Below are 72,089 nucleotides of genomic sequence, written 5' to 3' on the forward strand. Positions count from 1 at the left end.
TGCTAGGACCCTTCATTGCAGCTTGAGTCCCATAGCCATCATTGAATTTATAATTTTTTTTGTTACATTAAAATATCCAGTTAACTCCCTCCCTCTTTCCCCTTTGCCCATTACAGAAAGTATCATTTGACAAAAAGACACATACATACATACATATATAAATATATGTATATATATATATATGAACTGTGTCTTACTTATTTCTGTTTATCAGTTCTTTCTCTGGAGGTGGACATACATGGGTCATTTTTCAAATAATATTTCTGTTTTTGTTTGGCTATCTCTGAGGAGAGTAATATTTCATGTCACTAACACAATTCCCAACAAAAACCACCATCCAACTGCTGGTGGATAAGTAAGGTTTAGAGTCCTGAGACAAGGAGCATCTCCAGACCACTGACATTGCTTCTATCCTGGTGCCAATAGCTGTTATCAAGGGTAACATCTCATGTAGAGATGGCATCTGGCAATTGCCTCTTCAGGTTCCACTTCCTCTTCAACATTTGTTACTAAAAACCCAATAAAGACCTTGCCACTGTCCAATAATGGAGTCTAGTGGGACAGGACACTAACTAGGAACAGGTCTAACAAACCAAGAATCAGAAATGGATATGGAAATGACATTTTCTCTATGGAAATGACCAAAAGAAGATGCATTATGATAGGCTTTACCACTACACTCTCAAAACCAGTTGGTCTTTCATGTGAGCTCCATGTGAGCAGGGATGGTCTTATTTTTCTATTTGTAGTCCCTTGCTGCTCTGAACATGTTCTCATTCATCCATTCATATAAAACATTATCTCCTCTGAACAAAAGGAACACTCTCCTACAAATATACACACTGCCAGCGGGAGAGTGAGCAGATATAAGGATGATACCTGAGAGGTCAACAATGGAAAATATTTGTGAGGAATCATTCACACTTCTGATGCTGATAGACTCCTTGCTGCCTTAAGATGTCATTTTATTGCTCTCATTAGACCTACTCAAGTGTAGTCAAGCTTTTCTCGTAGGCATATTTCTTTCTGGGAATCTTATGTGAGTGGTATGCATCATTCTACCAAACTCACTGAGCCTGGTTCTAGCTGCTATCCTGTTGCACTTCACTCTTCTGGTGATGCTATCTCAGGTCATCCCTTCAGAGTCAACTCAGTCATCTCAGCTTCTTTTCAGGGTTTGATGGCTAAAACTTCTCCTTGAGAAGAACAAACTTGCAGCTCTGTAGTTTTAGTCACTATAACCAGCCAACAAAAACTGGATTATAGATAGCCATCTAGCTTAGGGCTCAGACAATTTAATAGCACTACAAGAATTTTCTCTTATTTAGCCGCAAATAAATTAGAGCCAGAACAAAAGGTAGGTTAAGGAAGCAGCATCAGTAGATTCTAGTCACCCAGTCTAAATTCCTGTCTCCTTTGTGCATATCTGTCAATAGCAAAAGTGAAGTGCATTAGTCCTGTGTTTGGGTCAATGAAAGCCCCAGTCTCCCTACATAAGAAAAAAAAAAAGTTTGCTTTCTCAGTTCTTTCAGGTATGGATGGGACATATTTCTCTGAACATTAAGGTAGGACCTCCTAAAAGTGATCTTCAAAGTGATCACAATAACTCTTTACAAGTTCCCTATCCACAGGAGATTGCATTATGTTCATTAATTCATTTAAGAGGAACAATATAGTATAACATATAGAGAGCTGGCATCAACATAAAGAAGGCTGTATTTTAAGTCCTGCCTTTGACAGATACTTTGTGACATGAAGCTTTTTATGTCTAAGGCAGTTAGCTGTCTAAGACCATGAGTCTCAGAGCAATTGCCAATCTGAATTGGTACAGGGAATTTCTTCATCAACAGCTCTTTATACTAATGAAATCATGAGTCTGGTACAAAAAAAAATATTTTACAGCCATAATGAAGCCATAATGAATAGTTTCCTGACTCCCTTACTTTGGGAAAAGAAGCCTTCCTTGGACTCTGATGCCTCCTTAAGCCTACATTGTTTTTCCACTTTGTTTTGCTTCCAAGGAATCACCTATACCTCTATTTCCACTCCATTTACTTCTTTAAACGCCAGCAATTAAGAAAAGGCAGGATCAGGAGTAGAAATCAAAATGCTGGGAAATACACAGCTAATAATCACAACTCTGAATGTGAATGGAATGAACTCACCCATAAAACACAAGCAAATAGCAGAGTAGATTAGAATCCAAAACCCTACCATATGCTGTCTGCAAGAAACACACATGAGGAATGTAGATATGCATAGGGTGAAAGTAAGAGGATGGAACCAAATCTATTGGGCATCAAATGATAAAAAGAAGGCAGGAGTAGCAATCATGATATTGGACAAAGCCAAAGTAAAAATAAATCTAGTTAAAAGAGATAGGGAAGGTAATTACATCCTGATAAAAGGCAGTATAGACAACAAGGAAATATCTGTACTCAATATGTATGCACCAAATGGGATAGCATCCAAATTTTTAAAGGAGAAACTAGAGGAGCTCAAGGATGAAATAGATAGAAAAACTATACTAGTGGGAAATCTGAACCTTCCCTTATCTGAACTAGATAAATCAAATCAAAAAATAAATAAGAAAGAGGTGAGAGAAGCAAATGAAATCTTAGAAAAATTAGAGTTAGTAGACATATGGAGAAAAATAAATAGGGACAAAAAGGAATACACCTTCTTTTCAGCAGTACATGGTACATTCACAAAAATTGACCATGTACTAGGGCACAAAATCATTGCAAACAAGTGCAAAAAGGCAGAAATAATAAATGCAACCTTCTCACACCACAATGCAATAAAAATAATAATTAGTAAGGGTACATGGAGAGATAAATCAAAAATTAATTGGAAATTAAACAATATGATTCTCCAAAACTGGCTAGTTAAAAGAACAAATTGTAGAAACAATTAATAACTTCATTGAAGAAAATGGCAATGATGAGACATCCTTTCAAAACCTATGGGATGCAGCCAAAGCAGTACTCAGGGGGAAATTTATATCCTTGAGTTCATATATAAACAAATTAATAAGGGCAGAGGTCAATGAATTGGGCATGCAAATTAAAAAACTAGAAAGTGAGCAAATTAAAAACCCTCAGATGAAGACTAAATTAGAGATCCTAAAAATCAAAGGAGAAATTAATAAAATTGAAAGTCAAAGAATTATTGATTTAATAAACAAAACTAGAAGCTGGTACTTTGAAAAAACAAATAAAATTGACAAAGTACTAGTCAGTCTAATTAAAAAAAAGGAAAGAAAAAAAACCAAATTGACAGTATTCAAGATGAAAAGGGAGACCTCACCTCTAATGAAGAAGAAATCAAGGCAATCATTAAAAACTACTATGCCCAATTATATGGCAAAAAAATATGGCAATCTAAGTGATATGGATGAATACTTACAAAAATATAAATTGCCTAGACTAAAAGAAGAAGACATAAATGACATAAACAACACCATATGAGAAAAATAAATTGAACAAGCCATCAAAGAACTCCCTAAGAAAAATATCCCCAGGTCCAGGAGGATTCACAAATGAATTCTATCAAACATTCAAAGAACAGCTAACCCCAATACTACACACACTATTTGACAGAATAAGCCAAGAAGCGGTTCTACCAAATTCTTTTTTATGACACAAACATGGAACTGATCCCAATGCCAGGCAGGTTAAAAACAGAGAAAGAAAACTATAGGCCAATCTCCCTAATGTACATGGATGCAAAAATCTTAAATAGGATACTAGCAAAAAGACTCCAGCAAGTCATCACAAGGGGTATCCACTATGATCAGGTAGGATTCATACCAGGAATGCAAGGATGGTTCAATATTAGGAAAACCATCCACATAATTGACCATATTAACAAGCAAACTGACAAAAATCACATGATTATCTCAATAGATGCAGAAAAAGCCTTTGACAAAATACAACACTCATTCCTATTGAAAACACTAGAAAGTATAGGAATAGAAAGGCCTTTCCTAAAAACAATAAACAGTATATACCTAAAACCATTAGCAAACATCATCTGCAATGGGGAAAAACTCAAAGCCTTCCCAATAAGATCAGGAGTCAAACAAGGATGCCCATTATCACCTTTATTATTTAATATTGTACTAGAAACACTAACAGTAGCAATTAGAGAAGAAAAAGAAATTGAAGGTATTAAAATTGGCAATGAGGAGTCCAAGCTGTCACTCTTTGCGGATGATATGATGATTTACTTAAAGAATCCTAGGGAATCAACCAAAAAGCTAATCGAAATAATCAACAACTTTAGCAAAGTTGCAGGATACAAAATAAACCCACATGAGTCATCAGCATTTCTATATAATTCCAACACAGCTCAGCAGCAAGAACTAGAAAGAGAAATCCCATTTACAATTACCTTAGACAATATAAAATACTTAGGAATCTATCTGCCGAGACAAATACAGGAACTATATGAACACAACTACAAAACACTCTCCACACAATTAAAACTAGATCTAAACAATTGGAAAAACATTGTTTGCTCATGGATGGGACGAGCTAACATAATAAAAATGACCATCCTACCCAAACTTATATATCTATTTAGTGCCATATCCATTGAACTACCAAAAAACTATTTTACTGAATTAGAGAAAACCATAACAAAGTTCATTTGGAAGAATTATATCCATGGAAATAATGAAAAAAAAATACAAAGGAAGGTGGCCTTGCAGTCCCAAATCTCAAACTATATTACAAAGCAGCGGTCATCAAAACAATTTGGTACTGGCTAAGAGACAGAAAGGAGGATCAGTAGAATAGACTTGGGGTAAATGACCTCAGTAAGACAGTCTTTGACAAACCCAAAGTCCCCAGCTTTTGGGAAAAAAAAATCCAGTATTTGATTAAAACTGCTGGGTCAATTGGAAGACAGTGTGGGAGAGATTAGGTTTGGATAAACACCTCACATCCTACACCAAGATAAACTCAGAATGGGCGAATAACTTGAATATAAAGAAGGAAACTATAAGTAAATTTGGTGAACAAAGAATAGTATATATGTCAGACCTTTGGGAAGGAAAAGATTTTAAAACCAAGCAAGACTTAGAGTCACAAAATGCAAAATAAATAATTTTGACTACATCAAATTAAAAAGTTTTTGTACAAACAAAACCAATGTAACTAAAATTAGAAGGAAAGCAACAAATTGGAAAACAATCTTCATAACAAAAACCTCTGACAAAGGTCTAATTACTCAAATCTATAATGAGCTAAACGAGTTGTACAAAAAATCAAGCCATTCTCCAATTGGAAAATGGGACATGAATAGGCAATTTTCAGTTAAAGAAATCAAGACTATTAATAAGCACATGAAAAAGTGTTCTAGATCTCTTATAATCAGAGAGATGCAAATCAAAACAACTTTGAGGTATCACCTCACAACTAGCAGATTGTTCAACATGACAGCAAAGGAAACTAATGAATGCTGGAGGGGATGTGGCAAAGTAGGGACGTTAATGGTGGAGTTGTGAATTGATCCAACCATTCTGCAGGGCAATTTGGAACTATGCCCAAAGGGCGATAAAAGACTGTCTGCCCTTTGATCCAGCCATAGCATTGCTGGGTTTGTACCCCAAAGAGATAATAAGGAAAAAGACTTGTATAAGAATATTCATAGCTGCTCTCTTTGTGGTGGCAAAAAATTGGAAAATGAGGGGATGCCCTTCAATTGGAGAATGGCTGAACAAATTGTGGTATATGTTGGTGATGGAATACTATGTGCTCAAAGGAACAATAAAGTGGAGGAATTCCATGGAGACTGGAACAACCTCCAGGAAGTGATGCAGAGTAAGAGGAGCAGAACCAGGAAAACATTGTACACAGAGACTGACACATTGTGATACAAGAGAACTTAATGGACTTCTCCAGTAATGGCTTTACAATGTCCCTGAACAACCTGCAGAGATCTACAAGAAAAAAAACAAAACAAAACAAAAAAAACTATCCTCAAGCAGAGGACAAACTGAGGGAGTAAAAACACTGAGGAAAAGCAACTGCTTGACTACAGAGGTTGAGGGGACATGATGGAGGAGAGACGCTAAATGAGCGCCCTAATGCAAATACCAACAACAAGGAAATGGGTTCAGAGCAAGGACAAATGTGATACCCAGACGAATCGCACGTCGGTTAGGGAAGGGGTGGTGGGGGGTTGGAGGGAGGAAAAGAAAATGATCTGTTTCCAATGAACAATGTATGAAAATGATCAAATAAAATAATGTTTTAAAAACTAAAAAACAAAACAAAACAGCAATTTAGATTTTTCTATATCTACTAAAATTGTCCTCTCTCAAGTCCTTAAGAAACTTCTTCTCATGAAGTCATTTTCTCAGTTATCCTTCTTGACCTTCTTGTAAAATTTTACTCCTGTTCCTCCTGAAAACTCCTCTGAGGCTTCCATGACACTATGCTTTGGTGGTTTTCCTCCCACTTCTCCATTGTCTGCCCTGCATTTTAATCAATTGTTTCTTTTCCTCTTCTTTTCTTTTCTTTCCTCAAACTGTGATTCTTTCCCAAGGTTCTCTCCTTGGCCCTCTTCCCCCTCTCTTTATACTGTAGTCTCTTCCTTGAAAATTTCCTTTAATGCCATAGTTTCCTTATCACCTCTATGCAGAGGACCTTAAAATCTATTTTTTAATCCTTGACTTCTTTTATGAGTTTCCTTTCATATTCTAGGGGTCAGAACATATAAGAATAATTATGTAATGAACACAGAAGGCTTGCAAAGGAATGATTCCATCCGAATGTATTTTAAGGAAAGATTTCCTCAAGAAATCCTTAGGTTCCAGGAAAGACCAGTTAGCTACCACTCTCCTTCCTGCTTCATTGATTATGCTAGAGCTGTTCCTATAGAAATCCCAGGTCTGAAAAAATGGTTGACTCTGCAACCAGAAGATGGAGTTTGCAGTGGGGGTTACCAGGATAATGAGGGAGAATCAAGACTGTCTATAGCAGGTATGAATTGGCAAGACCTCATGACTACAGATAGAACCTGGAAAATAAGTTCTGTATTTCTAATTGCCTTCCACATGTATATCATGCTGGTACCTCTTTCAAATTGAATTAATCATCTTTGCATTCAAACCAAATTTCTTTCCTAGTTTCAACTACCATAGCTCTTGGCACCATCATTCTCTCAGTAACCCAGACTTGTGCTATAAGTATTGTCTTGGACTTCTGTCTCTTCTTTATGGATCATAGTATCATAGACCCAAAGCAGAAAGTGTCTCCCCTTATTTGGGGAGGAAATTGGATGCCATGGTGGTTAAACAATTTGCTGAAGGTCACACAGATAGTGTCTGATGTGGGATTTAAACACAGGTTCCTTGATTTGTTTAAGTACAAAGTTGATATTCTGTCTGTCCTCTCATGCTGCCTCATTACCTGAATTATATGCCAACAACATCTCTTGCATCTGCCTTTATTCTCTCACTTCTTCAGAGAGTCTTTTAACTTAATTCAATTTCATTTCTCTATAACATACAGTATTTTGCCTCCCCAAATCAAGTAATATGCCATATTTCCTCTCTAATATGGTGTATATGTAATATGTCTTGAGAGCATCTGCTGTTCACAGGTCTGATTTCACTAATGTGCACCCAATAAGGCCTACATTAATGGTCTTGGTGCAATTCATATCTCATTACTGCCATACAGAAGAATTCTATGGACTGGAGATGTAGCTCCAGGCTTCTATAGCTGGAGGCTGAGCAAGAAGGACAGAATGGACAAATCTAAAAATATGTAACCCCTGGAAATGTCCTACACATACTCAAGCAAGATGGGATTACACTGAACAGGCTCTTAAAAGTCATATTAAAGTTGTATCCTATGCTTTACCATGGAGTGTTGATCTCAATAGATGCTATTTCTTCCTCTTACCCATATCTTAATGGGATTGAGGGAAACTCCTTAGGGAAAGAAAGTAAGCAGTCTAACTTTCCAGTGATGTGTCACTCTTCCTCCACATCCTCAGATGTGGACAGACATGGGCTTTATTTGTGAGCATGTGGTCTTGTCAACCCAGGCCTACAGTAAATAATCTGGAATCTCCCTACTTACTCTGGGCAAACCTCCCCACCCCCATCTTTTGGATGCAGTGAAAATCATTTTTATACACACAGAATTTCCATAGAAACAGAACCAGCATAGGTGGCAAAATAAGAAAAAGAGCAATAGCCAAGCAGTCCTTCCCTGAGCCTAAGGACTTCTCCAGGAAACCTTTCTTGGGACCACACCCTGATGGGATCATTCCTTGGCAAACCTTCTGTGCTCATTTCATAATTGTTACCAGACTATTCAAGACATGCTTCTGATACATACAGACTCTAAGACCATGGACAAGTGACAGCTTCTCAGTGCACTAGAAAATTCCTTAAGACGGTATAATACGAAAAGCATTTCGTCTTCCAAGAGTTCCTGATCAATTAAATTGCAGTTCCAGTCCCTATCCATGTTTATCTCAACCTACTTTATCTCACCCTCTATTATGAGAATCTTAAATTCATCATGTTTCACTGACACTTTCTTACATTATCCAGGTCAGTGGGTATATAGTCAACATATAGCCCATAGCCACACAAATACTTGCTGAAAGACAGGTAGTAGGGTGGATTTTTGGAGAAACTTCACAGGCCTTTCAGTTCACTGATCATTTGTCAGGAATCTCAATTCTTAAATTACCTAGAGTCAAAGACATGGTTTCTCTCCTGGTAGAAGATATCAACACAGAAGATGGGCTTTTTTCACTTCATATAAAACCTAAATACACATATGGTTGGCCTAATTGGAAAAAGAACATGATAATATCATTTGTCTAGCAGAGGGACTTATGATAGTGGCTAGAGAGTAAGCCTTGGAGTCAAGAAGACCCATATTCAAGACACTTCTCTGGCACATTCTGGCAATGGGACTGTAAGCCATTAGATGGCTACAAATCCCTTATTTTGGAAAACCCTTTAAGATTCCCTCTCTAAGTTGCAGAGGGAGTTTCTCATTCAAGAGTACCATATATCAAAGAAGTCCCAGTCCCAGTCCCTATTCCTGTCTGTGCTTTAAAGAATAAAGTCTATAAGGTAAGTAATAAATCTGAGAAAATTGAGGTTTAGAAAAACCAAATGTCTCACCTATGATCATGTGGTTATTAAGTATCAGAAATTGGATCTGAATTCTTTCTAGCTTTAATTTTCTCTATTCACTAAGCAAAATTCCTCTCAAGTAACTAGAAGACAAAGATTTGAACTCTGCTGACTGTCTTCCATACCTGGAATATTATCTCTCCTAGTTTCTCTGGCTTCCTTTAAGTAATAGCCTAAAAACCACCTCTACAGGTAGCCTTTCCCAATCCCCCTTCATTTTAATGTCTGTCCTCTGGTGGTGATTTCCAATTTATCCAGTAGATTTCTTGTTTGGACATAACTGCTGTTTGCATCTTGTCTCCCCCATTGAGCTCTGAGCTCCCTGAGAACAGGGACTATCTTTTACTTTTCTTTGTATTCCCAGTGCTTATTAGCACAGCATCTGGCACATAGTAGACAATTAATAATTGTCTACTACAAATAATAATAATGTTTATTAATTAAATGATTGGGTGATTGAGTGTACTCAAGGAAGTGATATCAAGGAAGCTGGGGACAATCTAGTCTCAGGGTAACATTTTCTTCTATTAGGTAAAGTCTTATTATGTTGCGAGTGGGAAGAAAGAAACTCTATCAGGGAATAATTGGTCCTATCACTCCCTTCTTTCAAAGGAATATATTTTATGTTAGTAATGACTGGTTACTCTTAGAAGAATCCATAAAGGCCTTAAACCCAAGCATTTCAGGGCTCAATAAACTTTCATTAAATGTCTACAATAATTCAAAGTCCCTTAATGCCACCAAGTCTCTCCTTGAGATAAAAACATCTTTTTAGTATTCTTCCAGTAATAGTGTATGGCTGGGAGCCACAGGACACTAGTCTGAAAAATTAAAGTTGAAAACCATTCAAAGAGCACAGTGGATTCCAGGCTAAGATGGCTGAACAGTAGAAGGAAGGGACTTTTTCTCCTCATAACCAACCAATATTAAGCATCTAAAAAAAGACAAAAATCAAAATTAGACAAGTGAAAGGGCTCTGCTGCAGGGAGTAGCCTTGAAGGTAAGCAGGGTTTGGGCATTTCCACACTATAAGGGGGTAATGTTACAACTACCAAAGCAGGAGCTGATCACCAATTCCTCATACCACCTACCATGTCAGAGTCAGAGTGAGGACCTGGGCAATCTCTACATTTTCAGGGACTGGTGAAGGGCACTATAGAATTATCCCTGAGGACAGTACAAGGCCTTTGTGGACAGATTTGGGACCTGAGACTGAGGAACATGGATCCTGGGCACAGACAGAGAGCAGAGAAGGACTGTCCACAGCAGACTCAGTTGAGACTGGAAAAATAGCTTCAGGGCAAAAACTGCTTGCTGCCTGACCTCCTCACTCAGACTTCTGGCTAGAAAGGGAAGAGAAAACTAACAAAGCAATGGCCACCATCACCCAAGAATTACAATCCACAAATACGAAAAAAATAAGATACAACATAAAAAGCCTCTGGCACTGAAGAACTTCTATGGAGAAAAACAACAGAGCACAGAAGTGATAGCAGAGAGCAACAAACAAGAAAATACACCCAAACTTTCCAAAAAGAGTGGAAATTGGTCACAAGCTCTTAAGGAATCAACGAAAGAGTTCAAGAATCAAGGAAGAGGTCATCAAAACAATTTGGTACTGGCTAAGAGACAGAAAGGAGGATCAGTGGAATAGCCTGGGGGCAAGCAACCTCAGCAAGACAGTATATGACAAACCCAAAGATTCCAGCTTTTGGGACAAAAATTCACTATTTCATAAAAACTGCTGGGAAAACTGGAAGCCAGTGTGGGAGAGACTAGGTTTGGATCAACACCTCACACCCTACACCAAGATAAATTCAAAATGGGTGAATGACTTGAACATAAAGAAGGAAAATATAAGAAAATTAGGCGAACACAGAATAGCGTACATGTCAGACCTTTGGGAAGGGAAAGACTTCAAAACCAAGCAAGAATTAGAAAGAGTTACAAAATGCAAAATAAATAATCTGGAATACATCAAATTAAAAAGTTTTTGTACAAATAAAACCAATGCAACCAAAATCAGAAGGGTAGCACCAAATTGGGAAACAATCTTCATAAAAACCTCTGACAAAGGTTTAATTACTCAAATTTACAAAGAACTAAATCAATTGTACAAAAAATCAAGCCATTCTCCAATTGATAAATGGGCAAGGGACATGAATAGGCAGTTCTCAGCCAAAGAAATCAAAACTATTAATAATCACATGAAAAAATGCTCTACATCTCTTATAGAGAGATGCAAATCAAAACAACTCTGAGGTATCACCTCACACCTAACAGATTGGCTAACATGACAGCTATGGAAAGTAATGAATGCTGGAGGGGGTGTAGCAAAGTGGGGATACTGATTCATTGCTGGTGGAGTTGTGAATTGGTCCAGCCATTCTGGAGGGCAATTTGGAACTATGCCCAAAGGGTGATAAAAGACTGTCTGCCCTTTGATCCAGCCATAGCACTGCTGGGTCTGTACCCCAAAGAGATAATAAGGAAAAAGACTTGTACAAGAATATTCATAGCTGCACTCTTTGTGGTGGCCAAAAATTGGAAAACGAGGGGATGCCCTTCAATTGGGGAATGGCTGAACAAATTGTGGTATATGTTGGTGATGGAATACTATTGTGCTAAAAGGAATAATAAAGTGGAGGAATTCCATGGAGACTGGAACAACCTCCAGGAAGTGATGCAGAGCGAAAGGAGAAGAACCAGGAAAACATTGTACACAGAGACTGATACATTGTGGTACAATTGAAGGTGATGGACTTCTCCATTAGTGGCAATGCAATGTCCCTGAACAATCTGCAGGGATCTAAAAAACACTATCCACAAGCAGAGGATAAACTGTGGGAGTAAAAATACCGATGAAAAGCAACTGCTTGACTACAGGGGTTGAAAGGATATGACTGAGGAGAGACTCTAAATGAACACTCTAATGCAAATGCCAACAACAGGGAAATGGGTTCGAGTCAAGAATACATGTGATAACCAGTGGAATTGTGCGTCGGCTATGGGAGAGGGAAAGGTGGTGGGAGGGGGGGCGGGGAGGAAAAGAAAATGATCTTTGTTTCCAGTGAATAATGTTTGGAAATGACCAAATAAAATAATGTTTAAAATTTAAAAAAAAAGAATCAAGTAAGAAAGATGGAGGAACAATGAGAAGAAAAGTGGGAGAAAGAAATGAAAATAATTCAAATGTAAAATAACATTTTAAAAAACAGAATCTCCCACTTGGAAAAAAAAGGCACAGAAATTACATGAAATAATAAACAAATTGGAAACCAGAATTGACCTGCTAGAAGCCATGAAAAGTAGGATAGACCAAATTGAAAAGGAAAATCAAAAGATCAAAGCTGAAAACCAGTCTTTAAAGTTTAGAACTGAGCAAGTAGAAGCTAATGATCTCACAATATAGCCAGAATTAATAAAGCAAAGAAAAAGAATGACAAAATAGAAGGAAACATGAACTAGCTCATTGAAAAACAACTGATGTACAGAACAGATCAAGGAGAGACAACTTGAGACTCATTGGTCTTCCAGAAAACCTGGAGAAAAACAGAGACCCTGAGAAGATATTACAAGAAATTATCCAAGAAAACTGACATGATATTCTTGAACAAGAAGGCAAAATAGACAATGAAAGAGTCCATAGAGCACCCAATATATCAAATCCTCAAAAGACAACCCCCAGGAGTGTAGCTGCCAAATTCAAGAGCTTCTAAGCCAAGGAGAAAATATTGCAAGAAGACAGAAAGAGAGAATTCAGATATTGAGGAGCACCAGGCAGGATCACACAGGATCTGGAAGCCTCAACAATAAAAAAATCTCAAAGCCTACAATATAATACTCAGAAGGGCAAGAGAATTGGGTCTAGAACCAAGGATCACCTGCCCTTAAAACTGACTATATGGGAGGAGAAAGATACTTCCGGTCAAGTTGGCGGCTTAGAGAAAACTAAAGTTCAGATCTCCTGAAACCCTTCCTCACCAATCTCAAACCAAATGCTCCTAGGGCACTGAAATTCAAAACGATCAACAACATAGACCCCGGGAGTCCTCCTCCTGGACCTGGACCTGGATCAAAAGGTACGCCCCCCCAAAAAAAAGCCAGAACCCGAGACCACTCGGACTTAAGGGGTAGGTAGAAGGAAGGCCCTAGGACCCATCCCCCCCAACCCAGAGCACCGAGTCCAAGTCCGAGGCAGCAGAGGCAACCTCAGAGCCCCACGGCCTGCTATTCTGAAGACCACATCCTGAAAACAATCTAACCCAGTCGAGGGGGCATCCAGACAGCAGGGAAACAGAGAGGGATGGGGGAGCTCGTAACCCCCTGGGAGGAGCCCTCAGAGCTCCAGGAAGCCACGGCCCCTCCCCCTCAGAGAGCAGGGTCTTCTGGAACAACAGCAACCCTCGGGGCTGGCAAAAGGGCCTCGGGAGCCGGCTATTCTGAAGGCCACATCCTGAAAACAACCTAACCCAGTCAAGGGGGCACCCAGACAGCAGGGAAACAGAGAGAGGGGAGAGCTTGTAACCCCCTGGCTGGATCCTTCCATGGTAGTCTCACAAAAAAAGTCCCTGCCTCAAGGCATACTAAATTCAACCCAGGGAAAGCTAATCTCATTAGCAGCCCTCGGAGCTCCTGGAAGCCGTGGCCCCTCCCCCTGCAGAGTGCAGGTGCTGGCCGGCTAAGGCACAGGAGCAAAGGCAAGCTAGGCTTAGAGCGTGGAAGTAAGGCAATGGAGAAGCATCAGGAGGGTGCCGAGGAGAGGAGGGCAGTAACAGGGACACACCAGCAACTCCTGGCTTCCCAGGAAGACAGAACAACAACTGCATAGAACAGACAATCTGCCTAGGGCTAAAACCTCTGAACACCAGACAGAGATAAGAAAAGCTAGTCCCCCCCCCCACTCAGATAGACATGGCAAAGTCCACAGAAGAACAAAAGTCCCAAAATTAAAAAAAAAAAAAAACAAGAAGAAGGGGGCGACTTTGGACACATGTTATAGAGCAAAAATACAAAACACAGAAGAGATAGAAGAGGAAAAACAAGCAAATTCTCTGAAACATTCCAAAGGAAATGGAAACTCTCCACAAACCCATGAAGAATTTGAATCTGAAATGATCAAAAAGATGGAAGCCTTCTGGGAGGAAAAGTGGGGAATAATGCAAAAGAAATTCACGCATCTATAAAACCAGTTTGACCAAACTGTAAAAGAAAACCAGGCTTTAAAGCAAGAACTAATAAAGCAAAGCCAAAATACCAAGAAATTAGAAGAGAACATAAAATATCTCACTGACAAAGTGACAGATTTGGAAAATAGAGGGAGAAGAGATAATTTAAGGATAATTGGACTTCCAGAAAAGCCAGAAGTAAACAGCAAACTCGACATCATAATACAAGATATAATCAAAGAAAATTGCCCAGAGATTCTAGAACAAGGGCAATACAGCCACTGACAGAGTTCACAGAACACCTTCTACACTAAACCCCCAAAATACAACTCCCAGGAATGTAATTGCCAAATTCCAAAACTCTCAAACAAAAGAAAAAATCCTACAACAAGCCAGAAAAAGACAATTTAGATATAAAGGAATGCCAATCAGGGTCACATAAGACCTTGCAAGTTCTACTCTAAATGATCATAAGGCATGGAACATGATCTTCAGAAAGGCAAGAGAGCTGGGTCTTCAACCAAGAATCAGCTATCCAGAAAAACTGACTATATACTTCCAAGGGAAAGTATGGGCATTCAACAAAATAGAAGATTTCCAACTTTTTGCAATGAAAAGACCAGAGCTCTGTGGAAAGTTCGATTTCAAAAATCAAAGAGCAAGGAATACCTGAAAAGGTAAATATTAAGGAAAGGGGAAAATGTTATCTTCTTCTTTTACTCAAACTCTCTTCTATAAGAACTACATTTATATCAATCTATGTATACTAACAGGTGGGGAAAATGTAATGTGTAAATAGGGGGAAAAGAAAGACCAAATAGAATAATCGTTCTCACACAAAGATTCACATGGGAAGGGAAGGGGAAGAAAACTCCTATAAGAAGGAGAGGAAGACAGTTTTTACTTAAACCTTACTCTCAGGGAAATCTACTCTGAGAGGGAAAAACATCCAGATCCATTGGGATCTTGAATTCTATCTTACCCAACAAGGGTAGGGAGAAGGGAAAACCAAGGGGGGGAGGCGGAGAGGGAAAACAAAAGGGGAGGGAGAGAGGGGGGGGAAGGGGAGGGAACAAAAAGGGAGGGACTAAAAAGGAAAACATATCGAGGGAGGGGACAAGGGGGACCAATTTAAAGTAAATCACTGGACTAAAAGGTAGAGCCGAAGAAGAAAAGGTTAGAACCATGGAAGGATATCAAAATGCCAGGGAGTCCACAAATGACAGTCATAACTTTGAATGTGAATGAGATGAACTCACTCATAAAATGTAGATGAATAGCAGAATGGATTAGAATCCAAAACCCTACCATATGTTGTCTTCAAGAAACACACATGAGGCAGGCTGACACCCACAAGGTCAGAATTAAAGGATGGAGTAAGACCTTCTGGGCCTCAACTGACAGAAAGAAGGCAGGAGTGTTAGTCATGATATCTGATAAAGCCAAAGCAAAAATAGACCTGATCAAAAGGGATAGGGAAGGTAAATATATTTTGTTAAAAGGGACTTTAGATAATGAGGAAATATCACTAATCGACATGTATGCACCAAATAATATAGCACCCAAATTTCTAATGGAGAAACTAGGAGAATTGAAGGAAGAAATAGACAGTAAAACCATATTAGTGGGAGACTTAAACCAACCATTATCAAATTTAGATAAATCAAACCAAAAAATAAATAAGAAAGTGGTGAAAGAAGTGAATGAAATCTTATAAAAATTAGAATTAATAGACATATGGAGAAAAATAAATAGGGATAAAAAGGAATACACCTTCTTCTCAGCACCACATGGCACATTCACAAAAATTGACCATACACTAGGTCACAGAAACATAGCACACAAATGCAGAAAAGCAGAAATAATAAATGCAGCCTTCTCAGATTACAAGGCAATAAAAATAATAATCAGTAAAGGTACATGGAAAACCAAATCAAAAACTAATTGGAAATTAAACAATATGATACTCCAAAATCATTTAGTTAGAGAAGAAATCATAAAAACAATTAATAATTTTATCGAGGAAAATGACAATGGCGAGACATCCTTTCAAACTTTCTGGGATGCAGCCAAAGTGGTAATCAGAGGTACATTCATATCCCTGAGTGCATATATCAACAAACTAGGGAGAGCAGAGATCAATCAATTGGAAATGCAAATAAAAAAACTTGAAACGATCAAATTAAAACCCCCCAGCAGAAAACCAAACTAGAAATCCTAAAAATTAAGGGAGAAATTAATAAAATCGAAAGTGATAGAACTATTGATTTAATAAATAAGACTAGAAGCTGGTACTTTGAAAAAAAACAAAATAGACAAAGTACTGGTCAATCTAATTTAAAAAAGGAAGGAAGAAAAGCAAATTAACAGCATCAAAGATAAAAAGGGCGACAGCACCTCCAATGAAGAGGAAATTAAGGCAATCATTAGAAATTACTTTGCCCAATTATATGGCAATAAATACACTGATTTAGGTGATATGGATGAATATATACAAAAATACAAACTGCCTAGACTAACAGAAGAGGAAATAGAATTCTTAAATAATCCCATATCAGAAAATGAAATCCAACAAGCCATCAAAGAACTCCCTAAAAAAAATCCCCAGGGCCTGATGGATTCACCAGTGAATTCTATCAAACATTCAGAGAACAGTTAATCCCAATACTATACAAACTATTTGACATAATAAGCAAAGAGGGACTTCTACCATACTCCTTTTATGACACAAACCTGGTACTGATTCCAAAACCAGGCAGGTGAAAAGCAGAGAAAGAAAACTATTCACCAATCTCCCTAATGAATATAGATGCAAAAATTTTAAATAGGATACTAGCAAAAAGACTCTAGCAAGTGATCAGAAGGGTCATCCACCATGATCAAGTAGGATTTATACCAGGGACACAGGGCTGGTTCAATATTAGGAAAACCATCCACATAATTGACCACATCAACAAACAAACCAACAAGAATCATATGATTATCTCAATAGACTCAGAAAAAGCCTTTTCTAAAATACAACACTCATTCCTATTAAAAACACTAGAAAGCATAGGAATAGAAGGGCCGTTCCTAAAAATAATAAACATATATATCTAAAACCATCAGCCAATATCTGCAATGTGGATAAACTAGATGCATTCCCAATAAGATCAGGAGTGAAACAAGGATGCCCATTATCACCTCTACTATTTGACATTGTACTAGAAACACTAGCAGTAGCAATTAGAGAAGAAAAAGGAATTGAAGGCATCAAAATAGGCAAGGAGGAGACCAAGTTATCACTCTTTGCAGATGACATTATGGTCTACTTAAGGAATCCTAGAGATTCAACCAAAAAGCTAATCGAAATAATCAACAACTTTAGCAAAGTTGCAGGATACAAAATAAACCCACATAAGTCATCAGCTTTTCTATATATCTCCAACACAGCTCAGCAGCAAAAACTAGAAAGAGAAATCCCATTCAAAATCACCATAGACAAAATAAAATACCTAGGAATCTATCTCCCGAGACAAACACAGGAACTATATGAACACAACTACCAAACACTCTCCACACAACTAAAACTAGATTGAACAATTGGAAAAACATTAACTGCTCATGGATAGGACAAGCCAATATAATAAAAATGACCATCCTACCCAAACTTATTAATCTATTTAGTGCCATACCCATTGAACTCCCAAAATATTTCTTTACTGATTTAGAAAAAACCATAATAAAATTCATTTGGAATAACAAAAGATCAAGGATATCCAGGGAAATAATGGAAAAAAAAACCCCATATGATGGGGGCCTTGCAGTCCCTGACCTAAAACTATTTTACAAAGCAGCAGTCATCAAAACAATTTGGTACTGGCTAAGAAACAGAAAGGAAGATCAGTGGAATAGACTGGGGGAAAGCGACCTCAGCAAGACAGTATATGATAAACCCAAAGATCCCAGCTTTTGGGACAAAAATCCACTATTTGATAAAAACTGCTGGGAAAATTGGAAGACAGTATGGGAGAGATTAGGAATAGATCAACACCTTACACACTACACCAAGATAAATTCAAAATGGGTGAATGACTTAAACATAAAGAAGGAAACCATAAGTAAATTGGGTAAACACAGAATAGTATACATGTCAGACCTTTGGGAGGGGAAAGGCTTTAAAACCAAGCAAGACATAGAAAGAATCACAAAATGTAAAATAAATAATTTTTACTACATCAAATTAAAAAGCTATTGTACAAACAAAACCAATGTAACTAAAATCAGAAGGGAAACAACAAATTGGGAAAAAATCTTCATAGAAACCTCTAACAAAGGTTTAATTACTCAAATTTATAAAGAGGTAAATCAATCGTACAAAAAAATCAAGCCATTCTCCAATTGATAAATGGGCAAGGGACATGAATAGGCAGTTCTCAGATAAAGAAATCAAAAGTATTAATAAGCACATGAAGAAGTGTTCTAAATCTCTTATAATCAGAGAGATGCAAATCAAAACAACTCTGAGGTATCACCTCACACCTAGCAGATTGGCTAATATGATAGCAAAGGAAAGTAATGAATGCTGGAGGGGATGTGGCAAAGTAGGGACATTAATTAATTGCTGGTGGAGTTGTGACATAAACTGATGAAAAGAAGGCAGGAGTTTCAATATTGATATCTGACAAAGCCAAGGTAAAAATAGATCTAATTAAAAGAAATAGGGAAGGTAATGACATCCTGATAAAAGGCAATATAGACAATGAGGAAATATCAGTACTCAACATGTATACACCAAATGGCATAGCATCCAAATCTCTAAAGGAGAAACTAGTGAAGGCCAAGGATGAAATAGATAGAAAAACTATACTAGTGGGAAACCTGAACCTTCCTCTATCAGAACTAGATAAATCAAACCAAATAAATAAATAAATAAGAAAGAGGTAAGAGAAGTGAATGAAATATTAGAAAAAATAGTTAGTAGATATGTGGAGAAAAATAAATAGGGATAAAAAGGAAGACACCTTTCCTGCAGCAGATGGTACAGTCACAAAAATTGACCATATATTAGGGCATAAAAACATTGCAAACAAGTGCAAAAAGCCAAAATAATAAATGCTACCTTCTCAGATCATAATGCAATAAAAATAATTATTAGTAAGGTTACATGGACAGGCAAATCAAAAATTAATTGGAAATTAAACAATACAATTCTCCAAAATCAGTTAGTTAAAGAACAAATCATAGAAAGAATGAATAATTTCATTGAAGAAAATGATAATGATGAGATATCCTTTAAAAACATATGGGATGTAACCAAAGTAGTACTCAGGGGGAAATTCATATCCTTGAGTTCATATATTCATATAGAGAGAGCAGAGGTCAATGAATTGGGCATGCATAATTAAAAAAACTTGAAAGCTAACAAATTAAAAATCACCAGAAGAAAACTAAATTAGAGATCCTAAAAATCAAAGGAGAAATTAATAAAATTGAAAGTCAAAGAACTATTCATTTAATAAATAAGACTAGAAGCTGGTACTTTGAAAAAGCAAATAAAATAGACAAAGTACTGGTCAATAAAATTTTAAAAAGGAAAGAAGAAAACCAAATTGACAATATCCAATATAAAAAGGGAGACTTCACCTTTAATGAAGAGGAAATTAAGGCAATCATTAAAAACTATTATGCACAATTATATGGTATCAAATATGGCAATGTAGGTGATATGAATGAATAATTACTAAAACATAAATTGCCTAGACTAACAGAGGGAGAAATAGATTACCTAAACAATCCCATATCAGAAAAAGAAATCGAACACACCATCAAAGAACTCACTAAGAAAAAATCTCCAGGTACAGATGGATTCACAAAGGAATTCTATCAAACATTCAAAGGACAAATAATGCCAATATACAAACTATTTGACAGAATAAGCAAAGAAGGAGTTCTACCAAATTCCTTTTATGAAAGAAGTATGGTACTGATTCCAAAGCCAGGAAAAAGTAGAGAAAGAAAATTATAGACCAATCTCCTTAATGAATATAGATGCAAAAATCTTAAATAGAATACTAGCAAAAAGACCCCAGGACGTGATCACGAGGGTTATTCACTATGACCAGGTAGGATTCATACCAGTAATGCAAGGATAGTTCAATATTACGAAAACCATCCACATAATTGACCATATTAACAAGCAAATCAACAAAAATCACATAATTATCTCAATAGATGCAGAAAAAAGCCTTTGACAAAATACAATTCCTATTGAAAACACTAGAAAGGGTAGGAATAGATGGATCTTTCCTAAAAATAATGAACAGTATCTATGTAAAACCATCAGCAAACATCATCTGTAATGGGAATAAACTAGAAGCCTTCCCAATAAGATCAGGAGTGAAACAAGGAAGCCTATTATCACCTCTATTATTTAATATTGTACTAGAAACACTAGCTGTAGCAATTAGAGAAGAAAAAGAAATTGAAGGTATTAAAATAGGAAATGAGGAGAGTAAGGTATCACTCTTTGCAGATGATATGATGTTGTACTTAAAGAGTCCTAGAGAATCAACCAAAAAGATAGTCGAAATAATCAACAACTTTAGCAAATTTGGAGTATACAAAATAATTTTCAGCATTTCTATATATCTCCAACACATCTCAGCAGCAAGAATTAGAAAGAGAAACTCCATTTAAAATCACCCTAGACAATATAAAATACTTAGGAATCCATCTGCCAAGACAAACACAGGAACTATATGAACACAACTACAAAACACTCTCCACACAATTAAAGGTAGATCTAAATAATTGGAAAAACATTGATTGCTCCTGGGTAGGACCAGCTAACATAATAAAAATGAGAATCCTACCCAAATTAATTTACTTATTCAGGGCCATACCTATTGAACTACCAAAAAACTTTTTTTTTTTACTGAACTAGAAAAAAACATAACAAAGTTCATTTGGAAGAACAAAAGATCAAGGATAGCCAGGGAAATAATGAAAAAAATAAGAAGGAAGGAGGACTTGCAGTTCCAGATCTCAAACTATACTATAAAGCAGTGGTCATCAAAACAATTTGGCTATGAGACAGAGAGGAGGACCAGTGGAATAGACTTGGGGTAAGTGACCTGAGCAAGACAGTCTATGACAAGCCTAATGATCCCAGCTTTTGGGACCAAAATCCATTGTTTGATAAAAACTGCTGGGAAAATTGGAAAACAGTATGGGAGAGGTTTGGATCAACATCTCACACCCTATACCAAGATAAACTCAGAACGGGTGAATGACCTGAATAGAAAGAAGGAAGCTATAGGCAAATTAGGTGAACACAAAATAGTATACTTGTCAGATCTTTGGGAAAGGAAAGACTTTAAAACCAAGCAAGAGTTAGAAAAAAAATCACAAAATGTAAAATAAATAATTTTGATTACATGAAATTAAAAAGTTTTTATACAAACAAAACCAATGCAACCAAAATTAGAAGTGAAGCAACCAATTGAGAAACAATCTTTATAACAAAAACCTCTGACAAATGTCTAATTACTCAAATTTATAAAGAGCTAAACCATTTGTACAAACAATCAAGTCATTCTCCTATTGATAAATTGTCAAGGGACATGAATAGGTGATTTTCAGTTAAAGAAATCAAAAGTATTATTAAGCACATTAAAAAGTGTTCTAAATCTCTTATAATGAGAGAAATGAAAATCAAAACAACTCTGAGGTATCACTTCACACCTAGTAGATTGGCTAACATGACAGCAAAGGAAAGTAATGAATGCTGGAGAGGATATGGCAAATTCGGGATATTAATGCATTGCTGGTAGAGTTGTGAATTGATCCAACCATTCTGGAGGGCAATTTGGAACTATGCCCATAGGGTGCTAAAAGACTGTGTGCCCTTTGATCCATCATCCACTGCTAGGTTTATACCCCAAAGAGATAATAAAGAAAAAGATTTGTACAAGAATATTCATAGCTGCTCTCTTTGTGGTGGCAAAAAAATTGGAAAATGAGGGGATGCCCTTCAATTGGGGAATGGTTGAACAAATTGTGGTATATGTTGGTGATAGAATACTATTTTGCTCAAAGGAATAATAAATTGGAGGAATTCCATGAGAACTGGAATGACCGCCAGGAATTGATGCAGAGCAAAAGGAGCAGAGCCAGGAGAACATTGTATACAGAGACTGATACACTGTGGTACCATCTAATGTAATGGACTTCTCCATTAATTGGAAATTAAATAATATAATTCTCAAAATTGGTTGGTTAAAGAACAAATCAAAGAAACAATAATTACATTGGAGAGAATGACAATGAGTAGACATCCTGTCAAAATCTATGGGATACAGCCAAAGCAGCACTCAAGGGAAAATTCATATCCCTGAGTTCATATATCAACAAATTAGAGAAGGAAGAGAATTGGGCATGCAAATTGACAAACCACAAAGAGAACAAATTAAAAATCCCCAAATTAAAACTAAACTGGAAATCCTAAAAATTAAAGAAGAAATTAATAAAATTGAAAGTAAAAGAACTATTGAACTAATAAATGAAACTAGAAGCTATTACTTTGAAAAAAACAAATAAAATACATAAAGTAATGGTTAATCTAATAAAAATGAGAGATGAAAATCAAATTAATAGTATTAAAGATGAAAAGAATGACCTCACCTCTAATTAATAGGAATTTAAGGTAATTATTAAGAACTACTTTGTCCAATTATATGGCTATAAATATGGCAATCTAGGTTAAATGGATGAATGTTTACAGAAATATAAATTGCCTAGCTTAACAGAAGAAATAGGATACTTAAATAATCCCATGTCAGAAAAAGAAACTTAACAAGCCATCAAAGAATTCCCTAAGAAAGAATTCCCAGGACCAGATGGATTCACAAGTGAATTCTATCAAGTATTTAAAGAACAACTAATCCCAATACTAAACAAAGTACTTGACAAAATGAACAAAGAAGGAGTTTTATCAAATTCCTTTCATGACACTAATATGATACTGATTGCAAATCCAGGCATACCAAAAACAGAGACTAATGTCCTTAATAAATATAGATGCAAAAGTCTTAAATAAAATACTAGCAAAAAGACTCCAGCAAGTGATCATGAGGATTATTCATTATGACCAGGTGGGATTTATATCAGGAATTCAACAATGGTTTAATATTAGGTAAACCATCCATATAATCGACCATATCAATAAGCAAACCAACAGAAATCACATGATTATCTCAATAGATGCAAAAAAAGCCTTTGAAAAAACATAACACCCATTCCTATTGAAAACACCAGAAAGTATAGGAATAGATGGGCCTTTCCTAAAAATAATAAACAGTATATATTTAAAACCATCAGCAAGTATCATCTGCAATGGGGACAAGTTAGAAGCCTTCCCAATAAAATCAGGAGTGAAGCAAGGATGCATACTATCACCTCTATTATTTAACATTGTACTAAAAACATTAGCAGGATTAGTTAGAGAAGAAAAAGAAATTAAAGTGATTAAAATAGGCAATGAGGAAACCAAACTATCACTCTATGCAGATAATATGATGGTCTATTTAAAGAATCCTAGAGAATCAACTAAAAAGCTAGTGGAAAAAACCACAACTTTAGCAAACTTGGAGGATACAACATAAACCCACATAAATCATCAGCATTTCTACATATTTCCAATACAACTCAGCAGCAGGAGTTAGAAATAAAAACTCCACTTAAAATCACTCTAAACAATATAAAATATTAAGTAATCTATTTGTCAAGACCAACACAGGAATTATATGAACACAACTACAAAACACTTTCCACACAATTAAAACTAGATCTAAACAATTGGAAAAACATTAACTCTTTACAGGAATTTGGCAGTGAACCAGAAGAGAAAGGATGGTAGATTCATCAGAAGGAAAGATCAAAGGAAGATTATACACATATGTGTATATTGTTTGTTTAGTCATTTCAGTTGTGCCCAACTCTTTGTGATCCCATTTGAGATTTTCTTGGCAAAGATACTTGAATGGTTTGTCATTTTCTTCTCCAGCTCTTTTTACATATGAGAAAACCGAAGCAAATAAGTTAAGACATGTTTAGGGTCACATAACTAATAAGTATCTAAGGCCAAATTCAAAGTCAAGAAAAGGAGTCTTCCTCACTCCAGACCTGGAGTTCTATCCACCATGCCACCTTACTGTACCTGTTTGTGTGTGTGTGTGTGTGTGTGTGTGTGTGTGTGTTTTAAGAATTGAGCTGACCTAAACATTTTTACTCAGGTGCCAGTGAAGCCTGAGAGACTGAAACTGCATTACTGCTATAAGGAGGTCCTGATACGCTTCAGGAAGTGGGGATACATCCTCTGTACCCAGGGGAAGAGAGAAGAAAGAAAATGATGCTGCTATGATTTGAGAAATGGAGGAAAGTTGTTGAGAGGATTCAATCAGGATGGTTTCAATATTCACAAGCTTAATCATCTACTCCAACAAATTTTGGGGTAGTGAAGTGGGGTGAGAACAGAAGAGGACTGAGATGAATAAGGGTAGAGCACACTTGGTAGGATAAAAGTAAATAATGGCAGTTGGGCAAGTTTTAGACACAGGTCCCGCAGATTCTTTATCTGTTTCCTGGGAAGAAACTTTATCTGTTTCTTGGGAAGGACTAATTCCCAACTAAAGGCATTTGTGTGTGTGTGTGTGTATGATGTGTCAAATGAAAATACTTTTTCTCTTCTTTATTTTAAGTAAGCTGTTTATTTGGGGAAGACAGGATGGGATAAGGAATGGAGGTAAGAGGGTTGAGGATTTCCCTAATACTACAATGAGTCTTAGATTGGAGGATGGTGAATATAGTTCAATTGAGAGAAATGGTTGATAGGTATGGAAGTTCAGTCACTACCACAACAAAGCAATATCTTGACTTTTGTTCTTTCTTTCTTCAGTCTTCAAAGCTCAGAGAAGAAAACCAAACTTCTTCTTTCTTTCAAGGCAACCAGGTCCAGCTCCAGTTGGTCTGGCTCTCAACTGCCTTTCCTGTTACCATCCAAAAAGAACTCTTGTTTGACTGATAGGTCATCATCACTCAGCTGCTCCTGTCTTCTTGCATGTTTTCCGAATTTCTCTCTCTACCACATACCTCTACCCCTCCCCCAAAAGTCAGGAGTATGATATGCCCTGTTCATCATGTGAAACAAGATATATATTGCTTACTTTAGAGGAAGATTCATGGGGGAAATAAAGCAAAGAATGTTATGTTTCAATCTGTATTCAGACTTTGTGAAAGTTATCTTTGTTTCTCAAAAGATGTATTTTCTAATCACAGAAACAACCATCAAAAGGTCTGTGAGGATGGAGTAGCATAGTGGTGCATACCCTAAAATACAGATTTCCCTGACGTACATAAAGCCATGGGTACAGCTGTACCCAACTTCCCCATTTGGGAAACTCTCATCTCCATCCTTTAAACCACATTAACATGCTCTTGCTATGCCATGGAAACCCACACATCCCTACTACTAGGAAACAGAGAGTGTGAGAATGATCACTTACATTTGGAATGGAAATCATGAGTAATCACATTGATTCCTCTGAGTAAACTTTTCAGAAGTTTCATGGTGGAAAGGGAGTCACTCTCTTTTTTGTTAATGACCCCAGAAACAGAACCATTACTGCCAAGATTAGATTTGAAATCTACTGAGAAGACACTGAATCCCTGAGTTGGAAGGGAAAAAGCTCAGATCTGGTGGCGGAATCCCCTTTGTAACTGTGGTTCTTCAAGTGTGGTCTGGGGACTCCCTCCCCTCTTTCCCTAAAATGCTTTCAGGGGGTCCACAAGATCAAAATGATTTTCATAATATACTTAACCATTTTAATTTCTCATTTGGTAAATGTTGATAGAATTAATTTTTATAAACAAAAACTTTTGATGGAATCCTTAGTAATTTTTCAAAGTACAAATGAGATCCTGAGACCAAAATATTTGGGAACCAGTTTACTACATATATCCCCATAGCTTTTGCTTGGACAATTCCACTGACAGGAAAGTCACTACCTCACTAGATACTCTGCATTTCATGGTTGAAGAGAGAATCTAGGAGACAGAATAAACAATGGCCCTCTTTCTGCTGCCGTTTCATTTCTAGGACTCCAAAGCTAAATCTAGAACAATCTCAACCCCAGTATCTCTCAATCTGGCTCTAGAAAGTCTAAGGTTGCTAATGATGCCTTTGGGTAATCTCAGCTATTAGGGTCCACATTCCAGGCTCCTTAAAAGTCCATTTTCTGCACAAAATCTTCTTTGCTATAGTCAGTCTTTCATGGTCTACCTCTTCCCTGAATTTCCCTAGCCTTCACAGTGTATGTGACACAATTTAGAGGATTTGTCTTAAATCAGGATTTTTAAGCCTGATAAGGATTTTAGAAGCCATCTAATCCAGTCTTCTAATGTTACTAATGAGGAAACTGAAGCTCCAAGAAATTAAGTAACTTTTTAAAGGTCACATGGGTACTAAGTGGCAGAACTAGGACTTGAATCCAAGTCCTCTACATCTATCTACACCCAAAATTCTTCTCAGTTGTTATTTAATGATTTCAGTATCATCAGCTGGGGCTCAATCAGTCATATTCTGCTTGCCTTGTGATGATGCACAAAGTTCTAGAATATTGACATTTCTTCCTGAGAAGAAGCAATGAATTCTGATTCTATTTACTTCTCAGGGGTGAGATAAAATAATTTCTTACTCAAGTGGAATTACCAGAAGAATCAAGAAAGGAGCAGTGCTTAGCTCTCCACCCTCACCCCTGAAATAGAGGAACAAATTCTTTCGACTGGGACGTTCAAAATATCCTTGGTTCTGTCCACATAGAGAATGAAACCACCACTTCCTTGCCTCCATGATCACTGGATAATTAATCACGATATTAACAAGCAGAACCGAACAAATTAAATCCTTATACCTGAAGACATGCTATATATAGTGTGTGGGTGAAGAATCCTTTCTGAAAGCATATTTTCGTCATTGAAGCCTGGGGTCAAAGCCACTAGGAACATTTTAGAAGTGATGACAACCTCATACTGAGATAAAATGGAAACTACCTACACAATGAGCGCAACGCTTGGAACACCAATAGGATTCTCAGTCTCACAAACCAGCCCCTTCTCTTATCTAACTCCAGATATTCCACTATTAGAACCTGGTGGTCATGGACTCAAATCACAAATTATTTTTAGAGATCAACAGCGAGGAATGTGCGTGTTTTTTGCCATATTAAGAAATATATCTTTAACTTGACTCTTTGGAGACTAAGGTATTCCATAACTCACATCAATATAACATTAAGAAATTGACTTTATAACTATGAAATGACTTTTAGATATAAAATATGATGAGACATCAGTATCTCTGAAAAAAGATCTAGGGGTTTTAGAGGACTTTGAGATCAGTATGATTCCTCAATGTGATATGGCAATCAAAAAAAGTTAGTGCATTCTTGGGTGATACTGAGAGTCAGAGTTTAAATAAAGTCATAGGGTTATAAATTTAGAGCTGGAAGAGACCTTAGAAGCCTTCTTGTCTAAGTCCCTCATTTTACAGATGAGGAAACTGGGGCCCAGAGAAATAAAGCAATTTTCCCAAAATCATGCAGTTGTGACAGAGATAAAATCTGAATCACTGTCGTCCTCCAATTCCAAAGCCAGAATTCTTCCCACTGTACCCATGCTAGTATCACCTAATATCATCTAGACCATTTCATGGTCTACCTCTTCCCTGAATTTCCCTAGCCATCAGAAAATGTCTGGAGAACTGCCTGCAGTTTCAGGTACTGTTTTTTGTTTGTTTGTTGACTTTGTTTTTTGGAAGATTAAATTGTATTGATTAATGAAAAACTAAAATGATGCACATGGACAGCAAACAACATTGATTCATTTTTTCTAGAATTCTCCTTTCCTACTTTTCACTACAAACCAACAGAAAAATGAAATCATTTTTAGATGGCGAATCAATTGGTCATTATAATTTTTTCCAGCAACAAAAACTGTATAGTTAAGCAGTGTACAGATATAAGTAAATACATTTTTTCAAAATCCTAAAACATTTATGTGTGCATATGTGTGTCTGTTTGTGTACATATGTATTTGTGGGTGAGTGTTGATCTCAATGGCTAATATAATATCTACACTGGTCAAACTTGGAGTTTCTGCTCTCTTTACTTTAAAAAAGACATTGATGAGCTGGAGGATATACAGAGGAAGGCAATCAGGATGGTGAAAGGCCTCAAGTCTATGTCATATGAAACTTAGTAAAAGAAATAGGCAGTGTTAAACTTCAAGAAGAGAAAGCTCAAGAAGAAGGAGATAGGTGTTTTCAAGAACTTGAAGGGCTCCCAGAAGGATTATGTTGCTCAGTTGGTTTTAGTCATACCCAACTCTTCATGACCTTAATTGGGGTTTTCTTGGCAAAGATATGAGTGATTTGCCATTTCTTTTTTTCCAATTCATTTTACAGATAAGGAAATGGAGGCAAACAGGCCTAAGAGACTTACCCAAAGCCATATAGCTACCAAGTGTCTGAGGCCAGATTTGAACCCAGGTCCACTGAGCCACTTAGCTGCACATAGCAGAAGGATTAAATTTGTCTTTTTTTTTTATCCCTGAAGGGCAAAACCAGAAACTTTGACTGAAAATTTCAAAGCAGCAAATTTAGGTTTATTGTGAATAAAAAACTGTTTCACAGTTAAAACAATCTAAAAGGGAAATGGCCTACCCAAGAGGCAATGGGTTATCTCTGACTAGACGTCTTCAAGAAGAGACTAAGTGACCACTTCTTAGGGTTCAGATAGAAGTTGGACTCAGAGGCATCTGATGTCACTTTGAACTCTTAAATTCTATTTCATTCTCTGATTTCTGAAAGCATGTTGTTTTCAAAAATAAATGTGCCTTTATTTCAGGGAGAAACTTTGGAGCTATTAAAAGCTCCATATAATTTCCAAGAAATAATTTAGCCTGTTTTCATCCTCTTCTTCAATTCTGTACCCAGTTTGTTGTCCATATACAATACATGCTCATTCTGAGGGAAAAAGGAGTGACACTCAGCAGTAAGAATTTCTAAAAATATTGACATGTATCTCTAGACAAGATAGCAGCCTGTAGAGGTGCCCCATAAGCAACAGACTTAATGCTTTTGCTCAGAATCTTGCTACTAAAGGAGTCACACAGAAATTTCTGAATCTCAAGAATTCAAAGGGAACCATGGACCAACATAGAGTGATAGATCTTCAACTTAGTCGACCTGGCACTTCTCAGGGTCTTTCTGAGGGGACCAGTGTGCCACAGAAGGGGTTACTATTCAGTTCTTGAAAGTAAGCACAGGGCAAGACTTTCATCAGGGCCAGGATGGTGGCACCAAAGCCTTCAGTAGTGCCACCGCCCTAGGCGAGGTCAGGTTTCTATGTGTGGGGTAGCAGCTGTCAGCATTACTCTCCCTGTTTAGCTGGAAAGCTCTGGTGCCTCCCAGAAAGTGTTAGCGGGATCATGGCAGGGGCTCCATCATCTGAATGCTTCATCTTCATTGCCTCCACCTTTCCCTCCATGGTCACCGCCCCCTTTTCCCTCTATTCAAAAGAACTTTAAAAATGGGATGAATTTGAAGATATATTGGAAGAGAGGAGGCATTTCAGAGACTTGAAATATGCAATGAAATGCAATACACCTACTGTCTACAAAGGGCTTTGCCCTTGTGAGCCAGAAAAAATTAAACATGTTCTCAAATGTGAGGAGGTTCAGTATATCGTCAAGCAGATTTCCAAGAAAACACATGAGTCTACTGGTATAATCCAAGAGGAAGCTTCTGAAATCCTAGGCGAGATGGCTCACAAATTGCATCTGGGAACCATCCTTGTTTTTGCTTTCAGTTTAAGTAAAGTGTTTAAATGCATTTATGAGAAAGTGTGTGCAAATGAAGAAGGTATTCTTTACAACAGGCTATCCAGGACCATCCAGTTATTCTACTGCCTATTCATAGAAGTTATATTGACTTTTTGTTGCTGTCATATATTTTATTTCATATATGATTTATCTGTACCTGTCATTGCAGCAAGAACAGCTTTCCTGGGAATGAAATTGGTGGGTGAGCTGTTACAAATGTCAGGTGTTTTTGTACATTCGGTGGAAATAAACTCTACTGAACTGTGTTTTCTGAATATGTAAAAATCATGTTACAAAATGGTTATGCTCTAGTTGAATTTTTCCTTGAAGGGACAAGAAGTTGCTCATCTGAAACTTTGACCCCTAAATTTGGCCTTCTCAATATTGTAATGGAACCATTTTTTAAGAGAGACGTTTTTGAGACCTACCATGTTCCAATTAGCATCAGTTATGATAGAACACTAGAAGAAACCCTATATGCTTATGAACTTCTAGGAGTTCCTAAGCCAAAAGAAAATCAACAACTGACCTATTGAAAACAAGGAAGGTATTGAGTGACAATTATGGCAGCATTCATGTGTATTTTGGAGAACCTTTATCACTTCGATCTGTAAGGATGGGTATATTAATGTGGAATCTAGGAGTCCCCAAACTTGTAGCTTAGAGGGATTTGGTGATCCCCAGTTTATTTAGTTTGGAGGTAGAAACCCCAGGTTTTGACCTTGTCACTAGAGAGTTCCTCCCTGAAGGAAAGTCCTACTTCACTGATCTCAGGCTAGCAATAGACCTTGAGTTATTGCACAGTAGGTAGCGCATCAGTCTCCTAAGCTGAAGGTCCTGAGTTTAGTCCTTGAAAGGGCAAAAAGAGGCATCTGATGGGATTAGCCATCCCCACTCAGAACTATTATTGTTAGCCTGAGACCAGTGAAGTAGGACTTCACTAGGTCACTACCTGAGGAAGATATGGATGGAATTTGGGGGGCTCTGATCTGAGTCCTTGACCTGAGACCTGTTTTTCCAGCTGGGGATTTCACTGAAAGTCAGCTGAGAGAATCCTGTTCCTATATTCATGCTTCCTGGAGATATTTCTTCAATCTGTTATCTCCAACCACCTCTCAACTGAGGAGAAGATACCTTAAACCTGCTGTGGACTCACAGAAAGGAGAGCCCAGCTCCTTTGCCCTTTCCTACCTTCTTGCACCTATCTCTTTGTAGTTTCTTAGGCCAGATAAATAAAATAATAGTGGGGTAATTTAAATTGGGGAAATGGGCTGGAGAAGCCTGGGGTCACAAAATCCTCATTCCCCAGGTGAGAAACAGTGTTGAAAATATTAAGTTAACCAGTCCCCACCTTCCTTCACCCAGTTTACCTAAGATCCTTCATTAAAACCTTTATAAAGCAGTCAGATTTTGCTAAGCCTCTTGACATAGTTTTGAAAGGGTATATGATACAAAAACAATAGTCATTTGAGCCAACCCTCTCTGAGGCAAAGCCCCTGCCAGGGTTTGTCTCTACGTCCTCTCTTTGAGAGAAGAACTGAGGACATCCTTTGGTTTAGCTGGTAGGGGAAGCCTGTCTTCAATTCCCCTCCAGCCATTTCCTCAGGGTATCTAGTGCTGCAACTGACAACTGCCTCCCTCAGGAAGGAGAGAGGAAAAACAGAAACTAGCTCCAGTCAAGCTTTACTCTCTCTCTCTCATATACTGATTTTGCTCCATAAACTCTCTCTAAACTCCACTGATACACCATCACAATCAGTGGAAAGAACCTTTATTTTACCTAAGGAAGCACCATTTTTACAGATCCATGGCAACTGGGAGAGTAAGTTGGGAGTCCATATAACTTGATTCCTAGACATATCCCCCAGAAACCAACTGAAGATGTGCATACATTTGCCATTGATGTTGTATACAAACTAGAGCTTCTACAAATTGAAAATATGGCTCTGACCCCATGGATTCCAGTGGTCAATATATTGCTTCAGAACTTACAAGGAATGGACTTTAATGTATTGGTTGAAGACTATCTGACTGAAAGGTTTAACACAGGCCTTTGGAGGATTTCTAATTTGGCCTGATAATATAGCTCCTTCCATTCTTTTGCATTATAACATCATCAGTATTACCAATAATCAAATGGTTCTGAAAGAGGAAAACGGAGAACCAGGAAATGATGAGGGACTTGATATCTGGCATATCCTTATCCTCATGTGTAGGCTACAAGAATTAGCTACTTAACATTTTTGTCCATCCTTCCTTTTTGGCTATATCACTGCAGATGCCATCTGGTTTCAGGAAAGAGGGCATCTACAGCTACTTCAACTTCCTATGTGATGTGTTTTCAAATGAATTCATCTTCTTTACAAGAATTTCACTGAAGGACTTTGAAGAAAGTTATTACCTGTTTACTAAAAATAAAGCCATTCAAGTAACTCCAAAATGCATTTTAGTTACAGAGAAAGGAGATGCTGTGGTATCATTTTTAGCATTGCTCATTAAGCCTTTTGTGGAAGGTTATGAGAAAATGTGCTAATATCTCCTGAAAGAAGAAAATGAAAGTTTCACTGAGAAGGAGTACTACCCTGGACTCAGAAACTTTACTTAACCATCTCCTTGAATCAGGAGTGTCAGTGTTAAGAGCAGCTTTCTTTTGACCTGTACAAAAACTCAACAGTGGCTTTTGTTCAACTGGGTGCAGTATCAAAGTGCAAAGGAGTTGATGAGTGTGTTACTTAGGGTGAATGATGAAGCCACTATAAAGTTAGAAGAAATGCTTGGTTCTAAGACACCCATAGGGAAACCAGTGACAGCAAGTCTTGTAGAGGCCAATAAGCGGGTCTACAAGGAGGGGGTTGTCCTTTGTGATTGGGACCCGAGGAGAAGTAGGGAATCGAGGAACCAGGGAATGACAGACACGGAAAAGTCAGTGTTTGAATAGGGCAGGCAACCCCTATGATTTTCCCCTTGGGAGGAAAATATGAGGATCAATGGAATACGAGGTAGAGGAGAAGATTAAGATGGAGAATGTAAGCCGACAGGGGCTGGAGCCTCAGGGAGGAAGAGGTTCAGAGAGGGAGAGAGACAGAGAGATAGCTAGAGAAGATTGAAGATCCAAGAGGAAGTTCAGAAAGGTTGCCTTTGCTTTTATTGATGAGGGAGCAGGGAGGTGTTTCCAATCACGTAGCAATCACATCACAGAGCATAGACAATTAAGACTGGGTGGCAAGGTAGAGGGAACACCTTTGGGCATGTAGATTGCAACCAGCGCTTTCTCAGAGTACTGGGAGCCAAAATGTTAATGAGTTTGTCTTAGGCAACAGGCCGCATGGCCAGGTCAAGATTTCATTCACAAACATCCGAGTATAACCTTGTGTCTGAAGACACAGTAACCATGCAATCAATTATATTTCATAGATGTGAATACGCTTGGGATGCTACAAGTCTTTAGGCTTTTCTTACAGTTGGATGAGGAAGAATGTTGAAGAATGATTCTAAGTAGAATCAAAGAAGGAATCCAGAATCCAGAAGAAAATGCATTACTTTTCATCCATTTGTCTCAGCTTCTTTAGAAGTATCTAATAAAGGAGAAAAAGATATTCAACTAAAAAAAAAAGAAAGAAAGAAAGCACAGGTGATTGGTCAGATCTATAGGTTGTCCATCCAACTATATATCAGAGCCTAGACAATAAGCATTCATTGAAGGCTAAATCTTTTTTAAAATAAAAACTCTTACCTTCTGCCTAAGGCAAAAGAACGGTAAGATCTAAGCAAAGAGGGTTAAGTAACCTGCCAAAGGTCTCACATCTAGGAAGTGTCTGAGGCCAGAATTGAACCCAGGACCTGGTTCTCAGACCTGGCTCTTGCTTCCTTCCTTGGAAGAAAAACCTCTAGACTTGGCTCTCAATCCACAGAGCCACTTAGCTGTCCTTCTGTAGGCTAACTCTGAATTTGACTTCATTCAACAAGTTAACATTTTTTTCTTTTTTGTAAAATGCAACAGATACTCATGACCCTTAAAATACAATTAAAACTGTTTTAACAATTGGTCTAAAATCAATAAACAGAACAAAAGTATATAAAACATATTTTACACAATCATTAAGTCAGGAACTGAAAAAAAAAGACATGGCTTTTAACAACCTTTGAAAACCTTAGAATATTTTTTTTAAGTTTATGCCACTAGGGTATGCAAGGGACCAGGTGAGGCTGAGTCAAAGGTGTCTGCAAAGTGGATCAGAGAACCATGCATTACTGCAAAAGCTGTTTGGTTTTTCTTGTATGTGTAGTTAGGTTAAACTCTTTTGAATGATTATGGATCTCATTTAGGAGAATCTGGAATATTTCAGGGCTTAATGCCATCCAGGTCCCATTCTGTGTAGCAGCAAGCCTTATTACTCATAATGTCAGTAGCAACCTATATATGAAAGTAATGATGTCTGAGGTTGGCACCAACCTTGGCACTGCCTATTTCTATATGGGAATTTTTCAATATGAGAAAGTGAGATAGGTAAAAAAGACCAATTCAAGTTATGTTGATTTCATCTACATAGGATATTTTATTGGTGATGCTATCATGAACTCTATCGATGTGGATTTTAATGCCAAGCATCATATTGGCCAAAGATTTTATGATTCAATTATACAAGTTAAACAGTGGCCTTTCATGGTAGAGAATGAGGCACACCTAAAAGCTAGGAAAGTACAAAGAAAGCAAAAGCTTCTATCCAGGGGAAATACTTTCTGTGGATTTGACAAAGATGAAAGAAATTGTCAAAGCTCATCTTAGTACTATTGCCAAAGCTATTGTCATAGTACCAGACTATTTCAATGACACTCAATATTAGATCACCAAAGGAAGGAGAAAAAGATGGAAGGAAGGAAGGAATGCTGATTCCATTGCTGATCTCAATATGCACCAGATTATTGAGTCAACTGTTGCTATTGGTATGAATGAGAGGCTTGAACAAGAACATTGATGCCAAAAGAAATGTATTTATCTAAAGTTCTGAAGGCAGAACTTTCCATGTGTCCATCCTCAGCAGTGAAGATAGCATATTTGAAGTCAAGTCCACAGTTTGGGACATCCACTTGGGTGGAAAGGACTTTTTAAACCAGTAGCTGATCATTTCATGGCAAAGCTCAAAGTTGAGCACAAGGACATCAGTAAAAAAAAAAAAAGAGGATCATTTACCATCTCAGTATAGCCTATAGATGTATTAATCTGACCCATCCCCAAACTAGTATTGAGATTGACTCTTTCTATGAAACTATCAACTTCTTTACCTCTGTGCCTGTTTTGAAGAGCTCAATGCTGACTTCTTCTGGGGTATCCTGGCCTGTTTAAAAAGACCCTGGGGGATAAATTGAAGATCTATAGCATTGTCTTGATAGGAGGTTCCCCTTGCATTCTTGAGATTCAGAAATTTCTTCAAGATTCCTTCAGGAGCAAGGTCTTGAATAGTAGCATAAGTCATGATAATGTTGTTGCTTATGCTGAAACTAACAAGCTGCTACCTTACTTGGGTTACTTGTTCCCTTGGCATGGAAACAAGTGCCAGAGTTCATTATCTAGAACCATATTGGTGAAGGCATGGCACATCTGCCCTGGCATCATGGAGGGGACTGCTCTGTTTCCCTTCTCCACTGCACCTGAGGATACATGCTCCACCCCTCTGCCCAGGAGTCAAATGTGAGCACTTCCTCCCTCCACTCTCTGGGGTAATGGGGCGTGGTAGAGTGGGGGGGGGGGTTCACAGGTGGCTTGAAATTTCAGTTTGGCCACACAATCTCAAAAAGATTTGCCATTGCTAATCTAAACCATCCCCATCATCAAGATGCAGACCTTGGTCATTTATTCAGACATCCACCATGGCAGACTCAAAAAGTTTATGAAGATTAGAGAGTAATAAAAAGGGAAATAACCTACTTCATGAGTTAGAGCTCAGAGACATCCCCTGCTCTGCTCTCTAAGGCATTACTCAGAATAACCTTTCACAATGATGCAGATCATTGTAGCACATGTATCTGCTAGTGAAAAGCATATAGTACAGTGAGTGGGCACTCTACGGAAAATCTATAGGATGAAATATTCAAAAATTCCATAATAGGAGAAGGCATGTATGCAATGCAATCTGTAGTTTTGGAGGGGCTATCCCAATTGATGAAGTCATAGATTCATTTAAGAATCAATGTAAGAAAAAAAAATTGATGCAAGAATTACAGCTCCTCCCATATAGGTATGTGACAGTAGACTTAGGGGAAGTCTTCCCAGGGGAAAAGGAGGTTTGGAGATTTCTATGGCTGCCTGGGTAATTCCCAGGGATTCTTCAGGAATGGGCAAGAGACAGAGAGACAGGTTTGCCCAGAGGATGTGCCTTCTCAACAAAACCAAGCTGTTCAAAGTGATTTTAGGTTAGAGAGGGCACTATGGGGAAGCAGAAGACAGCTTCTGACTTTGGGGAGCTCTAAGAATGAATGAGATGCATAGATGCCTTCAGGCAATGATCTCACAACCTATTTCCTAGAGAAGTTAAATTGGTCTATTCACTTTGATCAATTTCCTTCCAGGCCCATCATTTCCTAAACAGGGAATTAAGAATTTCAAATCAGTTTGTGGTCCTTTGGTTCCCTGGACCAGACCTACAGAAGACCAAAGGGCTTTTTAACTAGCAGAAGCCTGATTTCATCTTTATGATCCTTGCCAGGGAAGCCGCATTCTTGTGTACACACATTTTGGGGAAATGACTCAGGCTCCATGAATAGCTTGACATGAGGGAGCATGTCTGTCAGTAGATAGGTGCACTTATCATATATGGTAGCTACCTGCCACCTGCACCACCTTTTACTACTGCTCCTGTTGGGTTTTGTTCAAAGGGGGGAAAAAAAGTCATCCAAAAGAAGGGATCTTCCTGCCATATCCCAAAGGGGAGGGGATTCAGCTTCCCTTAGTTAATAAACATCTGCAAATTATAAAGCTCTCTCTTTTGCCTCATACAAAAGGAAGAATAGTCTGAAGGCACTCCCAGAATTCAAAGTCCCCAAAGAACTTACAAAAGATTCAATCTCAATAAAACCTCACTAATTACTTTTTTACTCTGTTGAAACTGAAATATTCTCTAGACAAGTCACATATGACATCAAGATCAGCCATTCACACCTGAGGAATTTGTTCATGACATCTAACCTGTAATAAGGCAATGGTACTGAATGGAGATGAGAGCAGGCTGAAGGAGGAGAATTGGGGCTGGGTAAAGGGTAATATGAGGGTCAATGATGCAAAGATAAAAGAATCAGAGCCAAAAAGAAACTCATCCATTACCTTTGTTTTACAGAAAACAAAAACAAAAACTAAAGTCCACAAAAGTCAAGTTTGCCCCAAGTGACAGAAACAGGGATTGAACTTAGATTCTTTGATGTTGAATCCAGTGTTTTATCTATTACTCCACCCTGCCTCTCAAAGATGGAGGAAGAAAGAATTGGAAGGTAGAAGGCAGGAGATTAGAGAGTACTGAAGAAACTCCTCAAGGATTTCACAGGTTTTTCTAACAGTCCTATTTCCTAATTTCCCCCTCATCCCCATTTTGAGAACTAGAATCTCAAAAACCCCCCATAGATCACATGGCATATTAGAAAAGGAAACATAGGTTCAGAACATGTTAGAGTATCTGTAACAGTGATGGCAAACTTTTTAGAGACTATGCACCTACCCTGCCCTCTGTTCCCTAGAAGCTGTGCCATGCCCTGTCCCCCCCAACAAGTGCCAGGCATGCTCTGCCTCCACCCCCACCCCACACAGGGGAAGGAGGAAGTCTGCCCATTGGGCTGCTGGGGAGAGGGCAGAGTGATGTGAAAAATGTCATCAGGCATGGTGGAGAGGGGTAAGGGAGTAGCTCTGCCCAAGTTCCTTTGCCTTTCTAATAATGAACTCTGGGGGTGGGCATGAAGGGAGAGTGTGGTTTGTGTGCCCACAGAGAGAATTCTGTGTGCCATCTTTGGCACAGAAGCCATAGGTTCACCATCACTGATCTATAAGATCTAACACTTTCATTTTATCATTGGGGAAACTAAAGCTGATGGAAAGAAAATGATGTCTCATGTAACAGTGGTAGCAATGGCTCCACTTCATTGAAGAACATATATCTTCATATATCATCTCTTACCTTGGTCAGGAGAGCTCCAGTAAGGGACAAGAGGTTAGATGTTACTCCTTGACAGGACTCTGAGCTTCTTAGCTTCTTGCTTTTGATTTCACAGACCCAAAGAAAACAAGTATGACTCTATCTATCCGGCATCAAAGAAATTCAATACAGGAACCATTAAAGTCTCCCATTAGACCACAGTCACTTGTGAAGGCTAAAAAAGACTTTAATAGATCCAATGGTTCTGGAGACTGATTATACCCTGTGTTCAGGCACCATATTTATTGTTTGAACAGATAGATTTAGTTCAAAGTGAGCAATGCATCTTCAAGGAGAAACTGGACGATCCTTTGCTGAGAAATTTTGTAGAAAGGAGTTGTGCTTCTGATAGAACACTGTTCTAGATGAAGATGTTGTTTTGATGTTTAAATCTGAACCTCCTAGAGAATATCTATATTACTATTACTATTTGTTTGACTTTTTTTTTCAATGCCCACTTGCCTCTTGTTCTAAGCATTTCTTTTATGTGGGGGAAATAAATAGCTACCTATATCTAATTTATGTTATATGTTGAGCATCTTTTCTAAACATCACTTTTAGGAGAGACCCTATACCTGATCCCAATGTACTCTTTAAGATATTATACTCAGGACTCTGGTGTAGGAGCACATAAAGCCAAAGTGAGAAAAGGGGGCTTAATGCTTCTCTCTAGAGGTCAGATTCTAAACCTAGTCCACATGTGTGAGTCTAGAACTTAGAGGTACCTTAAAAGAGGAGTCTCTAGGTCTCCCACAACCACTGTCATTATTACACTTGAGGAGATTCAGTAGGCAAATAAAAAGACTGATATGTCTTTTCTAAAGTCCGCTGAGTTCACTAGCTCTTCCCAGCCAGTGATGAATAAGAGGAATGTTCATTATTTCAAAGAGCCCCTGAATTGCTTAGAAGAGTCCTGCAATAGCCTCGGCCAGAGTTAAGGTTTGTTGTTGTTTAGCCATTTTTAGTCATGTCTGAATGGGATTTTTTGGGCAGAGATACTGAAGTGGTTTTCTTTTTCCTTCTCTGACTCATTTTACACATGAGGAAACTAAGGCAAAAAGGGTTAAATAACCTGATTAGGGCCACACAACTAGTGTGAGGCTAAATTTGAGCTTAGGAAAACGATATCGTCCTGACTCCAGGACTCTATCCACAGTGCCACCTAATTGTCCCAAATGGGGATATAATTATATAATCTATTAATAGCAACTTATTCTGAGAATTGCTGAGAGTATCAAATTAGATAATATTTATGAAGTGCTTTGCAAACATTAATATTCCATATAAATGCTAGTTACTATTATTATTAATTATTATTATCATTACTAAATGTTTTTAGTCATTTTCAGTAGTTTCTAATTCTTCATGACCCCATTTGGGGTTTTCTTGGCAAAGATACTGAAGTGGTTTGCTACTTCCTCTTTAAATTAATTTTACGGATAAAGAAACTGAGGCAAACAGAGTTAAATGACATATTCAAGCTCACACTGGGGTCAGATTTGAATTCAGGAAAATGAGTCTTTCTGACTCCAGATCCCGAGCTCTATCCACTGACACCCAGAGGTATGGAAGCTATCTAAAATTAGGTATACCAAAAGTCTAATTTTAATATCCAGAGGGGAACCTATCCATTCTATATTCTCTCCACTACCATGTTATAGCCCTGTTTTCTCATCTCTTTTACATGCCCTTTCCCATGGTGAGAACATCAGATTTTTTTTCTAGGCTCTTTTTTTGTCTCAACTTCTACTTCCAGTCTCTTGACACACTGAGTCAGCAGGGGGAGCACAGAAGGGGTTGCCTTTGGGGACTTTACAATCCTGGGCTTGGGGAGGGTAGAGATAAGATAGTGCCATATAATACTAATTTGAAAAGCACCCAAATAACTATGTGAGTTCACATTCCCATGTATGAGAACAATGGGGAATTCTATAGCAGAGCTAAGATTTCCTAGGCTTATCATTTTCCCATGTATAATCATTGGACTACTTGAAAGTCATGGCAAAAAAAAAGAGTGAGGGCAGGCTAAATATCCAGTCTCAAGAAATCACAGACATGAAGGTAAAGGAAAAATTGAGAGTTATGAATGGACCTTGGTCACCAAGGCTTTATGCCGGTTTGACCCTGCTAACAGATAAGTATACTTGTGTTTCCTTTTTGCTTTCAAAAGCAGACAAATATTCATTTACCACTGAATAGCTGTTGCTTAATCTTTCCATGAAAGCAGCATATTCTTGACATGAGGACAATTCTCCCTCCCAGCAAGTTTCACTTTGCTAAACCCCTGAGCCTGCTACAGTCATGCGGATGGTGTCCACTGGACTTCCACCCACCATATAGTCAGAGACAGGCAGGTCAGATTTAACAAAAATGGAAACAGTGTCCCTCCCTCCCAGAAACAAAGAAACAATTAAAGCCTAGCCAGTCACTGTATAAAGATAACGATGTTCCCAAATGCATCTCTTCAATGGGATGTGGTTTCTCTGCAATCTCAGTTTTCTGGTGTGGTAGAGAATTTTAATATAGCTTTTTTTTCCCTCAACCTGAATCTGATCCTGATAATCCCACCTACCAATAATGACCTCTTTTGTAGGATGTACATATGATCATATGATGATTCCATCTAATCCAATAAAAATTTGGAGTATGGGGGCAGGGAGTGAGGAGAGAGACTGATACTACTCCAAGTAGGCTCCAAGAGTCTACTCCCATGATGGCGAACCTATGAATGACATGTGTGTCAGTACTGACATGCATAGCCATTTTTGATGACATATGGCTGCATGCAGAGTCAGCATGCCTCAGGGCCCAGGAGCTTCTGTGGCTGTGGTCATGCCCCAGCCTGGCTGGGGTAAGGGGTGGGAGGGTAGGGGTGATCCACAAGCTGGCCACGGGGGTGTGGAAGGGGTGGCAAGCTGCTGGGGCATGTAAGGCTCCCATGTGGGGAGGAGGAGCACACACACAGAAGGAGTGCTGGCGAGCAGGCAGACTGGCAGGTAGCCACTGCTCTTGTGGCACTCTGGGCCAGCCAGCAGACTGGACAGGATTCTGGCCCACTTGAAACAGAGGAATGCCTGTATCTGATTACCAGACACTTTTAGCACCCTGAAAAATATATCAATGACTTTACCCACAATTTTTCCATCTACGTACTTTTGTGAGACCTTATTCTCAGTGTTAAATAATATCAAAACCAACAAAAGAAACACATTGACAGATGAAGTTAGTAACGCTTGCTTGTGCTTGAAGTGTATATAATACCAACCTTCAATTGAAAATTTAGCCAATTAAATTCAGCAACAAAAAAGTCACTAATAGACAACTTAGTTAAAGAATTCCCCCTTCCCCTCTCTCATCTCAGTTCATGGCACCCCACACAAGTTAAATAATATCAGGACCAATAAAAGAAACTGACTGACAGATGAACAAAGAAGTCACTAAGCAAGTAAGGTAAATATTTAGTTTTTGGCTTGTTAAATATAGTTATATATTACAATTATACATTTTTTGTTATTTAAGCTATAAATATCGCAAAATTGTGGTTTTTTTTTTTCCTTAAAATGACTCACCCCCTGAGTTATGCTCTTTTTTTGGCAAATTTTGATATACCAAGCTCAACAGGTTGCTGGTCTACTCCAAGAACCTTGCAGATAGGGAAAAGGGCAGCCCAGGGCATATGAATATCATTGACTCTTTGTCCTGTACTCTTTGCAAGACAGCAAGATGAGTGATTTGGTCTCTTAGTAAAGAGCATAGTAATAATGGGCATGTGAGACCAGAGGCTTCTAGTCAGTCTCCATGGGCTGTCTTCCTCTCTGTCCTACCCTCCTTCTTTCTCTCCTCTGAAACTGTGGTATGGGACATATACTTTTCTCTCTGAGACTTCCTATAAAGACTTTAGGATGCGAAATTCACTGCTCTTCCTTATATTCTGCTATTTATGCTGCTGTTGCATGAAGACATTTCCCTTGGTCAGCCCATGTTCTACCAGGCAAGAATTGAGGAGTGTATGTGACAAATATACTTTGCTTTCCCCTAAGACCCTCCCCCCTCAATTCCTACACACAATACACACACCTTCTCACTGATAATACATTTGGCAGCTATCATCTGGAAATTCGTATCATATGTTTTTTGCATGTTGGTCCTGTTTTTAGCTAATAAAATAATGTCCCATAATTGGCATGAAGATTAATTTGACACCTTCTATCACTACCCTAGCAGGACTATAAATAACACAATCAATGAAGCCTAGGAGAATGTCCCTAGTTGAATAAAAGAGAGATAGCCCAATGCTTTAAAAATGTAGTGCTATCATTTGATTTGTTATGAGACTCAGTAGATAGAGTGCTGGACCAAGAGTCAGGAAGACTCAAGTTCAAATCCATCCCAGAACACTTACTAGCTATATGACCCAGGGCAAGTTACTTAACCTCCATTTGCCTCAGTTCTTCCATTTGTGAAATGGAGGTAATAATAGCACCTACCTCGAAGGGTTGTTGGGAGAATAAAATGGGATCTTTAGATCTTTATAAAGTGCTTTGCAAACCTTTAAACACTATATAAATGCTTGGTGGTGGTGGAGGTGATGGCGGTGCCAGGTCTACAGTCAGGAGGACCTGGGTTCAAATCTGATATCAGATACTTCCTAACTATGTGACCCTGGACACGTCACCTAGCCCCAGTTGCCTATCCCTTATAGTTCTTCTGCCTTAGAACTGATACTTTATATTGATTCTAAGACAGAAGAAGGGTTTGGGGAGAAAAAGAACACTGGGCCTGAAATCAGGAAGATCTGAGTTCAAATTCAGCCTAAGATATTCCCTAGCTGTGAGACTTTAGGCAAGTCATTTGATCTCTGTGTGGCTAGGAGATAGTTAAGTGGTTCAATGAATAGAATGCTGGACCTGGGGTCAGGAAGATCGATTTCAAATTCAGCTTCAGATACTTCCTAGCTCTGTGACCTTGGGCAAGTCACTTCACCACTGATTGCCTAACAAATGAATACACTGAAGAAGGAAATGGCAAAACTATACCAGTTGTCTTGCCAAGAAAACCCCATGAATAGTTATGGAATCAGAAGCGTCAGATATGACTGAATAACAACAATAAAAAATCATGAAAAGTAGAAATAAGACAAAAAGAGAAGGTTGTAGAAAATAGAAGTAGCTAAATGGACAGTGAAAGCTATTTAATGTTAGCATATGCTACATGTGACTAAAGAAGAAAGACTACACTGACTTTAACAATTGTTTCTATGTAAAGAGAACAAGAGAGTCCACTTGTCTAAAATAACACTGTCATTAGTGTTTTCTGAAATTCCAGACTTTGAGACTACCAAGTGAGACACAATATTAGGAGCTTTGAAACATCAAACCATGAAGTGAATGATTCTATGAATTATTAATAATAATAATTAATTTTGTAAAATTTTCTGAAAACATTTAGGAACACAGAGCCTATCCCTTGAATGGTTTTACAATGCAGAAGAAACTGTTTTATTTGACCATTCTTCCGAAATGTTTCCTCAACAGGAACCAATGTTAAGATTAAAATTTAGGGGCCAAACTGTAGCAGGTAGAAATTAGTTTCTCTCTAGAAATATTATATTTTTAGAAGTTTATTAAAGGTTAAAAATTAAGAATATACAAGTAAGAAAAGCACTGCGAAGGAGGGCCAAGAGGCCCATTCAACCTCACCTATCATCATGAAAGACCCCTCTGCTTGCCAGCGGAAACAGGAAAGACCCAGCCATAGGTGGAGACTCTTTAAATAATAATTTGCTCTTGGCCCAGGTGAGAATTTCAGTGAGATTACAAAGCATTCTGGGAACCAGAGCAAGAACTTCTGGAGTTTGGGGTCCAGGGTTCAAATCTCCATTTTTACACCAATGAGTCAGATATCTATAAAGGTAAACAAAATAAGCACAATTAATTGATCCTTCAGGTCACCAAAAAATAATGTTTTTAGTCATGAGGAAATTTTGGCACCTTGGAACTTTCAGGGAAGTGATCCTTTATGGGTTATTTAAAGACAGAACACTAAAGAACAACATTTTTTTTTCTGACTGGTCATTTAATTCAATAAGCATTTATTAAGTATTGAGTCTGGAGTCAAGAAAATCCTGAGTTCGATTATTGCCTCAGATACTTACTAATTGTGTGATCCTAACCAAGTCAACCTCTATCTGCCTTAATTTCCTAACTATAAAATGGAGATGATAAAAATAGCACCCATTTCACAGAGTTGTTGAATGGAACAAATGAAATAATTGTAAAGCATTTAGCACAGTGCCTGGCATAGAATAGGTGTTTTAAAAAAATAATTTTTCCCCTTCCCTTTCTCTAACTTCTTCCTACCTTAGTCTACTCTGTGGCACATATATAATGGTTGCATTAGATGTGTATACCTTGAATTAAACATCATATCAGAGCCAGAATAGCAAAGCTATTCTATTGCTAAATAATTTGATCATCTTTGTTAAAGGCAAACATCAGAAACAGTTACCTGTCCCTAACCTCACTGACCCCATGATGGGAACAGGTCTTGTAATATCTCTTGGAAACTTACCATTGTTGCACTTGGAGCCTGCTGCTCTGAGAAGATGCCACCCCTCCCAAATCTTTGGCAATTTGCAAAACTTTATCCTCGCAGTTGCTGCACCTCCCAAATATTTCATTCTGTTGTAACCTTCTTTCTGGACTTTCTGATGTTATGCAAAACAATGTGTGTAATGACTTCATGAAACTGTACCTTCCATAAAATTCCTTCTCTGTCAAAATGTATTTAAATCCTTCCCCCTCTGTCCTTCAAAGACACTCCCATACTTTGGTGTTGTGTGATATCCCAGATTGCAAACTCTTTGTCTTGATTAAAGATCCTTTGTTGTTGCTTCTTTGGTAGTCCTCTTTAATAACATCTTGACCAAAGAATGTGAGAGTGGAGGAAATTTCTAATCTTCTTGCCTCTTCGGGATTATGATTTGACCTATGGATCACAATGTTATTAAATAGATGAAATGTTATTATTCAGAAATAATTTTTTGTATCTTAGATTATGTTGCTTAAACTCAGTTTAAAATCTCCCAAATAGGGGGCAGTTGGGTAGCTCAATGGATTGAGAGCCAGGCCCATAGACCTGGGTTCAAATCTTGCCTCAGACATTTCCCAGCTGTATGACCCTGGGCAAGTTACTTAACTCCCATTGCCTAGCCCTTACCACTCTTCTGCCTCAGAAGCAATACACAATATTGATTCCAAGATGGAAGGTAAGGGCTTTGAAAAAAAAATTAAAAAATAAAAAATAAATAAATAAAACCTCTCAAATAAGTCAAAAAGGCTTATCACTTCTAACCTCATTCCTATGCTGCTAATTTAAGCACATATTGGCACCACTTCCCTTAGTCTCTTTGTCCCTTTGATTGGAGGGATCGAGGGTGGAGTACCAAAATCCTCTCAATGTCTTCCTTCAGAGAGGACAGACACTGTCAACTCAGCTCACCCCACTTTACATCTTCTGTTCTGCCTGGTTTTAACTTCACAGATAAAGATCCCAACCAATACTGGGTACCTCTTGGTTTTTCTTCCCTTTCCTCAGCTTTCTTGTCTCTTTTGTGTGTCTCCCCATGTTAAATTGTAAGCTCCTTCAAGGCATGACTTTTGTTTTTTCAATTATTTCCTCAGTGCTTAGCAGAGTACCTGGCACATGATAGGCCCTTAATAAATATTTATTGGAGTGGACATTGGATTGTCAATTTCATAATGTCAATGAAGCAATCTTTAAATATTACCTGTGCTTGGAATGTTTTTAAAAATCAAACATTAAAGGGAGAAAAAGTGTGGCTGTATGTTTCATGAACATACATTTTAGAGCAAAAAGAGATCCTAGAAATTAGTCTGAATTTCTCATTTTACAAATGAGGAAACTGAGACATAGAAAGATTAAATTCCTGAGATTATAAAAAGAGTAAGGAGTAGAACCAGTATTCAAATGCAATACTTTTTAATGCAAATTCAGTGTTCTTTTCATTATGTTCATAGAAATGTCTTCAGATGATAAGGAGAATGAGGATGCTGGCAGTGAAGAATTTCTAGGTTTCAGAGTAAGGTCTACTCAACACCTTGACACAAACTTTCAAAAGGGCAAAGGGTACTGACAAGTTAGAAGATACAGATACTTTGAAGATGATGATTTTTTTAGAGGGAAAGAAAACTAATCAGTAATGTGGGTATTAAAATTAATATACAATAACTAAAGTATAATATTTTATAAAGTTTATTAATAACAATTAGAGTAAAAGCTATCTAAGCAACCCAGCCTGCTTGAGAGAGAAGAGAGCGAGGGTGTGGCTTTCACTGAACCAAATACAAATGTGACCGTGCAAATGTGGTGGAGAGAGGAGAGAATTTCTGGGAAATACTGAAGGACTTCTGGAGGATGAAGTCCAAGGGTTCAAGATTCTAAATAATACAGCAAAAGAGCTCTTATTATTGGCTAATTGATTTCCAGTGCTCATTACAGTGCCTGGCACATATTAAATGCTTAATTAAATGCTTATTAACTGATTGAATAAACACATACCTGGGCAACCTGGTGGCACAGTGGATAGAATGACAGACATGATGGTAAGAATATCTGAGTTCAAATCCAGCGTTTACTTACTATATGACCTAGTATAAGTGATATAACCTCTATATACTTCAGTATCCTCGATTGTAAAATGGGAATAATTGTGAGTATCAAATTAGATATTTGTATAGGGTATAGCAGAGTGGGCTGGCACATAGTAGGCACTTAAAATTGCTAGTTTTCTTCTATGCTTCTCATGAAATCAACCAGGGACAGACTTCAAAGCTTTTTGATGAAGAGACAAACAACTTAACATTAAGCTGATTCAAAACCAAAAGTTCTAGTCCATTCTTAGGGCCAAGATCCCTCCCAGTATTAATTTCCGGGATCTTCATCTGAATTAAGGCTATGCCTAATCATAACTGTTCTAAACAATGACCTAGAGTTATCAGAGAAAGTTGAATTCTGTCCAATGGGCCTTGCCTGATGACACAATAATATCTGATAAAGTTTGGAAAGATTTCTTTCCCAAAGGGATAGAAACCAAATAAAATAAGTTGTCATCTATGAGATCCAAACCATTCTCTTATATCTGACCTTTAAGGCCCACAAATTTGTGCCTTATTCTTCCTGAGTGCGTCTTTTTGAATAAATCTGTTGAGCAGTTTGTGTGTCTTGGATGCATTTTTAAGAAATCTGAGTGATGTAGCATAAAAAAACAAAATTGGACAGGGTGGAATAAGATTTTCTGTATGAAATTCTACTTTCTATTTTTTTTAAAGCATTAAGAGACTTCTGGGTAAGCACAGCAGCAGTCTAGACACAGGACACTTCCTCTCCCCAGCACACACCGACAAAGACTACCTCAACAGATCTTAAAAATCATTTTCAGAAGAATGGAGGAACTGTACAGCAGGGCACAGTATTGAAGGTATGTGGGATTTGGGCATTTCCACACTATAAGAGGGTGAAAAAGCTTCCACCCAAATGCGAGCCGATTCACCATCCCCCACCCCACCTATGGAGCCAGAGCCAGAGCCAGCACACACCAGAACCAGAGAGCAAGCAAGGGGCAACTCTACAGTGAGCAAGGGGCACCTCTAGGTCCTTGGAAGATAACTATGACCACCGAGGACCTACCCCTGAAAGCAGCTAGACAGAAAAGCCCTGCACGTGAGGGAGCACAGAACTTAGGTGCTCAGAGCTAGTGCACGTGCCAGAACCAGCGAGTGAGCAAGGAGCACCTCTAGAGCGAGAAAGGGGAATTTCTAGATCCTTGGAAGCTGGCCGGGACCTCCGGGCACCTACCCCTGAAAGCAGATACACTGGAAACCCAGGCGGGCAGGGGAGCACAGACCTTGAGCACCATTGGGAAGCTAGCACAGAGAAGAGCTGCAAAGAACTACAGAGATTCGAGAGCTTGCCTCAGGCAAAATCCTTGCTCCTTAACTCCATACACAGAGAACCTGCCCAGCTCACTCAGATTTCTGACTAAAAAGATTAGGGAAAACATCTATAGAGATGGCTAATTGTACACAGGAGCATCAAAATCCTTAAAAAAAAAAAAAGACAGTGACCCTCGAGAATTTTTATGGAGGAAAAACCCAGGCTACAGGAGAAATTCAGAACAAAATTCAAACAAATGCAAAACCTTCTAAAAAATCATCCACAAGCACTGGAAGAATTTCAATTGGAGCTTATCAAAAAGATGGAAGCCTTCTGGAAAGAGAAGTGGGAAATGGTTTTTAAAAAATGAAGAAATCATAGCTAAATACCAAAAGCTGAAAGCAGAAAACCAGGTCTTAAGGACCAGAATTGAGCAACTGGAAACCAATGATCTTGCAAAACAGTAAGAATTAATAAAGCAAAGTCAAAAGACTGACAAAATAGAAGAAAACACAAAATATCTCACTGACAAGGTGACAGATCAGGAAAACAGAGGAAGAAGAGGCAATTTGAGAATCATTGGTCTACCTGAAAAGCCAGAAATAAACAGTAACCTTGGCACCATACTACAAGAAATCATCCAAGAAAACTGCCCTGAAGTTCTTGAACATGGGGGCAAACTAGACATTGAAAGAGTTCACAGAACACCCGCTACAATAAATCCCTCCAAAACAACTCCTAGGGATGTAATTGCCCAATTGCAGAGTTTTCAAGCTAAGGAGAAAATACTACAAGAAGCCAAAAAGAGGAAATTCAGATACCAAGGAGCACCAATCAGGATCACACAAGACCTGGCAGCTTCCACACTAAAGAACCTCAAGGCCTGGAACATGATATTCAGAAAGGCAAGAGAGCTGGTTCTTCAACCAAGAATCACCTATCCATGAAAACTGACTATATACTTCCAGGGGAAAGTATGGGCATTCAAGAAAATAGAAGATTTCCAAGTATTTATAAACAAAAGACCAGAACTAAGTGGAAAGTTTGATATCCAAACACAAAGATCAACAGAAACATGAAAAGGTAAATATGAAAGAGAGGGAAAAGGAGAAAAATCTTGGGTTTTTTAAAATTCAAACTCTCTTCTTTATGGGCTATAATTAGATCAAATTATATATATCACTATATGGGGGAAATGTTATTTGTAACTCTCAAAAATTGTTTGCATTCTTATAGTAATTGGAAGAATCATTCATAGGAAAAGATTGGGGCATTAAGGGCTATAAAATGGTATTTATAAAAAGAAAAAAGGTGGGGGGATCGATGATGGTACCAAGAGATACTTGAAGAAATAAAATAAATAGAATAATCTTTGTCACACAAAGATACACATGGGAAGAGGAAGGGAAGAATACTCTTATAAGAGGGAGAGGAAGAGAGTGCTAATAGGTAATACTTAAGCCTTACTCTCAGTGAAATCAACTCTAAGAGGGAAAATAATCTAGATCCATTGGGATCTTGAAGTCTGTTTTATTCTACAGGGTAAGGAAGGAGGGAAAACTAACGGGGGAGGGAGTACAAAAAAAGGAGGGAAGGAGAGGGGGTGGGTGGGAACTTAACAGACCCTAAAATAACAATAAGGGAACAAAAAGGGAGGGGCCAGAAAGGGAAGCATATTAAGGGAGGGAAATAGGAGGACGGACTAAAAGTAAAACACGCTTTTAAAGGGATATAGCAAAAGAAGAAAGGACAGAACTAGGAGAGGATATCAAAATGCTAGAGGATTTAAAAGTGACAATCATAACTTTGAACGTGAATGGGATGAACTCACCCATAAAACATAGGTAAATAGGAAATTAGATTAGAATCCAGAATCCTACTATATATTGTCTACAAGAAACACACCTGAGATGGATAGATACTCACAAGGTCAGAATTAAATGGTGGAGCAAGACCTGTTGGGCCTCAACTGACAGAAAGAAGACAGGAGTTGCAATCATGATATCTGACAAAACCAAAGTAAAAATACACCTGACTAAAAGGAATAGGGGAGGTAAATACATCCTCATAAAAGGGAGTATAGATAATGAGGAAATATCACTAAGCAACATGTATGCACTAAATAGTATAGCATCCAAATTTCTAAAGGAGAAACTAGTGGAGCTCAAGCAAGAAATAGAAAAATTATACTAGTGAGAGACCTGAACCTACCATTATCAAATTTAGATAAATCAAATAAAAAAATAAATAAGAAAGAGGTAAAAGAGGTGAATGAAATCTTAGAACAATTAGAGTTAATAAATATATGGAGAAAAATAAATATGGACAAAAAGGAATACACCTTCTTTTCAGCAGCACATGGTACATTCACAAAGATTGACCATATACAAGGTCAGAAAACATGGCATACAAATGCAGAAAAGCAGAAATAATAAATGCAATCTTTTCAGATCTTAAGGCAATAAAAATGATGATCAGTAAAGGTACATAGAGAGCCAAAACAAAAATTAATTGGAAACTAAATGATATGATTCTCCAAAATCGGCTAGTTAGAGAACAAATCATAGAAACAATAATTTCATTGAAGAAAATGACAATGATGAGATATCCTTTCAAAATCTATGGGATGCATCCAAAGCAGTACTCAGGGGAAAATGTATATCCTTGAGTTCATATATTAACAAATTAGGGATGGCAGAGGTCAATGTCCTAGCAAATAAAAAAAAAAATTGAAAGCAAACAAATTAAAAATCCCCAGAAGAAAATCAAATTAGAGATCCTAAAAATTAAGGGAGAAATTAATAAAATTGAAAGTGATAGAACTATTGAACTAATAAATAAGAGTAGAAGCTGGTATTTTGAAAAAACAAACAAAATAGACAAAGTATTGGTCAATCTAATAAAAAAGAGGAAAGAAGAAAATCAAATTAACAGTATCATGGATGGAAAGGGAAAACTCACCTCTAATGAAGAGGAAATTTAAGGTAATCATTAAAAATTATTTTGCCCAATTATATGGCAATAAATATGCCAATCTAGGTGATATGGATAAATATTTAGAAAAATATAAATTGCCTAGATTAACAGAAGAAGAAAGAGAATTCTTAAATAATCCCATATCAGAAAAAGAAATCAAACAAGCCATCAAAGAACTCCCTAAGAAAAAATCCCCAGGACCAAATGGATTCACAAGTGAATTCTATCAAACATTCAAAGAACAGCTAATCCCAATACTATAGAAATTATTTGACATAATAAGCAAAGAGGGAGTTCTACCAAACTCCTTTTTATGACACAAATATGGTACAAATTCCAAAGCCAGGCAGGCCAAAAACAGAGAAAGAAAACTATAGTCCAATCTCCATAATCAACATAGATGCAAAAATCTTAAACAGGATACTATCAAAAAGACTCCAGCAAGTCATCAGAAGGGTTATTCACTATGATCAGGTGAGATTTATACCAGGAATTCAAGGATGGTTCAATATCAGAAAAACCATCCCCATAATTGACCATATCAACAAACAAACCACCAAAAAACACATGATTATCTCAATAGACGCAGAAAAAGCCTTTGAAAAAATACAACACTCATTCCTATTGAAAACACGAGAAAGTATAGGAATAGAAGGGTCTTTCCTAAAAATAATGAACAGTATCTATCTAAAACCATTAGCCAACATCATGTGCATTGGGGATAAACTAGATGCATTCCCAATAAGATCAGGAGTGAAACAAAGATGCCCATTATCACCTCTATTATTTAACATTGTACTATAAACACTAGCAGTAGCAATTACAGAAGAAAAAGAAATCAATGGTATTAAAATTGGCAATGAAGAGACCAAGCTATCACTCTTTGCAGAAGATATGATGGTCTACTTAAAGAATCCTAGAGAATCAACTAAAAAGCTAGTGGAAATAAGCAACAACTTTAGCAAAGTTGCAGGATACAAAATAAATCTGCATAAGTCATCAGCATTTCTATATATCTCCAACACATTTCAGCAGCAGGAATTAGAAGAGTAAATCCATTCAAAATCACCTTAGACAATATAAAATACTTAGGAATCTATCTGTCGAGACAAACAAAGGAACTATCTGAACACAACTACAAAACACTTTCCCCACAACTAAAACTAGATCTGAGTAATTGGAAAACATTAACTGCTCATAGGTAGGATGAGCTAACATAATAAAAATGACTATCCTACCCAAACTTTTCTATTTATTTAGTGTTATACCCATTGAACTTCCAAAAAGCTTTTTTACTGAATTAGAAAAAAACCATAACAAAGTTCATTTGGAAGAACAAAAGGTCAAGGATATCCAGGGAAATAATAAAAAAAAAATACAAAGGAAGGTGACCTTGCAGAACCAGATCTCAAAGTATATTATAAAGCAGTGGTCATCAAAATGATTTGGCTAAGAGACAGAAAGGAGGATCAGTGGAATACACTTGGGGTAAGAGACCTTAGCAAGGCAATCTATGACAAGCCCAAAGATCCCAGCTTTAGGGACAAAAATTTACTATTTGATAAAAACTGTTGGGAAAATTGGAAGACAGTGTGGGAGAGATTAGGTTTGGATCAACACCTCACACCCTACACCAAGGTAAACTCAGAATGGGTGAGTGACTTGAACGTAAAGTAGGAAACAATAAGTAAATCATGTGAACACAGAATAGTATACTCGTCAGACCTCTGGGAAGGGAAAGATTTTAAAACCAAAGAATACTTAGAAACAGTCACAAAATGTAAAATAAATAATTTTGAGTACATCAAATTAAAAAGGTTTTCTACAAACAAAACCAATGTAACCAAAATCAGAAGGGAAATAAACTGGGAAAGAATCTTCATAACAAAAACCTCTGACAAAGGTCTAATTACTCAAGTTAACAAAGAGCTAAATCAATTGTACAAAAAATCAAGGCAATCTCCAATTGATAAATGGCCAAGGGACATCAATAGGCAATTTTCAGTTAAAGAAATCAAAACTGTTAATAAGCACATAAAAAAGTGCTCTACATCTCTTATTATCAGAGAGATGCAAATCAAAACAACTCTGAGGTATCACCTCACACCTAGCAGATTGGCTAACATGACAGCAACAGAAAGTAATGAATGCTGGATGGGATGTGGCAAAGTTGGGACATTAATTCTTTGGTGGTGGGGTTGTGAATTGATCCAACCATTCTGGAGGGCCATTTGGACCTAAGCCCAAAGGGCGATAAAAGACTGTCTGCCCTTTGATCCAGCCATAGCACTGCTGGGTTTGTACCCCAAAGAGATAATAAGGAAAAAGATCTGTACAAGAATATTCAGAGCTATGCTCTTTGTGGTGGCAAAAAATATGGAAAATGAGGGGATACCCTTCAATTGGGGAATGGCTGAAAAAATTATGGTATGCGTTGGTGATGGAATGCTACTGTGCTCAAAGGAATAATAAAGTGGAGGAATTCCATGGAGACTGGAACAACCTCCAGGAAGTGATGCAGAGTGAAAGGAGCAGAGCCAGGAGAACATTGTACACAGAGACTGATACACTGTGGTACAATCGAACATAATGTACTTCTCCATTAGTGGCAATGCAGTGATCCTGAACAACCTGGAGGGATCTATGAGAAAAAACACTATACACATGCAGAGGAAAACCTGTGCGAGTAAAAACACATAAGAAAAGCAACTGTTGGACTACAGGAGTCGAGGGGATATGATTGGGGACATAGACGCTAAATGAACATCCTACTGCAAATACCAAGAACATGGAAATGGGTTCAGATCAAGGACACATGTAATACCCAGTGAAATTATGTGTCAGCTATGGGAGGAGTGTTGGGTGGGGAGGGAGGAAAAGAAAATTATTTCTTGTGTTCAAGGAATAATGTTTGAAATTGACCAAATAAAAAATAATGTTAAAAAAAAAAAAGAATAGCATGACAGAGTAAAAAAAAAAGCATTAAAATTATCACATTTCTTTAAATCAAGTAAAAAAAAAGGTTCATGGACTAAAATTCCCTGAGTTTGGAAACCTGAATTCTAAAGCAGTTTCTAGTTTATTTATTTCCACATTTGATTATTGCCCATTGGTATAATGCTTACTTCTTCTATCTTATGTTATAATATTCTTATGTCCTCTTTCCTAAGATACTCTTTGAGGCAAAGTTTTGATCAAATGATAGATTTCTAAGTCTGCAACAGGTGTTGCAATATGATTCTGGAACATGTTGAAACTGAGGTTTCCCTTTCTCTCTGAGTTCCATTTTCTTTTAAAAATTCTCTGTACCTTCCACAATATATGACATCATTTCCTGGTCTTTGCCCAGTCACTAAGCCAGCTTTAGCTAAGTTTGACTTACCTGTTCTATTATATAATTTGACATTAGGATTCTAGAATAATCCCTAGAGGTCAGTGTGATGCTCCTCTCCTTACATGGGGGCTGAGGGGGCATAATGGTATCAACATTTAAGTCCTTCTGAATAAATGATAGATATAGTGAAAATGAAATATTATGGCGGATGATACTTGATCTGAAAAATCAATGTAAAATTTCATATTCTCCAGGTACATTCTAATTTTTCTTGTTATAAAATTCCTTCCAGAGTCCAATGCCTTCCAACAAAACCCTTGGCCAAGTCAAGTGACTTGCATTTCAATCCAGGCTCAACATGTCAACATGATCTTGGCTAAATTCTTTTACTTATCTTGGTTATATAAATTTTGGTCAATGTTGTATGGCATATGGATGGAAATTATTCCACAATACATCTTAGTAATCATAGCCATTTATGACTCATACTAATGGATAAAAAATAGAACTAGAACAACTCTTGGCATTCTTGCCTACGATCTTCACAGTCCTTCCTACAGTTCTATTACTGTCTAAAGAATCTAGTCAAGAAAATACTTGGGCAAAAGATACAGAGATACAGAGCCTGACACTAAAAGAAAAGATAACCCAATTAGAAAAAAAATAGAGATAATGAAAAACAACAAGGGGGAACAAACACTAGACATGGCAACACAAACTGTAGAAGAGATAAAGGCAGAAGTGCAAATATCTAAAGAGGAGGTAGAGAAACCAATAACTATCCTACCCATTTATGATCAAGCCTCAATACAACCAGATTCTGGCATTGTTCATGTAAAGACCCATAAACCTTTCTCTGTCTCAGACCTATAAAATCTGGGGGAAAAAGGACACCTGCTTTTTTCCTGAGCCCTTTCTAGGCCATAAAAGAATTCAAACACGTGATCAGACTTTTTAATCTGACATTTTTGGACATTAAACTTCTTCTTTTGGAGATGCTTACTCCAGCAGAAAAAGTAAAATTCATTCAGGAGACTAGAAATAATCCTAATTTAACCTCATGGCTAGAGCATGGCTAGACCTGGACCTTTCCAACTATTCAAATTTAGTTTAAGAAAGGTGTAAGGAAGAGACTGCAAAACAAGACGGATCTGCAAGAAAAAGCAAGAGATTTGGAATCTGGTCAACCACCAATTAACCAGATGAAGACAAGATTCCAGTAGAATCTTGAAGAGGGGACAGTTGGGAAGGCCTGCAGCTTGAACTCACTTCTCCTTTCCTCTGACTGTTGTAAGGAAGTGGGGAAAACCAATTCTTCTCCTGGTCAATGATTATTTATCTGACTGAGTACTAAGAAAATTTGGAGCTTAGCTCTGAAGAATCTCAGCTTTTGCTATTAATATCTTCCCATAGAGAAAATAACCTTATTTCCTGAATTGAACACATTATGAAAATCTTCAATCAACAGGAAATCATAGGCAGTTAGGGAAACCTATTTTCCTCTTTCCCTCTCCCCCTCTTTACTTCCTCTACCTTAAAGAATAAAACCCTCTTAGTTAAAAGATCTAAATTATGGGATTAGTTATTGGGGAAACCCTTCAAGCTTACCATTCCTAAGAAGAACCTTTAGATCAGTTGAGAAAGGGACAGGAAGTGGTGTGGGGGGAGGAGTGTAAGATCCAGCCTTTTCTTTAGCTGGCTTCCTGGTGTCTCTGTCTTATTACCATAAATCTCCTAATATTACTGTCTATTACAAAGGAGAGAGAGGACTGGGTGGAAAGTATGAAAATCTTTGCCAAGTGTCCTGACTCATGGGGGAAATTTGAACACATAAAGCAAGAAACAACAGAGCATCCTTCAACATTCCTTGATTGCTTGCTAGAACCTGGAGAAACTTTACTTGTATTTCAGGCCTGGTCAGAAAATAACCTCCAGCCCATCAGAAGGCAATTCATTAAAGGCAGTTTCCTACCTATCAGGACATATTTCAAATTACATTGTCCAGGTTGGGAAAACCTCAACATTGAAGACCTTTGTAAAACTTCATCTTATGTTCACGAAAGATCCCAAGAAATCATTGAATCCAAACAGACTCTAAAAGAAAAAGACCAGATCATCAAAGATATAAAGCACCAATTAAAAGATGCAAAGGAAAACATGAAAAATAGGTAAATTGAGGAATTGGAATCATTAGCTACTTTCCAAGCCCTTAGACCTAGATATCAAAATCAACAGCCTAGTGTGGAAGAGAAGAACAACCAAGAAACTCATACAACAACACCAACACTAACAAAAGATGTTTCTTATGTGGAAAATTCAGACATATTGTCAGATTTTGCCACTACAAAGCTCAATTAAACTTGAACACAAACAACAACAGAAACAGCAACTATAATAACTACAACACAAGAAATATTAGCAATTCAAACAAGTCAAGCAGATGCTATGACCACAATTGTAAAATATATAGACAAAGTCCAAAACTAAAGAGCATGCAAGAAGCTATAGGCCAGGAAGCAAAGCTGCATTATTTGAGCGTGGTTGCAGGACACAATGCAGAATTATGAAGCCAGGATCCAGCCTTAGCACACAAAACAAATTTAAGGGGTGCAAGGATGAGTCTAAACATGGGAAACAACATATAAAAATTTTGAGCTTGGAAACAGACTATGGGAATGGTAAAGCACAAACTAAAACTGAAGAGCAAATAGAGGAAGAACAACAGATGTTAAGGGGATGTAACAGAAATCAAAGATAAAATATATGGGATAGAAGCTAAAGATTCAAAAACAAGATAAAAATACAAGAATGTTCTTACAACAGATTTAATATCAAATATAGCAACTGTTTTGATTAGTAATGATAGGGAAGTTGCAAAATATAGAGTTCCAGAAACTACAGTAGTTGAAGAAAAAATCTTAAATGAGCATTCTGAGCAGTTCCTCATACAATAAGCAACTGACAGAAAAAAAGCTGAAAATCAGTCTTTAAAAGTGACCACTGGAAAGGAAAGACATATAGAGTTAAGCAGAGAAACAAGCAGACCTCCTGGAGAAGTGGTAGATGAGAATATTAAAGGGGAAGACAGTACCTTTGACATATCAACACAATCAAACCCCAATCCAGAAATCAAAGAGTTTTACCCTAAACCATCTCCAGAGAACAATTCTATTCAATCAATGCCACAACTCCAAGCTTGTGATCTTTCAGGGAAGTCTCCAACTGAAAGTAACTCCATTCGCTTAACCGTGATCAAACTGAGGGATTAATCCAAAATCATACACAAACAAGAGAAAGCAGAGAAAAGAAGAGAAACAGAGAACAAACAGGGAAAATAGACAAAGTCAAACAATACCAAAACTTTGTTGCCTATACATTCAACACAGAACAAAATGTTACCTTCACAATCCCTGACTTTCTATAATCTGCAAACTACATCATCTATAACAGAACCACCTAAGGGGAAGGGAAACTTAAATCAGTCATGCATTCCTATCACAGATGTACACATTCCTCAAATGCAAGCTTTCCCTGGATCTAACTTTGTACAGCCTCTGCAAAGCATGTTCAGGGAAGCAGAAGAATCTTTACCTTTACCATAGTCACAGGCAAATCCCATACAAGATTTTAACATAATTGCTAACAATACTTATATACAGAAGTCTGAATCAAACAACATTTTGCAACTCAATGAAGGGAACAGTCATAATAACAGCATAGAAATACCTACCAGCACAAACGGAGAAATAAATCCATTACAAATTCAAAAGACATTGCAAGCTGATATTCTAGAGCCAGAACAAACATAAGCCAATTCAAACCAAAAATGGGACATAAGAAAAATTGAGTTGCAAGCACCTATGGTTCAAGTCACCTAATGTTCGAGATGAGATTCCAGCAGTCAAGCATTCCACAGTGACAAGAAGAAGACAAGTTTCCAGCCCAGAAGAAAAGATTTTAAAGCATCCCAGAGGAAAAGCATCAAGAAAAGCTGCTAGAGAGAAGAAACAAAGAGAAAAAGCTGAAATGGGACAGCTAAGATTTTGAACTTTGCAAATTTGTTTATACAAAAAGAGGACAGATGGAAAACGGGACTTATATGTAAGACTGAGTGTGGTGAAAGCATAAAACAAAATTAATTTCGCATATTAAGGAAATAGCATGCAACACTACATAATTTGGAAGAAAGAAGAAAAGAATCAGCCAACATGAGAAGTGAAAATCTGAAGAAACTTGATAAGCATACATTCAACATAATACTATTAGACACAAAACACAAAATCACAAACTGACATATATTGGGAGATGTTGTGTAAATAAACAAGTGTCTGAAGATTGCATACATGCAAAATGTAGTAGTAGTAGTAGTAGTCTCTTGGTAACCGAGGATGACTATTGTCTTTGTGTGTTTTTGTGCACAAAGACACCTGTGCATGAAGATTTAAGTGGAAAAGTCGATGCACAGAGACAATCCCACTCTCTCGGCGTTGGAAGCCTGCGTCCATTGGCACGAAAAGTCATTACATCTAGAGACTTCCTCAGCTGCATTGGATGGCCGTGTTGTCTTTTGTACTCCAACACGCCCTAAGCACTCCACAGTGCCTTGCTGTGTTGCCATCTCAGCCGCTGAACCTTCTTATTGGTTTCTTCTGACTGTTCAGCCGAAGCAGTCTTCACATGCTGGGTGAGCAAAGCCCTAGTTCACCAGGGGTCCACAATGACCCGACGGCTACCCTCACAAGGTTGCAAAATGCATACATGTATATATTGTACAAATGTATATACTTCCTAAGTCTGTAGAGTTTTTTAACCCAACAAGGACATGTTTCATTTCCTTGTAGGGCTAAAATCTCTATGCAAGACTGAAAAACCTTATAAAAATGTATCATATGTAATATGTACATAAAAGTTGATAAAAAAGCTTACTAACAAAATTTTCATCTATAGGATAGTGTAGCAACTAACCACATTAAAATAATAGCATAGGGAAAGAAGCCGATAGAGATAGGAAAAAGTTATGTTTTTTAGCTAGACAGCTTAGGGACAGCATAAGGATAAGTCTATAGTATATTGTTATATTTTGGATAGTGATACTAACAAAAACTATGATAGATAACTGAATAAAATAATAGCATAACAACATTATTTTGCAAACATAAGTAGGTTAACATTTAAAATAGAAAAATATATAGTTTACCATAAGATAACAAAATGATTAATAAGGAAAACTGTTGTTACATTGAATTTACTCTGGATTTGAGAAAAACCTATTTGCTGTTACAAAAATTGTTCACTTATTGCAACATTGTGATGCAATTTGTATTATCCTTTCCTGGTCAAAACTTTCCTATATACCTTTCTTAACATAGGTATATAGAATACTAGATAGAGTAAGATAGAAAAATAGGAATTAATCATTTTGGTGGGATAGAAATGGGATAAGAATAGGAAAAAGTGTACAAGCAATGTGACTTTTTAGCAAAAGACTCACGAAAATCAAAACTGGGATATTTTAATGATAGGGAGTAGGACAAAAGAACCATTGGGGGAAATTGGAATGTAGGAACAACAGTTGGAAACTGAACAAGGACTTGTGGGAAATTCCCCTGAGGAGCAGGGTCTTGGGTGCAGAGACACAGAAGGGAGTGGAAGAAGGAGCTGGTTCTCTGAGCCATTTTCAAAACACCTGTGGAGATTTCTGACACTGACAGAAACTTTAACATCCCGGGGTCCTGTCAAAAAACCTAATTTCTTCAAAGACTTTCATTTCCATGAATTGTTGAGATACTGGACTCAAATCGGTGAGCAGTGTTCTCTCCCCTTGCTAGAAGAAAATCTTGTACTTCAATAATTAGATTTATTTATAAAGAGATTTAGGGTGACCCTACAACTCCTCTAACCTCTACCCTTTACCCCAATCAACAATTAAATCAAATAAGCAGTCAGATAGTAAATTCAATCTCATTTATTTACATCTAGAGAATAAGCCTGTTTGCAGAATCCATCTCGTTGCCAGTTTTCAAGAAGACATGAAGGAGAGGCTTGTGAGTGCCCCAAAACAGCACATATTCAAATTGAGGTCTCATATACCTCTCCTTGTAGAGAATACTTCCCTGCCACCCTTGAGGGCCAGCTCGGCCACCAAGGAGCAAGTCTTCACCTGGGGAGATCTCCATTTTGTCTCCCTCCAGTAATTCAGAGACTCTGGGAGGGAGTAGTGAGGGACGTCATTTTCATCAACCCTTTCCTCACTGCCTTCAACCCTTATTTCTCCTTCTAAGGAGTGTGAATCCCCCAAGTTTACACTTGGTCTTAGTTTCTCTCTGAAGATGAAAGATTTTGACTAACTGATCTTCAATGTCCTTTATAATTAAAACATCCTATGATCAAAATGAAGAAAATTCCTTTCTGTCCCAATTCCCTGTTAACCATCATAATGGGAAGCAGATGCCTAAGGAGTTAGTTCTGCTTGCTGCCCTTGTGCCTACCCTCCAGTCTCTCCTCTGTTCCTAAAACACTGAGAATTTCTCAGGCCTGGACCATAGGGCCTCAAAGCCCCTTCAGGTTTCAACAATCCAAATTGGAGAGAATAGAGAATAAATAAGGTACATAAAGATATTCCCTCTCACACTTCTTATTTCTCCCCACCATTATTTTCCTCTATTTTCCAAGGAACTAGACAAAACAAATTATGTTATTTATTTTTTATTTTTTTATTATTATATTATTATCTTAAAATTTGATATCTTTAATTACATATCAGTTTTACTCTGATTTATCTATATACATAGATGTGTATATGTATACATATATATTTATAGTCACATTTATAGTGAATTTAAGCAAGAATGAATGAAAAATCATTTATTGAACACATAGGGATATGTGCCACCAAGCACTGTACTAAGCACTGGGGATACCAAAATAAAGCAAAGATCATCTCTGTCCTCAAAGATTTTACATTCTACAGAAGGAGACAATACATATAGGAGAGTAGTGAGGAGGGACAGGTATTCTGTCTTGAAAAGTTACAGAGATAATGAATAGTCATTGGGAAGTGGGTTGAAACAGATTGAATTTGTTTCCAGGAGCCTCACTGATTTAGTTTTGATTAAAGAATTAAAAAGTTGGAGATAGAATCAGGACTTGCCCTAGGACCTAAATTTCCACAGAAGGAACTTTTTCATCATGGAGGACCTGAATTTAAATCCTGCCTCCATCAGCTACTATTTGTATAAACTTGGGCAAGTCACTAACTCTCTCTAGGTCTCAGTTTCCTCATTTGTAAACTGAAGAGGTTAAATTAGATGGACTTCAGGGTACCTTTAAGACTTAAAATCTATGATCCTTTGGCTGTACATTTTGCTAAAGTGCAAATTCCTTTGGAAAAATTCAGGAATTGAGCCTGATTAATTATCCATACTTTAATGTCAGGAAAAATTAACTGATTATATCATCTCCTAAGATTGTGGAAACATTTTAACCACTTTCCCAGGTTTATAGGAGTATGGGGAAGTGAAGGCAAGCAGCTTCTATCTTATGGGAATCAATTAACATTTCCTGGGCATTTATATGTGTGTGCATGCACATACACATGTAGATATAAGTACTTTGTTTAGTCATTCTCCATCATGTCTAATTCTTCATGACCTCTTTTAGGGTCATTTTATGGATGAGGAAACTAAGGCTAACAGTCAGGTGACACACAGACAAAGGTCTAAAGCTAGATTTTAACATAAGAAGAGGAGTCTTCCTGACTCCAGACCCAGCACTCTATCCACTATGCCACTTTGCTGACCAAAAGAAGTAGGTACTAAGAGGAATAAGACATTGTTCTTTTTCTATTCTCTAGGAGTTTCCAGTCTAGTGCAAAGAGAAGATAAAAATACAAAAACTATAGTTGAAGGTAGAGTTTGATAAAAATCTCTTAGAGAAGAACAAATGTAGGACAGAGGGAATGATCATTCCTAGCAGGGTGATCAGAGAAGACTTCTCAGAGGAGGAGATATTTTAGTTTAAATTCAATTAAAAATGTTAGTAAATACTTACAAGTTTTACAAAGTTTTTGAGATAGCTAGTGTATTGTCCCCATGTTACAGATGAGGAAATTGATTTAAAAAAACAAAAACTAGGATGACTAAGATTTTAATAAGCAGAAATGCAGTTAGATGATTAGTATTTGAATCCTTCCTTCACTGTCCAGACCAGCCAATGAGAAACCAAAACAAATTTTCAAAAGGATTATGTCTAGCCAATATTTTAGGCCTCTCTGCTAGAGAGAGAGAAGGTATTAGTTTTATGACTAATAATGCACCTTTGGAAAATGACAACTTCCTGAGCTGGGTTGAGTAGAAGTGGCCACAACATACTTTATGATGTAGCCAAAAATTCCTCCCACCACCACAGCCTGCCCAAAATAGGTCAAAGACATCTTTTGAATTATCAAAACATTGCTCAACCTGTATAACTTCCTGGTCATTAAACTATGAAAACTTTCATGTGAACAGATAACTTTCTTTTCTTCTTTGGCCAAAGTCCTAACCACCATGATTTCACACACACACACACACACACACACACACAAACACTCACACACACACACACACACACACACACACATGTACATACATACATTAACTCTCACACACAATTTCTATTTTAAAAAAAAAAGTTATCCACAGGTTAAAAAAAAAACCGTTTAATGGTGTCCCCCAACTAGAGAATCATGATTCAATAACCAACTCTGAGAATCATCAGAAGAACATCAACGAGAACCATCTCCTTCTTCTGCCCAGGGTAATAAAAGTGTTCTCTACCCCAGCACTGGCTCTGGAAAGCTTCCAGGACCACCACTCATAGGATGATGGAAGTTTCTCTTCCTGAAATGGTTCCCATGGGGATCTCAGTCTCTGCCTTCCCTTTAGGACCCATTTCAGAAGTGTGAGGAGATCTTGATTACACAATTAATAGGCAGCTAGCACAGGGACAAAGCACAATGACTTCCTCCACTGTCCCTTGGCTTAAGGAAGGCAGTATATGGGCTTTTATTTACAATTATTCTATTCTAGACTGGTGTGCCAGATCCTGACAAAGTTCTTTAATAATTTCTAGATAGTAACATGACTCATATTTATACAAGAATCATTTATTATATATTATCTTAAGTATATTATATAATAAGCACTCACTAGGCACCTCTAGGTGCTAGGCATTATGCTAGTTGATAGGAATACGGGAAAAATCTGAAATCATAGAGTACTCCCTCAAGAAGCTTTCATTTTTATCAACAGAGATAGCAAAATTCTTTCTAAGCTGCCTCCATTCTGATCTTTCTAATCTTCTCCTACCTCATGCTTCATTCAGCCAATGCCATGATGTTCTTGCCATTCCTCCCACAAGACCCTCTGCCTCCTAACTGTGGGCATTCCTCATGCCTAGAATTCTCCTTTACTTCATTTCCATCCCTGGGCTTCCTTCAAGTCTGATTTAAAAATTCTACTTTCTTTGAAAACTCTTTTTTATTTTAATTTTTAAAACTCTCATCTCCTGTTTCAGAATACCAAAAGCTGAAAGCAGAAAACCAGGTCTTAAGAACCAGAATTGAGCAACTGGAAACCAATGATCTTGCAAAACAGCAAGAATTAATAAAGCAAAGTCAAAAGACTGACAAAATAGAAGAAAACACAAAATATCTCACTGACAAGGTGACAGATCAGGAAAACAGAGGAAGAAGAGGCAATTTGAGAATCATTGGTCTACCTGAAAAGCCAGAAATAAACAGTAACCTTGGCACCATACTACAAGAAATCATCCAAGAAAACTGCCCTGAAGTTCTTGAACATGGGGGCAAACTAGACATTGAAAGAGTTCACAGAACACCCGCTACAATAAATCCCCCCAAAACAACTCCTAGGAATATAATTGCCTAATTGCAAAGCTTTCAAGCTAAGGAGAAAATTCTACAAGGAGCACCAATCAGGATCACACAAGACCTGGCAGCTTCCACACTAAAGAACCTCAAGGCCTGGAACACAATATTCAGAAAGGCAAGAGAGCTGGTTCTTCAACCAAGAATCACCTATCCATGAAAACTGACTATATACTTCTAGGGGAAAGTATGGGCATTCAACAAAATAGAAGATTTCCAAGTATTTATAAACAAAAGACCAGAACTAAGTGGAAAGTTTGATATCATGAAAAGGAAAATATGAAAGAGAGGGGAAAGGAGAAAAATGTGGGATTTTTTAAAAATTCAAATTCTCTTCTTTATGGGCTATAATTAGATCAAATTATATATATATATATATATATATATATATATATATATATCACTATATGGGGGAAATGTTATTTGTAACTCTCAAAAATTGTTTGCATTCTTATAGTAATTAGAGGAATCATTCATAGGAAAAGATTGGGGCATTAAGGGCTATAAAATGGTATTTAAAAAAAGAAAAAAGGTGGGGAGGGGGAATTGATGATGGTACCAAGAGATACTTGAAGAAATAAAATAAATAGAATAATCTTTGTCACACAAAGATACACATGGGAAGAGGAAGGGAAGAATACTCTTATAAGAGGGAGAGGAAGAGAGTGCTAATAGGTAATACTTAAACCTTACTCTCAGTGAAATCAACTCTGAGAGGGAAGAACATCTAGATCCATTGGGATCTTGAAGAATATCTTATTCTACAGGGTAAGTAAGAAGGTAAAACTAAGGGAGGGGGGAAATGGGGGAAGGGAGTAGAAAAAAAAAAGGGAAGGAGAGGGGGTGGGTGGGAACTTAACAGACCTTAAAAAAAAAACAAGAAGAGAATGAAAAGGGAGGGGCCAGAAAGGGAAGTATATTAAGGGAGGGGAATAGGGGGATTGACTAAAAGTAAACCACTCGGCGTAAATGATCTCAGCAAGACAGTTTATGACAAACCCAAAGACCCCAACTTTTGGGACAAAAATCCATTATTTGATAAAAACTGCTGGGAAAATTGGAAGACAGTGTGGGAGAGATTAGGATTGGATCAACACCTCACACCCTACACCAAGATAAACTCAGAATGGGTGAATGACTTGAACATAAAGAAGGAAACTATAAGTAAATTAGGTGAGCACAGAATAGTATACATGTCAGACCTTTGGGAAGGGAAAGATTTTAAAACTAAGCAAGACTTAGAGTCACAAAATGTAAAATAAATAATTTTGACTACATCAAATTAAAAAGGTTTTGTACAAACAAAACCAATGTAACTAAAATCAGAAGGGTAGCAACAAATTGGGAAACAATCTTCATAAAAACCTCTGACAAAGGTTTAATTACTCAAATTTACAAAGAGCTAAATCAATTGTACAAAAAATCAAGCCATTCTCCAATTGATAAATGTGCAAGGGACATGAACAGGCAGTTCACAGCCAAAGAAATCAAAACTATTAATAAGCACATAAAAAAGTGTTCTACATCTCTTATAATCAGAGAGATGCAAATCAAAACAACACTACGGTATCACCTCACACCTAGCAGATTGGCTAACATGACAGCTACGGAAAGTAATGAATGCTGGAGGGGATGTGGCAAAGTGGGGACATTAATTCATTGCTGGTAAAGTTGTGAATTGATCCCACAATTCTGGAGGGCAATTTGGAACTATGCCCAAAGGGCGCTAAAAGACTGTCTGTCCTTTGATCCAGCCATAGCACTGCTGGGTTTGTACACCAAAGAGATAATAAGGAAAAAGACTTGTACAAGAACATTCATATCTGCTCTCTTTGTGGTGACCAAAAATTGGAAAATGAGGGATGCCCTTCAATTGGGGAATGGCTGAACAAATTGTGGTATATGTTGGTGATGGAATACTATTGTGCTAAAAGGTATAATAAAGTAGAGGAATTGCATGGAGACTGGAACAACTTCCAGGAAGTGATGCAGAGCGAAAGGAGCAGAACCAGGAAAACATTGTACACAGAGTCTGATACATTGTGGTACAATCAAACGTAATGGACTTCTCCATTAGTGGCAATGCAATGACCCTGAACAACCTGCAGGGATCTAAAAAACACTATCCACAAGCAGAAGATAAACTGTGGGAGTAAAAACACCGATCAAAAGCAACTGCTTGACTACAGGGGTGGAGGGGATATGACTGAGGAGAGACTCTAAACGAACACTCTAACACAAATACCAACAACATGGAAATGGTTTTGAATCAAGAACACATGTGATACCCAGTGGAATCACACATGGACTATGGGAGAGGTGGTGTGAGGGGGGGAGGGAAGAAAAGAAAATGATCTTTGTTTCCAATGAATAATGTTTGGAAATGACCAAATAAAAATTAAAAAAAAAGTAAACCACTCATTTAAAAGGTTATAGCAAAAGGAGAAAGGACAGAACTAGAAGAGGATATCAAAATGCTAGGGTATTCAAAAGTGAGAATCATAACTTTGAACGTGAATGGGATGAACTCACCCATAAAACGTAGACAGATTAGAATCCAGAATCCTACCAAATGTTGTCTACAAGAAACAAACCTGAGGCGGATAGATACTCACAAGGTCATAATTAAAAGTTGGAGTAAGACCTATTGGGCCTCAACTGACAGAAAGAAGGCAGGAGTTGCAATCATGATATCTGACAAAGCCAAAGTAAAAATAGAGCTAACTAAAAGGGATAGGGAAGGTAAATACATCCTCATAAAAGGGAGTATAGATAATGAGGAAATATCACTAAGCAACATGTATGCACTAAATAGTATAGCATCCAAATTTCTAAAGGAGAAACTAGTGGAGCTCAAGCAAGAAATAGAAAAATTATACTAGTGGGAGACCTGAACCTACCACTATCAAATTTAGATAAATCAAATAAAAAAATAAATAAGAAAGAGGTAAAAGAGGTGAATGGAATCTTAGAAAAAATAGAGTTAATAGATATATGGAGAAAAATAAATAGGGACAAAAGGAATACACCTTCTTTTCAGCAGCACATTGTACATTCACAAAGATTGACCATATACTAGATCATAAAAACATGGCATACAAATGCAGCAAAGCAGAAATAATAAATGCAATCCTTTCAGATCACGAGGCAATAAAAATAATGATCAGTAAGGGTACATAGAGAGACAAATCAAAAGTTAATTGGAAACTAAATGATATGATTCTCCAAAATTGGCTAGTTAGAGAACAAATCATAGAAATAATTAATAATTTCATTGAAGAAAATGACAATGATGAGACATCCTTTCAAAATCTATGGGATGCATCCAAAGCAGTACTCAGGGGAAAATGTATATCCTTGAGTTCATATATTAACAAATTAGGGATGGCAGAGGTCAATGAATTGCACATGCAAATAAAAAAACTTGAAAGTGAACAAATTAAAAAACCCCACAAAAACAAATTAGAGATCCTAAAAATTAAGGGAGAAATTAATAAAATCGAAAGTGATAGAACCATTGAACTAATAAATAAGAGTAGAAGCTGGTATTTTGAAAAAAACAAACAAAATAGACAAAGTATTGGTCAATCTAATAAAAAAGAGGAAAGAAGAAAACCAAATTAACAGTATCATGGATGGAAAGGGAAAAGTCACCTCCAATGAAAAGGAAATTAAGGCTACCATTAAAAACTATTTTGCTCAACTATATGGCAATAAATATGCCAATCTAGGTGATATGGATGAATATTTAGAAAAATATAAATTGCCTAGATTAAGAGAAGAAAGAGAATTCTTAAATAATCCCATATTAGAAAAAGGAATCAAACATGTCATCCAAGAACTCGCAAAAAAAAAAAAATCCCCAGGGCCAGATGGATTCACAAGTGAATTCTATCAAACATTCAAAGAACAGCTAATCCCATTACTATAGAAACGATTTGACATAATAAGCAAAGAGGGGCTGTACCAAATTCCTTTTATGACACAAATATGGTACTGATTCCAAAGCCAGGCAGGCCAAAAATGGAAAAAGAAAACTATAGACCAATCTCCTTTATGAAAATAGACGCAAAAAAATCTTAAACAGGATACTATCAAAAAGACTCCAACTGGAAAAACCCCCAGGAAGTGATGCAGAGTGAAAGGAGCAGAGCCAGGAGAACATTGTACACAGCGACTGATACACTGTGGTACAATCAAACGTAATGGACTTCTCCATTAATGGCAATGCAATGTCCCTGAGAAATCTGCAGGTATCTATGAGAAAAATCACTATCCTCAAGCAGAGGTCAATCTGTGGGAGTAAAATCACTGAGGAAAGGAAACTGCTTGATTACAGGGGTGGAGGGGATATGATTGAGGAGAGACTCTAAATGAGCACCCTAATGCAAATACCAACAACAAGGAAATGGGTTTGGAGCAAGGACACATGTGATACCCAGTGGTATCGTGCATTGGCTAGGAGAGAGGTGAGGGAGGGAGGAAAAGAAAATAATCTTTGTTTCCAGTGAATAATGTTTGAAAATGACCAAATAAAATATTTAAAAACTAAAAAAAAGAAAAGAAAAATAAAGTGAAAAAATGTCTTCAATCAAAAAAAAAAAGACTCCAGCAAGTCATTACAAGGGTTATTCACTATGATCAGGTGGGATTTATACCAGGAAGGCAAGGATGGTTCAATATCAGGAAAACCATCCACATAATTGACCATATCAACGAGCAAACCATAAAAATCACATGATTATCTCAATAGATGCAGAAAAAGCATTTGACAAAAAACAACACTCATTCCTATTGAAAACAAGAGAAAGTATAAGAATAGAAGGGACTTTCCTAAAAATAATAAATAGTATCTATCTAAAACCATCAGCCAACATCATGTGCATTGGGGATAAACTAGATGCATTCCCAATAAGATCAGGAGTGAAACAAGGATGCCCATTATCACCTCTATTATTTAACATTGTACTATAAACACTAGCAGTAGCAATTACAGAAGAAAAAGAAATCAATGGTATTAAAATTGGCAATGAAGAGACCAAGCTATCACTCTTTGCAGATGACATGATGGTCTGCTTAAAGAATCCTAGAGAATCAACTAAAAAGCTAGTGGAAATAAGTAACAACTTTAGCAAAGTTGCAGGATACAAAATAAATCCGCATAAATCATCAGCATTTCTATATATCTCCAACACATCTCAGCAGCAGGAATTAGAAAGAGAAATTCCATTCAAAATCACCTTAGACAATATAAAAACTTAGCACTCTATCTGCCTAGACAAACAAAGGAACTATATGAACACAACTACAAAACACTTTCCCCACAATTAAAACTAGATCTGAGCAATTGGAAAAAACATTAACTGCTCATGGGTAGGATGAGCTAACATAATAAAAATAACCATCCTACCCAAATTTATCTATTTAGTGCCATACCTATTGAACTTTCAAAAAACTTTTTTTACTGAATTAGAAAAAAATAACAAAGTTCATTTGGAAGAATAAAAGGTCACGGATAGCCAGGGAAGTTGGCCTTGCAGTTCCAGATCTCAAACTCTATTATAAAGCAGTAGTCATCAAAACAATTTGGTACTGGTAAGAGACAGAAAGGAGGATCAGTGGAATGGACTTGGGATAAGTGATCTCAGTAAGGCAGTCTATGAAAAGCTCAAAGATCCCAGCTTTGGGAACAAAAATGCACTATTTGATATAAACTGCTGGGAAAATTAGAAGACAGCGTGGGAGAGATTAGGTTTAGATCAACACCTCACACCCTACACCAAGATAAACTCAGAATGGGTGAATGATTTGAATGTAAAGTAGGAAAAAATAAGTAAATTATGTGAACACAGAATAGTATACATGTCAGACCTCTGGGAAGGGAAAGATTTTAAAACCAAGCAAGACTTAGAAAGAGTCACAAAATGTAAAATAAATAATTTTAACTACATCAAATTAAAAAAGGTTTCTACAAACAAAACCAATGTAACCAAAATCAGAAGGGAAATAAACTGGGAAAGAATCTTCATAACAAAAACCTCTGACAAAGGTCTAATTACTCAAATTTACAGAGCTAAATCAATTGTACAAAAAAATCAAGCCAATCTCCAATTGATAAATGGACTAGGGACATGAATAGGCAATTCTCAGTCAAAGAAATGAAAATCATTAATAAGCACATAAAAAAGTGTTCTAAATCTCTTATAATCAGAGAGATGCAAATCAAAACAACTCTGAGGTATCACCTCACACCAAGCAGGTTGGCTAACATGACAGCAACAGAAAGTAATGAATGATGGAGGTGATGTGGCAAAGTCAGGACATTAATTCATTGCTGGTGAAGTTGTGAATTGATCCCACAATTCTGGAGGGCAATTTGGAACTATGCCCAAAGGGTGATAAAAGACTGTCTGCCCTTTGATCCAGCCATAGCACTGCTGGGTTTGTACACCAAAGAGATAATAAGGAAAAAGACTTATACAAGAATATTCATAGCTGTGCTCTTTGTGGTGGCAAAAACTTGGAAAATGAGGGGATGCCCTTTGATTGGGGCATGGCTGAAGAAATTGTGGTATATGTTTGTGATGGAATACTATTATGCTTAAAGAGATATTAAATTGGAGGAATTCCATGAGGGCTGGAACAACCTCCAGGAAGTGATGCAGAATGAAAGGAGCAGAGCCAGGAGAACATTGTACACAGAGACTGATACACCTTGGTACAATCGAACATAATGGACTTCTCCATTAGTGGCAATGCAGTGATCCAGAACAACTCTGAGGGATCTATGAGAAAGAACACTATCCACATTCAGAGGAAAATCTGTGGGAGTAAAACACAGAAGAAAAGCAATTGCTTGATCACATGGGTCGAGGGAATATGATTGAGGAGAGACTCTAAATGAACACCCTAATCAAATACCAACAACATGGAAATGGGTTCAGATCAAGGCCACATGTAATACCCAGTGGAATTGCGCATCGACTATGGGAGGGGTGGCTGGAGGGGAGGGAGGAAAAGAAAATGATTTTTTTATCCAAGGAATAATGTTTGAAATTGACCAAATAAAAAAATAATGTTTCAAAAAAGAGGAATTTCCACATTAAAACAACAAAGGGCATGGAATACAATATTTTGAAAAGTAAAGGAACTGAGTTTACTACCAAGAATAGCCTACCCAGCAAAGCTGAGTATCATCATGCAAGAAAAAAAAAAGAGTATTTAATGAAATAAAACTTTCATATATTCTTGAAAAAAGACCAAAACTAAACAGAAAATTTGGTCTACAAGGATGTGGAGAAACATAAGAAGATAAACATGAGACTAACTATGAAGGATTTAATAATATAAAACTGTTTACTTCTCATATTATAATATTATATATATAGATCTTAATAATGTTATCATTAACTAGGGAGTTTGAAATAACATATATAAATTGACGCTTCAAATTGAATAT

General features: G+C 37.3%; 1 pseudogene; it reads left to right on the forward strand.

Moving 5' to 3' along the window:
- The first annotated feature begins 29,868 nt into the window (after nt 1–29,868).
- LOC100618191 (dihydroxyacetone phosphate acyltransferase-like) lies at nt 29,869–33,199 on the forward strand (annotated as a pseudogene).
- The last annotated feature ends 38,890 nt before the right edge of the window (nt 33,200–72,089 follow it).

This window comes from Monodelphis domestica, chromosome 1 (genome assembly GCF_027887165.1).
Source record: "Monodelphis domestica isolate mMonDom1 chromosome 1, mMonDom1.pri, whole genome shotgun sequence".
In the NCBI taxonomy this organism is placed as follows: domain Eukaryota; kingdom Metazoa; phylum Chordata; class Mammalia; order Didelphimorphia; family Didelphidae; genus Monodelphis; species Monodelphis domestica.